Below are 60,948 nucleotides of genomic sequence, written 5' to 3' on the forward strand. Positions count from 1 at the left end.
CATGTGTAGCATGTACTCACTTACAAGTGAATGTTATCCATGAAGTGCAGCACAACCATGCTACAATCTACACACTGGGTGATAAGGAGATCCCAAGGGAGGATGTGCAAATCTCACTCAGAGGGAGAAACTAAATAGTCATTAAAGTGTATGGAGAGAAGGAACTTGGTAGGGGTGGAGGAGAGGGCTGGGAGTGAGAATAGAAGTTGGCAGCGGGGCATTTCTGGTGACTAGGCCTGAGACAGGAGAGGATACAGGGAGTCTATAGGGGTGACCCTAGCTGAGATTCCTACCAGAGGAGGATATAGAGACTGAAGCGGCCACCTCCTATAGCCAGGTAGGACACTATTAATGATATCCTGCTATGCTTGCAGACAGGAACCTAGCATAACTGTCTCCTGAGAGAGGCTTATCCAGCAGCAGATGGAGGCAGATGCAGAGACCCACAGCCAAACATCAGGCAGAGCCCAGGGAGTCTTGTGGAGGAGTGGGGGATAGAAGTGAGCAAGTCAGAGCTCAAGGACACTACAAGAAGACCCACAGAGACAACTAACATAGGACCATGGGGGAATTCCAGAGCCTGGGCCACCAACTAGGGAGCATGCAGGAGCTGGACCTAGACCCCCTACACATCCATAGCAAATGTGCAGCTTGGTCTTCCTGTGGGTCCCCTAACAAATGGAGTGGGGGCTATCTTGGCCTCTGTTCCTGGCCATTGGATATCCTTCCCCTGACCTGGACAGCCTGATAGGGCCTCAGTAGGAGATGAAGTACTTAGTCCTGTTGGGAGTAGATCATCCAAGATGGAGTGGTACCCAAGGGTGACTCCTCTTTTCTGAGGAGAAGGGGAGGAGGTAATGGGGGAGGGATTCATAAGGGTGGGACTGTGAAGAAAGGAGGGAGGCGGCTGTCATCGGGATGTAAAGTGAACTAAAAAAGAAAAGAAAAAGAAAAAAAAAAGAAATAGTATGGAAAAATACCAGAAAGTATAATCATCATAGTATTTGGAAAAAAAAAAAGTAGTGCACCTGAGGGGGAAAAAAGAAAGGAAGGAAGGAAGGAAGACAATCACCCCTATAGGCTCATATATCTGAATGCTTAATCACCAGAGAGTGGCACTACTTGAGAAGGATTAGAAGGTGTGACCTTTGTTAGAGGAAGTGTGTCACTTGGGTTTTGAGGTTTCAAAAGCTCAATCTGGCTCAGTATGTTTCTCTCTTCCTTGCTGCCTGTGGATCTGGATGTGGAAATTCAGCCACTTCTCCAGCACCATGTCTGCCTATGTGCCACGGCACTCCCTGTCATGATGACAATGGACTAAACCTCTGAAACTGTAAGTAAGGCCTGATTAAATGCTTTCTTTTATAAGAGTTTTGTGGCCATGGTGTCTCTTCACGGCAACAGAATGTGACTAAGACACTCAGTTACATCAGGAAAATAGTATAGAGTTTATATTTTATACTATAGCACTGTTAGTTTTAGGGCTGGTGGGCACTAGTGTTCTGCTAGGTAGGTACATTCCAAAAGTTTTATGTAATAGCCATAAAGATGATAGCTCAGATAGAAGAGGTTAGGAGTAAATAGCTATTGAGGGGACTAAAGACACCACAACATAATTTGGCTCTTGAGTGACAACAGTCTACCTCTACAAAGTCATTAAATTCTAATCAGCCAGACTGCAAAATCTTTAGTTCAGAGGTGGCTTCTTCAGTGTGAGTTAGTTCACAGGCCTATATGAGGTAGTTGGGTCATTTAAGGAATTAATGCCTTCCATGCAGGACCGAGTTAATTCTTGAGGTAGTGAACACTCTTGGTTTGAGGAGACTGGATGCTGTAAGCGTAGGCTGCTTAGAAAGTGAGGTCGACCTTGCATTTTCCCTCTTGCATGCATGCCCTCCTGCCTTTCTGTTTTCAACCATTAACTGTATGCGGCCTTCAACCCTATGCTGCTTCTAGAAAAGGGAGCTAAACTAGACTTCTTTCCCTTACAATTTGCCTGATCTCTGATATTCCATTATCTTATGACAAACTGACCAAGACAGACTTACAGCCTCAGTTCATATTCTCACCAGGACCAAGAGCTTGTACCTCCAAGTGCTAAGGGGCTGATTTGCTGATGCTCCAAGGTAACCCAAGCCTTAGACCACATGTTCAAATCATGGCTGGAGTTCCCATCCTGCTGTGAAACAAGACTGCTCTCAGATATATTTTACATTATTTACAGTTTTTATCTCACCGTGGGCTCTCCCAACCTCAGCAGGATCCAACTGGTTGGGAGGAGAAGCTAGATACTGGGTGTGGGGTTCCATGGCCCTCCCACCTCTCCTGAACTAATAAAGATGGCAGCAGTTTGACAAGGACCATACCCCACAACTGTGGCCCTAACAGATTTGTGAATGAAACCATTGGAAACTGAGTGGGAATGAGAGCAAGGACTTGATGAAGCCTGTCTAGGTACAACCCATAGTTCTCAGCCTTCCTGCAAAATGAGTCTAATCTCTTTGATTGATGACATGTTGGGGAGGTGATCACAGGTACTGGTGTCTGTTTGGCATATCCAGGCTTTAAGTAGACCAGGGGAACTTCAGAATCAACCCTCTCCTGGTGCTTGGAAGGAGGAGAAACAAGCCAAAGCTTGTGAGACCTTCAATCCAAGGCCTTCCAGTTTTCTTTCATTCAGAGTGCTCAGTGTCAGGTGTCATACATTGGGATATTCTTTTCTGCCTCCCCACAGAAGAACTGTCTTGATATTGTGTTTCTCTTTATTAGTTAATTATGGTGGTTTGAATAAGAATGGCTCCTGTGGGCTCCTAGAAATTGAATGCTTGGGCCTCAATTAGTAGCACTCTTTGAGAAGGATTAGGAGGTGTGGCCTTATTGGAGCAGGTGTGGCCTAATTAAAGGAGGTATGTTCCTGGGGGTGGACTTTTGAGGTTTCGAAAGCTAATGCTCTCTCACAGCCTCTGACTCTCTCACAGCCTTTTGCCTGCAAATCAGGATGTAAGTTCTCAGCCATGTGTTTGCCTGCCTGTTACCATGCTTTCCCCCCCAAATCCCCATGGTCATGGACTCTAGCCCTCTGAAACAATAAGCAAGCCCACAATTAAATGCTTTCTTTATAAGAGTTCCTGGTCATGGTGTCTCTTCACAGCAATTAAACAGTAACTAAGACATTAATTAAGTAATTTGAGACAAGGCCTAACAATGCAGTCAAGGACAGCCTCAAACTCACAAACCTCTTGTCTCCACGCTGTGAACAGTGACCTGTTATTTATAAGATGTTCATCAATGTCTCTGGCTCTAATCACTAAAAGCCAGTACCCAAAGTATGATCTCAATGTACTGTGCAGATAAAATGTCTCCCAACTATACATGTCTCTAAAAGAAAGTTACATGCACTATTGTACTAAAGAACCTTGCTCAGCAAAGTGTGGTCTTCAGACTAGCAGCCTCCATTAAACCCCAAAGCTAGTCAGAAATCCTGGACCTCTCACCATACCTCAGACATACACAACCAAGACTTTAAGTTTTAAAACTTTCCCTAGATGATTCATCTACACAATATGGTTTGGGAAGCAATAAAACAATAACTAAGTAAGCTGTAGTGTTTATTCAAATTACTCTTCCTTGAAAAAAAGTGGGCCCCCCTGTGGGGCTGTGGGTTTAGAGGGAGAGGGGGGAGGGAGAGAGCCTGCGTCCGGCCAGACTTCCTGGGCCGGTGGACATGGGAGAACTGCCTGACACTTTCCATGTAGCCCCGGATGGGCATCTGGCTGTGTGAAGCCACTGACCCCACACGGCAGGTGGTAGACAAGGGACAGCCCCCAGCACCAGGTTCTCAGTGTCTGGCATCCCACACTGGATATGGCAAAGGAGCTGAGAACAGAATAGGGGCCCCGGGGATACGGGAAGAGGGAGAGAGGTTCCCAGGAAGGCAAGAGTCTTTAGTCTGGTCTGTGGTTGGAACACAGGAAGGCCTTCTGATGGAAGGTTAGAAGGAGCTCGTTAGAAGAAAGCCTATCCCATCGGTCAAGCACAGTGGGCCTTGATGAACAGAGACAGTCTATGGTTTTAGAGCTTTATTGTAGAAAGGCGGGGGAAAGAGAAAAGGTAGAAAGAGAGAGAGAGAGAGAGAGAGAGAGAGAGACCGTCTATGGCCAAGAGGAGAGAAGGGGGAAGGGAAAGAGAGAGAGTTAGAGAGTAAGAAAGGTGAAGGCTTAGTGAGAGGTAAAAGCTAAGAGAGTAAGACAGAGAGAGAGTAAGAGGAGAGAGGGAGGTGGGGCCAAGTAGCCCCTCTTATAGTGGGCTTGTTATCTTGCTGTTGCTAGGTAACTGGGAGGAGTCTAGCCTGAAGGTCAGAAGCTTGGGACATTGTCTGCGAGCCTCTCCTGTGGGGGCTATGGGGCGGTAACTTCAATAGGAGCCAGGGGTCCAGAGACATGAGGGGATACCTTCCGTAGTCCTATGTAGGTGAAAATTACTACCACTGGGTTTCACCAGGGTTCACGACCTCAGCTTGACTGGAGACAAGGCCGTCTGTACATAGCCCATTGCCTTACATCCCCCATATAGTGTTTCTTAGTGTGTGGATGTGGCAGGGGGATGCTGACATTTTTTAATGGTTAGCTCTTTTTTTAAAATTATTTTATTCTTATAATTTTTATGTCCATTGGTGTTTTGCTTGCATGTATGTGTGTGATGGTGTCAGATGCCCTGGAATTGGAATTAGACAGTTGTAAGCCGCCATATGGGTGATGGGAATCAAACCCGAGTCCTCTGGAAGAGACCAGTGCTCTTAATCACTAAGCCTTCTTTTTGACCCTGATGTTGACATTTTGTATAGTACATTTTGGTATTGTATGGAATTATCTTCCACTTTGCAATACATTCTGTCAAAGCCCAGTGTGCTTTCTGTATTCCATAACAAGTAGAAATATCCTCTAACAAATACCCTCTAACACTCTGAGACACATAGCTAGGTTGGGGTTCTTTGGCATATGACATTGGAGAGAAGTGTTCTTTGCAGCCAGAAGAATCCTACCCCTGATAAGACCACGGGTACAAGCAATTTGCCTGACTCTCCAGCACTGCCTGTCTACGGATGGACCCAGGCAGTGAGCAGTAGTTCAAACATCATGGTGTTCTTTAATGCATCTTTTCCATTCCCCCTGGGCAGGGGCAGGAGATAGAGCAGGATGGCAGGCATGAGCCTGGCCTTCCTCAGCTGGTGTCCATTCTGTGGGCAGCAGAGCAGTGGAATAGGAGGGACCGAGGAGCCCTCCAACCAGTAAGACCAGCTGGGCCAGTTCTCCTTGGCCGTGGCACTCTCAGTAAAACAAACAAATGAGAACAACTAGACATCAGAGAGTTATGTCTGGAGGGAGGAAGGGAATACATCCCAGGGGAGGAGGGATACTGCGTGAGGAAGGGACTACGTCCCGGAGAGGAGGGACAGTGCCTGTACTCTGCTCTGCTTGCTTCTGACCTATGGCAAGACTAAGAGATTATCAAGCCCTTTTGTCAGGTGGGAGGATTATATAGCTCCGTAGTAGTAGAGCCACTGGAAAGCTCAGAGGAAGCACCCAGACAGAAGTTAGACACGTACCCCCCAACCCCCAGACCTGAGCTAAAGAGGCTGGGTTTACCCTCTAACCTAAAAAAGGCACCAGGTCTGCCAGGTTGGGTTTGGTCTCTGACCTTGCACTCACCAGCCTGTGGGCCAGAGTAGCTCCTGCCAGGACCCTACACCTTTCCTATGCTCCTACCATTATGACTGCCAACAGTTCTCAGATGTCCAGTGAGTGCTCGTTTTCTCTCCTTTAGGATCCACATTTGTTTGTCAAGACCCTCTTGGTCCCTCATCCTGAGTGTCCCTGACTCTAGCCATGTTACCACTTGTTTGTCTTGATCACAGGACTTCTGCTGTCTACATATTTATGTCTCCGGTGTCTGGCATAGCAGCTGACACAAAATGGTCAAGAAATGTTTGTTGAGTGAACATATGACATTTTCATGAGCTAATAAGGCCACATGCTGGTTATTTACTGAGCTCCTGCCTCAGGGCAGGTGCTGAGCATTTGCTGTACAGCCAAACCTGGCATGCCCTGTCCCATGGCTCCTACCTGGCATGCCCGGTCCCATGGCTCCTACACTCCAGCCAGGAGGCAACACTGATCCAGAGCAATCCAGTGTTAGGAGATCTTCTGATCCATTTCTTTGTTCATAGCTGCAGAGGCTTGTCATCCTAGAGGAGTTTTCCTCATGATAGCAGCCATAAGCAATTATGTTCAGCATGGGAGCTACAAAAATCTTACCATTGGCAGGAGCTCGCCTGTAGGTGCACAGCTCCCTGACTGAAAACTGTAGCATGAAATATTAAAAAGCAATCCACGCTACCATCGGCAGTGTACCAATGGCAGGACAGCCAGGCACCTGTGGGCAGGACAGCCAGGCACCAGCAGGCAGGCCGGCCTGTTCTCATATCAGCAGACTCTCTGACCTGGAGCTCCGAAAACACTCCACCTGGCTCGCTAAGGTCCCATGGCGGGTCGTTGCCACGTCAGCCCCACACTTCCAAATTCCCATGGCTTTTTGGGATGCACTTCTTGCAAACTCACTCTTTGCCACCGTACTCTTCTGGAATCCAGTTGAGTTGCTAGGTGAAGAGCTGCGTGAAGAAAAACACCACACAAACTTAGTTTAGAATCAGCAGATAACAGTCTCCAGGCATAGCAACTAGAATCCTAATTTGTAAGCCATTCTAAGTTAGATCCTCTGGTAGCATATCTAAACGGGTCTGCCACCTGAACTAGGGGCCTCCACTACCTCCATTTTGGCTTCCACAAGGTCTCCCATCCAAAAGTCAAGTCAGTTTCTCCTGCCTCCCCTCTTCCTCTTTCTGAAGGAAGTCCTGCTTACTCTTCGCCCAGTGACTGGTTCCTTGAAATCTTTATTCATTAGGGGAAGGTCACATGAAGTCACCTGAGTACCGGATTCACTCCTCAATCCAGGCTGCCACTCTTGAGGAAGCAGAATTAGCATCAAAATACAAACAGAACCAGGGCTACCGCAGAAACCTTGGACAAGAGTTACCAAACATTCCCACCTCTCTCTCTTAGAATGCCCACTGACTTCCTCAATTCCTTCCCAGCAGTGGAAAGGTGGGTACAATTTCCCAAGTAGATTAGGAAAACAAAGCACCTTTCTGCTGGTTTGCACCGATTCAGGCTGTAGTGGTTTGAATGAGAACATCTCCCATAGGCTCAGATACGTGAATATTAGTCTTCAGTGGCTGTGCCACTTGTAGAGGTTATGGAACCTTTAAGGAATGGAGCCTTGCTGGAGAAAGTATGTCCCTAGGGGAAAGCTTTGGGAGTCTATAGCTTCACTCCACTTCCAGTTTTCTCTTTCTCCTGCTCCATCTCTGCCCTCTCCCTCTCTTCTCCTATCCTCATCCTCTGCTCCATCCTGTGTGTAGATGGAGATAATGATGTCTCAGCTGCCTGCTCAAGCTGCCTCATACCAAGCCAGCCCACTGTTATTTCACTCTCTCTGGAATCATAAGCCAAAATAAACTCTTTCTTCCATAAGATGCCTGTGGTCATGACATGTAGTTAATTAGTTAAATGGCTGGATTAGTTAAATGGTGAATTAAACGGCTTTGGCTTCCGGCACGTGTGCTGCACCCACCCAAGAGCTCTGGATTCACAAATGAAAGACACACCAGTTAGTTTTGATATGCCTTGACTAGCTCAATGGTTGGGCACTTCAAAACCTCCCTGCAGCTGGCTAACACTCTCCTCCCGTATTCCTGGCTTAACACATTCTAAATCCCTATTTTACATTTGCTGCCCTGTTACCTTCTAGGCAGCCCCTCCCATAGGGCTACCTTCCCTTTCCATCTACATGGCTGGATGATTTCTCTCCTGCAGCTCTTAAATCTGACCCCTCTGCCTCCGGGTTATGGTGATTCTCCTGTTCCTCTCCCACTCTCCTTGGTCCCTTGTCCCACCTCCACCTCCCTGCCCAACCATTGGCTGTATGGCAGGGACCTTCAGCATCTGGAAGCATGGCTTTTGGGAGCTGAATTAAGACAAAGCATTAGAACCGATCCCCAACAATGGTATCTTATCAGAGGTGCAGGGGTCAACGCCAAATGCTGAACAGAAGCCAGAAGCAGGACATACTTGGTTCAGGGAGGCCTGGGCCCCTCCCTGTGTCTTTGGATTGCAGGGGAAGATAACTTTGTAATGTACCTGCCTCTGGATTCTTTTCTTTGTGCTTTGGCTTAGAGAATGTGCCAAAAGGGACATAGCAGAATGTCCCAGAAGCAACATATCCTGAAGGTCCCACAGAGAAGGGAAACTGTTGTGGTTCTGCACTGGTGCTGAGACTGGGTCATCATCTGTGGATGGTCAAAGGCACAGTAGGCCAGGGTCTCCTGAACAGCCCTTCCAGCGCTCTTGATACAGCATCTCCAATGGTCCTCAATCTCTTAAGGTTACATCAATAGAAGTTCAATGTTGGCCAATTCTAGCCTACCCTCCAATCTAAGTGAAAGAGAGAGAAGAAAAGGGAGAGGGATGAGACAAAGAGACTTTAGGGAAAATGGTGTAAGTGGGAACGAGGTCAAATTAGCGAATCTCCTCATTTAATCCTTCTCTGATTCAGTTTACTGCCTACATTCAGTCAAACTGCATTGTTTCTAATGGCATGGGGATCTCTGACTTCTGCCCTTTCCTCAGAAGAGCATTGAGGAGCTCAGACTGACAAGAGTGTCTTTCCCAACCCCTATGCCCATGGCCTCTCAGAATGTCAAAGTGAAGCTTCATATCGTGTGTACGAAGGAGGCAATGTCTTGAGAGAGCTGAGCCAAGGAAGCCTGCCCAGCCTAGAGGCAGTGAGAGCCAGCTGCAGCCACTCTACTAGACACTCCACCATCCTGTCAACCACCCATGTCTGCTGGTTCATCTTGGAACCATCCAGGCCAGGTAGTGTACTATCATCAGCTCCTGGAATACAGACCCAGTGGTACAGTGGGGTCCTTGAGCATGGGGTCATTGGACCAACACCATTGCTCTTCCTTGGGACCTCCAGAGGTCTGGCACACAGTGTTTCAGGTAAATTAGGACAGCAAGGCTTCTTTTTGTTGGTGGATTTGTAGTGTTGGGGATGGAATCCAGGACCTTTCATGTGCTGGGTAAGCATTCTACTCCTACACTACACCCACAGCCGCTGGTATTTTGTGATGGGATCTCTCTTGTTATGTAACCTTACAGTGGCCTGAAGCTAACAACTTCCCCCTGCCCTCATGCATCCCTCTTGCCTTGGTACTGGAACCCTGACTAGGGGTGTTAATGAGGAAAAGAATAGACCCAACAGAAATGACAGCCATTGTTCAGGGAAGCTGGGATATTGAGGAAAGACTAAGACTCTCCAAGATCAGCCAAGAGCACAGAAGTGGCTGGGCTGATGAGAGGGAGAAGCAACCTCAGCTGTATACTTCCTGCCAATCCCTGAACTTACCTAACCCTGCATCTTGTCTTGTTTTTTTCTCAATTTTGATGGAGAGGGGCTACTTTGTTCCACAAAGGGTCACCTGTAGCCCAGGCTAGCTTGGAACCCACTGTGTATTTGAGGATGACCTTGCATATCTGGTCCTCCTGCTTCCACTTCCCAAGTGTATTAGTTAGGATTTTACTGCTGTGAACAGACACCATGACCAAGGCAACTCTTATAAGGACAACATTTAATTAGGGCTGGCTTACAGATTTAGAGGTTCAGTCCATTATCATCAAGGTGAGAACATGGCAGCATCCAGGCAGGCATGCCGCAGGAGAAGCTGAGAGTTCTACTTCTGAAGGCTGCTAGCAGAATACTGGCTTCCAGGCAGCTAGGATGAGGGTCTTAAAGCCCACATCCACAGAGACACATCCACTCCAACAAGGCCACACCTACTCCAACAGGGCCACACCTACTAATAGTGCCACTCCCTGGGCCAACCATGTACAAACCATCACACCAAATGTTCAGATTAAAGGCTGCTATTTTCTCTTTACAACCCTCCCCTATGGCTTTGCGTGTTCTCAGCCTGTGGTCTCTTCTGACTTTTTGGTCCTCTTCTGCCACATGTTGGAGAGTTAATAACTGGTACCTCCCTGTTCTGCAGAGGCATTTACTGCATATATCAGTGGAAATTTGGAGTCAAGCTATTTCCAGTGTTGAGATCGTGAAAGTAGGATACTTCTGCAGAAAAGCAGAAGTATGGTCTAGAAAGGAGCTTCCACTGTACCGAAGAGAAAACCCCAGGTTTTTGTGGAGAGTTCCCTAGTACCCTGTCAGTAACAGCTATGATGGAGACACTACTGGGCAGCAGCCAGCAGCCCTCAGTCCTGGGCCAATGTGCTTTTCCATCCACCACTTCCTTTCTTCTTGGCAACAAGTAGGTTGAGTCATTATACCTCGGTTTCATTGGTTCCCCCACCTCAAGACACCTAATCATTGGAACCTTCAACAAGTCTCCGCTGTTCTGATTGGCTGAGCTGTTGTCAGGGTAAAGGCCCCAGAGTATCACTGCTTTCCCAGATGTAGGATTCACTGATTTTGAACACTGTTTCAGTATCCATAACTTTGTTCCCCTGACCTCACTTCTACCTCTAGAGAGACTCTGTAGCAATGGAGTAGTTAAATCACTTTGGCTACCAGTGGGTTGTGCATGCACACCTGCCCAAGAGCTCTCTGGATTTGCAAATGAAACACACACACACACACACACACACACACACACACACACACACACACACCAGCTAATTTTGATATGCCTTGACTAGTTCAATGGTTGGCCATTTCTAATCCTCTCCATGGCTAGCATACATTTATTTTGTATTTCTGGTCTAACTTCTTCAAAAATCTATATTTTATCTTTGTTGCTCTGTTACCTTCTGGGCAGTACACCCCCCCCCATCTCCCACCTGCTATAGGGGCTTGGTTCTGGATGCTTTGATCTGTGTTTACTTATGCTGAAGGTCCTCCCCCCAGTTGTTTTTTGATCTATCAATAAAGATGCCAGTGGCCAATGGCTGGATAGAAAGAGGAGGGACTTCCAAGGTTCCTGAAGGCTAGGGAGAGAAAGAGAATCAGAAGACTTGGGGAGAGTAGAAAGGGATGCAGTAGTGGAGGAGATAAAGCCAACCAGCCATGTAAGTTTTTGGGTAAGTGGCCTCTCGTCACTTCCCTGACTGGGCCTTGAGTAGCAGGGGAGGATTTACAAGTGCCCAGTCATTGAATCAGCCAAGACATTTCAAGATTAACTGGTGTGTGTGTGTGTGTGTGTGTGTGTGTGTGTGTGTGTGTGTGTGTGTGTGTGATGTGTGTTTCTATCTGCGGATCTGAAATAGCTCCTGGACAGGTGTGCTCCTGTGACTCACTAGGAGCTCAAAGCGGTGTAGCAAAAACTCCACACTACAGGCCACATTCTCTTTCCACCTCCATTGTAGGATGCTTTCTCTCCTGCAGCACCTAAATCTGATCCTCTGATCTCCTTCTGAGTCCTAGAGATTCGCTTCCTCTCCTCCCCCAGGTCCTTGCCCATGCAATCTAAAAGTTCTGCCTCTTTCACCTGGCCCAGCCATTCATTAGCCATTGGCAACTTTATTTTCCAATCAGAGCCAACTGGGACCAGACTTCCTTTAGCATCTGAACATGCAGAGTCCCATATGATTCTGGGAGCTGAATTAAGACAAAGGATTAGAACCAAACCCCAACCGCTCTCCTCTTGTGATTGTCCAATAAACAGTCAATCTAGGAATGCCCTGGATTGGACCCTGACCCTGGACCCTGAGTCCCCCCATCTTTGGACAATTTGTCATGCCAAAGAAAAATTTGTACAACCCATGAAAGCAAGGCAAAACCGGTCAATCTGCCACTGCAGAGTCACACTCTCACAACACGGAAGAGAACATATACAACCACTGAATCCATCCAAGAGCCACTCGTGCAGAAAGATATGGCTTTGACAAGAGTAAATAAATGTAAGAAATCAAGAGACCTGCTACGACAGTCCTAGGCTGTCAACATCGCTGACATTCTACCAGCTTGAAATTGAAATTCTACCAGCTTACAAAAAAAAAAAAAAAAAAAAAAAAAAAAAAAAAAAAAGATTGGGTTGCACTATGCAGCCTGGACTGTCTGTGTAGACCAGGCTGATCTCAAACTTACAAGGCTCTACCTGCCTCTGCTTCCCAGATCATTGGACTAAAGGCAAACACCATTATTTCTGGCCTGAATTTTCTTCTATCAAACCTCCCTGTTAAAGTAGAAAAGCTGTGGAGGGGGCAATATGTTAAATAACACATTCCCAAATCCATCCTGGAAGAAGAAGCATGGAGAAGTTTCTTTATGAATATTCTAGAGGTACTGTCTCAGTTAGGATTTTGTTGCTATGAGGAGATGCCATGACTAAGGTGTCTCCTATAAAGGCAGTCATTTAATGGGAGCTGGCTTACAGTCTCACAGGTTTAGTTCATTGTCATCATGGTGGAAAGCATGGCCGCACAAAGGCAGACTTGGTGCTGGAAGAGCCAAGTGTTCTAGATCTTACCCCAAAGGCAGCAAAAGGAGACTGTCCTGCAAGCAGCCAGGAGGAGACCATCTTCCACACTGCATGGAGCCTGAGCATGGGAGACCTCAAGACCCACCTACACAGTGACACACTTCCTCCAATAAGACCACACCTCCTAACAGTGCCACTCCCCATGGCCAAGCATTCAAACACAAGAATTTGAAGATGCCAAACGTATTCGAACCACCACAAATACCAATGTAATTTTCATCATGAGGTTGGTAGAATAATGACTCTTCAAATGACTCCTGTGACTATGTCAGCTTATATTGCCAAAGGGAGCTGGCAGATATGATTAGGGTTTAGAATTGGGGTGTTGCAGGATATTTGATCACACTGTGAACCCTGAGATTATGTTATTTACTGAAAAGCCTTTTTCTAGTTGTGGTGTGGGTTAGCCCCTAGCACCTACACTTAACCCCTCTGGCTGGAATAAAGACATGCCCTTAGTATACATCTTTAATCCCAAACAATGAAAGTAAAGCTAGTTTGTAGAAAGAAGCGTCCCTGGGCGAGCTGCGAGGCTGCCACACTGGAGAGGCAGCCAAGCGGCCATGTGAAGTGAGATGTCCAGCCAGATTTGGAATCGAAGCCTCTTAAAATAGCAGATGGTTTGGACTTCAAGACGGGACACGCGGGGGCCTCAGCCACCTTCCCAATGCAGTGCTCAGCATCTTTCAGGTGAGAATGTTTTTGGGTGCTCAAAGGCCATCCATGTAGGATTGTTGAGATGTCTACTTCGAAGACTGGGAAGCATAGCCATGCCAAGGTCCAGCTGGTTGGCATTGACATTTTTACTGGGAAGAAATATGAAGATATCTGCCTGTCGACTCTATTATGGATGTCCCCAACATAAAAAGGAATGACTTCCAGCTGATTGGCATCTGGGATGGGTACCTATCCCTGCTCCAGAACAGCGAGTAGGTACGAGAGGACCTTCTTCTGCCTGAGGGAGACCTTGGCAAGGAGATTGAGCAGAAGTATGACTGTGGAGAAGAGATCCGGATCACAGTGCTGTTTGCCATGACAGAGGAGGCAGCTGTTGCAGTCAAGGCCATGGCAAAATAACTGGCTTCCAGGGTGGCGGTGGTGGCAACAGTGATCCATGAGCCTCCAGAGGCCCCTCCCCCAGCCAGATTCTGCTCTGGCTGGGCCCTTGGCTGGACTCCTAATCAGTTTATTTGACATTTTATTTTGGTTTTCCTCACCCCTTCAAACTGTCAGGAAGACCCTGCCCTTCACCTAGCTCCCTTGGCCACAACTGAGGGAGCCACAGCCTTAGTGAAACTCCCTGCCTCTTCTCTCGCAGCCCTGATGGGGGAGAGGGATTTGGGTACTGCATGTGGTTTAGGTTTCCCTCTCCTTTTTTTTTTCTTTTTAATTCAATTTGGAATCAGAAAGCTGGATTCTGGCAAATGGTCTTGGGCCCTTTAGCCCACTCCTCCCCAGTCTGGTCCTCTGTTCTCCATAGTCCTTCATCCCCAGCACCACGGTACAGACTGGGGACCAGCCCTCTTCCCTGCCTGTGTCTCTTCCCAAACCCCTTTAGGGGCAGTGAGAAGCGGTGGGGACAGGATTCCTCCTCAGGCATCTGGGAAGGCCTTGCCCCATGGGCTTTACCCTTTCCTGTAGGCTCTCTCCTTGACACATTTGTTAAAAATCAAACCTGAATAAAACTACAAGTTTAATATGGAAAAGAAAGAAAGAAAGAAAGAAAGAAAGAAAGAAAGAAAGAAAGAAAGAAAGAAAGAAAGGAAGAAAGGAAGAAAGAAAGGAAGGAAGGAAGAGAGAGAGAAAGAAAGAAAGAAAGAAAGAAAGAAAGAAAGAAAGAAAGAAAGGAAGAGAGAAAGGAAGAGAGAAAGAAAGAAAGAAGCAAGAAGCATCTTTGATTGAAAGTGACATCTAATTGAGTGGCAGACAAAGTGACGAATCAGAGGAAGATTTGGCAGAATAGAATATGCCCAACTCTCATGAAGAGAGGAAAGGGAAGCCACTTAAGAGAGAGTAGCACCGAGAGGAAGGAGGAAAGAAGGAGGGAGTTTACCACGACAGTTATAGGGAGTCAGGTTGCAGAAAGAGAACAAGCCGGAGAATGGGAAGGAGCCAGAACATTAGTATACATTACTACAGGCAGTATGAAGCCAAGCAGAGCAATTCAGGAAGAGACCAAGAGAGAAGCAAAATTGAATCAGTCAGCTTGGAGAAGAGTTTTAAGCCAGAACAGTTGAGTTGACCAGCCAGCCAGAGTTTAGGAAGAGCTAGAAAAGATGAACTTATTCATCATTAATTGTCAGAGCTTGAAAACTTTCTAGGCCTAGATTAGAGTATATGGAGGTTAAAGCTTCCAGGATCGGGCCTAGTAGTAAGACTAGCAGACGGAAGCAGTAAGCCTCGGAGACAATTACTCCAGGCAAATAAAAGATACGATTACATTGAGGGGTAAAAGTTTATGCTGAATTCTCCAGGTGGGCCCCATCTGAGGTAATGAGCCTTTAATTTCCTGACTATGATCAGAGAAAGGCAAGTAATGCTGGAAGCCTGGATGAAGAGATGCTAGATCCCGAGCTCTGAGGATAAAAAGGGAAGCATGAGCCAGGGGTGACAGTGAAGCCTCTAGAAAACTGTCGAAGGAGAAACACACTCTCCCACAGCAGCTCTAGAAAACAAGGCAGAATTCCCCAAGCCTCAGTCAACCCAGAGAACCCGTGCCAAACTTCTCATCCATAGACCAGAACACAATGAGTTTGCATCATTTTAAGCTATTGAGTTGTGACATTTCCTACTTGTGCATCAGGAATACTGATGCACACCCTTAAAGATTCAAGGTGCAATCTGATAGATGAAGAAGTCCTGAGGGGAGCTGTTCCACATAACCCAGCATTTCAGAAACAACCAAACACTAAATCTCTAGTCTCCTATAACACGTATTGGTAACTTAAAACCCTGTCAGGAGCATCTCATCACTATTTAGCCCTGTTTTCTATATGATGGTTAGGAGAAAGTGGAGTATAATCTGGCACTTTTTGATGGGGCAGCATAGAGGTCCAAGAGTAGGGAGCTGGGTGAGGAAACTCACTGGATAATGGTGGAAATAGAGAGGTGGGAATCTACCACAGACACACACCTCAGTTGCTTCAGAACTTGATTTGTTCTGATGGGTAGATTGTGCCAACTCGTCCTTTCCCTCAGGTTCACTGTCTTCTGTAGAGAAATTCCCATGGCTCCCCTCTCTACTCCAGAGCCTAGTTGGAAGTTATATGCTCAAATGACTAATTTATCTGTTTCTGGTCTGGGTATCGACGCCCTGACATTCCTTGTTTGTTTGTATACCCCCGCCCCAACAAACGGAGAAAAATTTGACAGAATGGGCTATGTACACCTCTAAGGAGACGAGAGAGGGAGGGAAGATTGAGTCTTAAGGGAGAGGCAGTGCAGTAAGGAAGAGAGTGTAGTACAGGATACAGCAGTCCTGGAGAGCAGTGCAGTATTGTTGCGAGGGAGAGTAGAGCAGCACGGGAGGGAGAGGGAGGCAGGTTGAAAAGAGAACAAGCTGGACACAGGTAAAGACAGAATGAGCAAGAGATTGAGAAAGAGCCAGAAGATTAGGAAATAGAAAAGACTGCTAGAGTGAGTTTGAGGCCAAGCAGAGCAATTCAGGGGCTGGGAGAGAAGCCAGATTGAGTCAGTCAGCTGGGAGAGGAGTTTGAGCCAGAACAGCTGAGTTGAACCAGCCAGGTAGACTTCAGAAAGAACAAGAAAGGGTGAGCTTATTCAACAAAATTGAGAGGCTGACCTAGATTAGATCTTATGGAGGCTAGAATTTTCTAGGAGTGGATCTAGGTCAGCAGATGGAGGCAGTAAGCCCCTCAGACAACAATCACAACAGGAGAATAAAAGTTATTTTTATAGCCTGATCTACAGAGCGAGTTCCAGGATAGCCAAGGCTACACAGAGAACCCTTGTTTTGAAAAACAAAAACAAACAAAAAACAAAAGCAAACTTTTTATTGTGAAGTAAAGTTGCCCTGGATGGTCTTGAAGTCTTGGTCCTCACATCTCAGTCTCCAGAGTAGCTGAACTATAGGCCTGCATTACCAAGCCTTTAGCTCCAGTGAGACAGGCAAAGCGCTTACCCTGTTTGTATTCTGTGTTAGATCGTAGTTTACAGGACATCTGGTAGGCTGCATGAGAGAACAAATGGTACACTTCCAAGAGAATTTAAAGGAAGTTGGTCAAAGTTGAGAAGTTGTAGAGGTCAAAGGGCTTGCTGGGGAAAGGAAGTGCAGTGCTAAACCAGGTCTTGTGTAAAAGAGAAAAACGAGAACACAGTCTTTCCACAGGAAACAGCTGGGTGAGAGTGGCCTAAGGATCCCTGGACAGGTGTTAAGACCTGGGGCTCAGACAAGACCTAGGCGTAGCACAGTTAATTGTTCGGAGCAACCCAGAAGAGTAATGTACTCAAAGACACGTTATGAAACTGAAACCATCAAAGAACCTCTTGTTAATAAAGTGTCTCTCCCTGGGTTCGAAGGCTTGTCTTAGAAAGGAAACACAGAGCAAACTCGAAGTGCCTGAGCACGCTGCAGTGCTAGGACAACCATTGGTCCTTGCACCTCAAACCTGAAACTACAACTCCCATTGTGCATTGCGCAGCGCGTGCTTAAACCCGGGATACACTACAATCCCCAGAATGCTTTGGGAGGAGCGGGAGCGGGGAGCGGCGAGGCTACGTCTGCGTCAAGAGACGTTAAATTTGAAACTTGGCGGCCCGTGCGTGATGGGGGCGTGAGGAGGCTATTCTGAGAAGGAATCGGGTGCGTGGTTTTGTTTAGGAGCACGGGGTGACGATCTTCGCAGCTCCAGAGCCAGCTGAAGGTTGAGGGAGACTCAGTTAGCACTCGGAGGATAAAGGTCTGCGGAAGGGCGAGAGCAAGTATTGGGAATGCAGGATGGCGGAGGCGAGGTAAGGACCGGACGCAAATTGCTGCCGCTGGGTGCTCGGCTGGCGAGGGGAGGATCGAGGAGGTCGGCCAAGAGCAGGTCTCCCCAAACCCCCTTCCCAACGGCGTGGAGCCCTGCATCCAGCCAGGGGGCAAGACTGGGAGAGTTTGGAATTTGCCATATGATCTGGTTCTGAAACTCACCTCAGCCGTTTTTATTTGACCTTGAACATGTTTACGGAGGGGTGGGGGCACGCAGATATTAATGCTGCTTTATGGAGTTCTGGGAGGATTCAAGATGTTTGTAAAGTACCTGCTTTCAACTAATAAGTGTTCTCACTTTGCTAGCAGCTTAGGGATCTGAAGAGCAGAGCACTTGCAGCTTTTCCTCATCATAAAATATAGAGGGTTTTTCTAGGTTAGAATTTAAGATGCATTTCAATTATGGAACTTATAATAACTGGGTAATTGCTGTCATAAGCTGTCATTCATGGAAGAGAATTTATCGACTACCATTTTGAGCACTGAAGGCGAACAGTAAAAGACACAAAATCCCAACCTTTGTGAAGCTTAAGTTCTGGGGAGGAATGAATCGGGGTGTGTGTCGCGGATGGGCAATAAGACATGTTTAACATCAGATAGAATCAGTATTAACAAGTGTAAAGCAAGAGAAGACGGCATTGGAGGTAGAACTAGTGTGGTTTCAGAAGGGTTTGGACATGTAACTCAGGAAGGGCACTTGTTCAAGGTACATAAGGCCTTAGTTCATTACCCAGCAATGAGGCTTGGGGGTGGGGGAGTCGGGGCAGAGGGAGATTTGAACAGAGGCCTCCCTGATGAGATGGCACTTGGGTCTGAACTAGAAGGAACTAGTCACGGACAGGTGAGATGGCTCTGTGGATAGAGATAATTGCTAACCAAGACTGAGGACCTGTTTGGTCACCCCTCCCCCACCCCCGAAACCCCATGGTGGAAGGAGAGAAACAACTCTAAGGTTGTGGCCTGACTTACACACACACACACACACACACACACACACACACACGGCGGGGGGGGGGGGTGAGAATAAATACATTTTTGTTTTGTTTTGTTTTTTGTTTTTTTCGAGACAGGGTTTCCCCTTATAGCCCCGGCTGTCCTGGAACTCACTATGTAGACCAGGCTAACCTCGAACTCAGAAATCCGCCTGCCTCTGCCTCCTGAGTGCTGGGATTAAAGGCGTGTGCTACCATCACCCGGCTTGTTTTGTTTAGTTATGTTTTGTTTTATAAATACATTTTTTTTTTAAAAAAGAGCTAATCATGTACGTATTTAGAAACAGGAGTGGATGCTGCTACTGGTGTCTCATTGTCAGTGGGAACCCATGTCAGACATAAAGCTGCTAGTTTTCTGTTTTTTGTTTTTTTCTAAATTTAAGTTAACTTCGCTAAACTTAAGATGCTTTTAAAAATTATTTTTCCTAGCTTTAACTTTATTTGTACAATACTGTCACCAACACCCTTGCCATGTTCTCTCTTGTGTTGAGCATTTACTTGTAGAGCGTGGGATAGGCTCTGAAGCTGAAGAGAATGATGATGCTCCTGGCGAACCAGCTGCGTCCAACCCCAAAGAGCCAGAAATCCCCTCTCTGAAGATGTCATCACAGTACTGTGCTGTAACACTGTTGGCGTGGGCTTCATTTCTGTTTCCTTCTTCCCAGTGAAGCCATGTGCCTGGAGGGAGCAGAGTGGGAGCTGAGTAAAGAAAACATACAGCCCTTACGGCACGGGCGGGTCATGTCCACACTTCAGGGAGCTTTGGCAAAGCAAGAGTCAGCCGGCCACACTGCTCTGCAGCAGCAGAAACGGTATGTAGTGGAATGCTTTGTGTTCAGCTTGTAAGTCCCTGGTGTGATAGGCAGCATGGGGGTGAAGCTGCCGAAGGCCTACAGGCAGTGGCTCTCAACCTTCCTAACGCTGTGACCCTTTAATACAGTTCCTCATGTTGTGGTGACAACCCTTCCCCCCCAACCATAGCATACTTTGCTGCTTCATAACTGTAATTTTGCTACTGTTACGTATCTGTTGTATAAGAGATCTGATATGCAACCCTGTGTGAAGGTCCTTTGACTCCCAAAGCAGTTGCAGCCCACAGGCTGAGAACCACTGCCCTAAGGAATACTCTTCAGTGAGAGTATGGAAATCTGTTCTTCCGGTTTTCTGATTGCAAGCTTTCAATAGCATGAGATAGTATTTATTTCAGGCTAAAATGTAAAGTGTAACCATACTCATTGAATTAGATCTTTGAGAACCGTGCTTTTATGGTTTTGTTGTAGATGGTAGCATTCTGTTTTTGTTTTTGTGAGACTGGCTCTTTCTGGCTTAGAACTCACTGTGAAGTTCCAGGGTGGCCTTGAACTCAGAGAACCGCCTGCTTTTGCTTCCTGAGTGCTGGGATGACGCCATGTGCCACTGTGGCTTTATTTTATTCTTAGCGCTTGCTCTGGTGCCTGGAGCTTCGTCCTGCACTGGGCTCTCTACTTGTCTGACTCTCCTGCTGTCTGCTCCTGTCATGTCTCATCCCAGTCTCTGGCCTCACTTTTGCTTTTACAACGACCGTTGACGTCTCTTGCCTTCTCAGTGTCTCCTACTGTGATGTTGTAGACAGCCCGGAGCTTGAGAACATTCAGCTTATGATTGTAGGGCTCTGGGTGTGTGGAAATTATACTCATTTGATTGAAATCATACTCTGAAATGTGATCTTTTCAAGGATAATGGATGTGCAGGAGAGCTGCCTTGAGATGCTGGGCAGCTGCAGAGAGCCGTAGTACCCAGTGACCCTGAGTCTCTGGGGCTGAGCCATGTGCAGTGTGTTGTGTTGCTAAGTTGTGGCACCTGGCAGGATAGATGTAGCTAATGCTTTTTCACCTAGGCTGATTTCAGTGATGCTGGGTTCATCTGGATGTAATTCTGCTGTCAGAAAACAACGCTCTTCATTCCTAAATGGCCTTCCTTTTTCTATTTCCCTATTTTGGTTAATGTTACAAAACCTCATCTGCATGATTCTTATTCATTGCTCTCTCACCCCCATCCCCACTTTTAAAAAATTACTTATTTTCCATTATATGTATGTATGTGTGTGAGTATGTGTGACTACAAGTTCCCGAGGGGGTCAAAAGGGGCTTTGATCCCCCAGAGCTAGAGTTAAGGGCTGATGTGAGCTGCCCAGCGTGGTGTCCTCTGCAAGAACAGTGGGCTTGTAACCCTTGAGCCATCTCTCCAGCTCTTCAGGGACGGGGCCCCAGGGCCTACCACTGAGCTGTCCGCATAGTGCTGGGAATTTCTTTTGAGTATAATTTGGGTACCGTGATTGCTCAGATCTTTGAGTGTGCTGTAAGACAGTGAGTGCATCGCACCATAAGATCTTACTTTAGGAAGTTCCCTCATTCTCCTCAGTCCGTCTCCCCTCTTCGTGAAGTGCCTGCTGACTAGATAGAATTCTGTCAAGATAAGTTACTTTGGAGTTTTGTTGTTGGTTAGCGATAGGGTCTTGCTCTATAGCCTAGACTGGCTTCAACTTGTGAGTCACCTCCTGCAGTCTCGCAGATGATGGACTTGCGGGGCACGGGTGTGTCGTATGTGGCTCCTTCCTGCAGCGGAAGTGTTGAGTACTTCTCTGTCGCACGTGTCAGCGTCCCTTTCTCTCACAGCTGAGTGAGTACTCTACCACACACCAGATGCTGGACAGTAGGCTCGGTCTTTTGTTCTTTGAAAATCAAGTCAGTGGGTATTTGACGAGGCTTTTTGTGGACATACTTCCCACCACCACCACCCTTGGAATGCAATTGCTGGGTCATGGAGTACCTTAAATCCAGAGCCATAACGGCAGGTGATGATCTACCAGATAATTCCTCTTTTCTCTAGGCTATTATGATTGCCTCCCAGTTCCTACCTCCATTTTGGCTTCTTAAAACCTGTACTATCAGTTCTTGGCAGGAGCCATGCCCGGTTTATATTGTTGTTGTTGTTGTTGTTGTTGTTGTTGTTTTCTCATGTGTATACTTGGCCTTTTTTAAATTAGAGGTGTAATTCTTTCGTGTCAGGACGATTTTATTTGTTTATCTGTTGTTTTTGGAAAGAACTTCTCCAAGTATCCTAGGCTGGCCTTGAACTCACTGTGGTATCCAGACTGGCCTTAAACTTTCAGCCTCTCTTGTGCAGCAATTACAATTATAGACATATGACACCTTGGCTATTTTATTACTATTTTAAAGGGCTTTCCTTTTGTTTGTTGATTGGTTGGTTGGTTTTGGTTTTTTTGAGACATTTTTTTTTCTCTCTCTTTCTGTAGCCTTGGCTGTCCTGGAACTTGCTCTGTAGACCAAGATGGTCTCAAGCTCACAAAGAAAGATGGGATTAAAGGCTTGAACCCACCACTACACCCAGATTAAAGTTTTCTTTACAATACTTACTATATATATATATATTTTTTTACTTGACACTTTCATATGTTTATATAATTATCTTGGTAATTTTCACACCCTCCCTTTTCCCCTCTTATTCCCCTCTGATTCCCGCCCAACTCTTCTTTATTCCCAACAAGAACCATCCCTATTTTCATATCATTTTTGTTGTTTTGTTGGGTTGTAGGTTTGTGTGTGTGTGTGTGTGTGTGTGTGTGTGTGTGTGTCCCACTGAGTTGAACTAGGGTTGCTTCCATGAATCATGGGTTACTCTCCTACCATGTGGGTTCTGGGATCCCACTCATGTCCTCAGGCCTTGCCGTGAGCACCTTTGCCCACTGAGCCATCTTTCTGGCCATTTCTTGTTCAGGTCTGTGCAAGTAACCACAGCTGCTGTGAGTTGGTGGGGAGTAGCCATGCTGTTTCCAGGAAACAGGGTTTTATGATGCTTTTCTCCATTCATCTCTCTCCACCCTCTCCATGTGATGTTCCCTGAGCCTTGGAGGCCGTGATACAGATGTTCCATTTAGAGCTGTGCACCCAACAGTTGCTAATTCTCATGCTTTGATCAGTTATGAGTCTCTGCCTTCACTGTCCCCCACTACAAAAAAGCGTCTCTAACCAAAGCTGATAGAATTCTCTCTTCTGACCTCCATCGGGCCCCTATATACACACACCCTCACAGACAAGCACTATATTACCCAAGTGGTCGTGCACGCCTTTAGTCCTAGCACTGGGGAAGAGGCAGAGACAGGCGGATTTCTGTGATTTTTGAGTCCAGGCTGGTCTATGAAGAAAAACCCTGTCTCCAAAACAAAACAGAAACCTTTAAAAATATGCATATAAACAAACCTAATAAGTAATATTATGCTTCCCATTTTATAGGTGAAGAATCAGAAAGCAGAGAAGTAGTTCCCCAGTGTCTGAGCTGACTGTAGAACTAGGTTTTGTTTATTTTTAATAAGCTTTCATGGAGAGCCCTGGCCAGCCTGGAACTCACTGTGTAAATCAAGCTGTTCTCAAACTCAGAGAGAGATCGCCCTGCCTCTGCTCTGAGTTCTGGTGTTAGAGGACGCCTGCACCACTGCCCGGCTCAGAATCTCATCATCTCTTCATTTTATGTATTTATTTAACATTGCTGGACTTTTCTTGGACCCACCAGTAGATGAATAATGACACACTCATGAATTTTTATTGTAGCTTAGGCTACCTCCCTTTTTTATTAGCGTAGGCTACCTCATCTAACTTAGTTAACCTGACTATTCTAGTTTCTCCTCCACTGGCAAACCTTTCTCGTCTCTCCCAGTCCCTGTCTCTGCCTGCAAGTCCCGCCCTCCCTTCCTACTTAGCTATGGCTGCCAGCTTTTTATTAAGCAATTGAGAGAGAGTGAGGAAGGTGCTTGTTTACAAAATGCTGAGGCGTGTGGTGACCATAAGAACGACAGTGTCAAAATCCAGCCAGGATTCAGCTCTCTGCCAGGACAGAATTAACAATTGGATAGTATAAAGACAAGCTTCACACAGTGCATCGCAACAATTTAAGACTTATCTTTATAATTTAAAATTGGTATGTGTGTGTATTTGGGTGTGTGCATGTGAGTTCTAGGTGATTGAGCCACCTGATGTGAGTGCCGAACTGAACTTGGGTGCTGTGGGTTTGGTTTTGTTTTGAAAGATTTTATTTTTGGAAGGGTGGGGCTGGAGAGAGGGTCAGTGGCTAAGAGGACTTACTGCGTTTGCACTGGATTCAGATTTGGTTCCCAGCCACTCATGGTGGCTTACAGGCAACTGTACTTCTCTCATGTTCTTCCTGCCTCTTTGGGCACTGCATACATGTAGCACCCATACATACATGTAAGCAGACACTCATACATAAATAAAGCTGTAGGCAGCTGTGAGTGCTTGGATTCAGACTTAGGTAGTCTGCATGAGCAAGTAGAACAGACTCCGTGTCCAGTTGGTCGACTGGTTTGGGAAGGACTAGGAGCTGTGTCCTTGTTGAAGTGTTATTGGGGGTGGTCTTTGTGGTTTCAAAAGCTCACACCAGGCCCAATTGGCCCTGTCCTCCTGGTGCTTGTAGATCAATACCATAGGCTCTCAGTTAGGCTCTCTCTAGCTGTGCCTGCTGCCATGCTCCCTGCCATGGTGGTCATGGACTCTAACCGTCGGAAACTGTTAGCCCCCAGTAAACTCTCTGTCAGTGGCCTGGGTCATGGTGTCTTATCACAGCAATAGAAAGTAACTGAGACAGCACTCTCCAGAGATGAATCATCTCTCTAACCAAAACAGTAATTAATTTGGTGTGCTTTTTGTTCTTTTTTTAAAAAGCTGGCTTCAGAATCTACTAGGGTCTTGAGTACTGTGCCACTGAGTTAAACCCACTCTATTCCTTTTCTGTTTAACAAATTCTCAAATTCTAGTCTAGTTACTTAAGTCACTATGAACTCATTGAGAAGTGAATAGAAATAGAAAGGAGACCTGTTTCCTGGGGCTGTCAGAACTGCATGTGCTAACACACCCTGTTTCAATTCCAGGGCATTTGAATCTGAAATCCGCTTTTACTCTGGAGATGACCCTCTGGATGTGTGGGACAGGTGAGGATGTTTATATGGAGAGAACAACAGAGACATTCACAGAGGAGTGTTGTTGGCCTCATTTCTCAGGTAGAGGGATATGGCGTGGTGGATGGAGCAGACAGTACTGTTTGGCAGAACATTCTGGAACAGCCATGGTAGTTTTCCAGCCAAGGTTTGTTGTGCGGGGCTGTGCATAGAGCCCAGAGCTTTACATTTGCTAAGGAAGGGCTGTACAGTAGTTAAACTCCATCTTCCCTGAGGTGCTTAAGGCTGGAGCACGATACAACATGAAGGCGCGTGTGTTACTGACTCTTTCTTTAGAGTGTTTATTACAAGCGCTTCATGAAAGCTTGAGAGAGAGAGAGGATCGGTACATGTTATTGAGAACTTCTAAAGAAACATACTTTGAATATGTTAAATATTTCTGCTTAAAAATCCAGAGTAGAGGGGACTGGAGAGATGGCTCAGTGGTTAAGAGCACTGACTGCTCTTCCAAAGGTCCTGAGTTCAATTCCCAGCAACCACATGGTGGCTCACAACCATCTGTAATGGGATCCGATGCCCTCTTCTGGTGTGTCTGAAGACAGCTACAGCATACTTATATACATAAAATAAATGAAAAAATCTTTATAAAGAAATCCAGAATAGAAGAAGGCTTGAGCAATTGTCCATCTGTTAAAAGCGCTGGCTCTTCTTCCAGAGGATTGGGTTGGCTTCCCAGCTCTCATAGCAGTTTACAGCCCTGCAGAACTCCATCCTGAGGGATCTGATGCCCTCTTCTGGCCTCTAGTGGCACTGCACAATGCAGTATCTAGGCACACATACACACAAATAGTAAACTAAGTAAATCCAGAGTAGATTGGGTGTGGTGGAACATGCCGATAACCTAAGCATTTGGGAGGTAAAGGCAGGGGAATCCCTTTGAGTTGAGTCTGTCCTGGTCCACATGGTTGAGTACAGGCCAGCCAGGGCTATATAGTGAGACTCAAAAACAAAAGCAAAAAAATCCATTCAGAGTGAGCCTTAGAACCAAAGCAAAAGTATGCATCAGTGCAAAATAATGTTCTTTTCCTTCTCTTCTCATTCAGATATATTAATTGGACAGAACAGAACTACCCTCAAGGGGGGAAAGAGAGTAACATGTCAGCGTTAGTGGAGAGAGCGATAGAAGCACTCCAAGGAGAGACGCGCTATTATAATGACCCCCGCTTTCTCAGTCTCTGGATCAAATTGGTGAGTGTCACCAGAATATTAAATTGACAGTTTTCCTGTAGAGGTATCTAATTAATAGGCAAAAGTGGAGTCATTTAGCCAGTAATGATTAATAAGTCTTTGTATCTATTGAGTTGCTTTGACTTAAAGATGTAACTATAACATTGTTGCAGGATGTTTATTTGATCACACTGTAAACCCTGAGATTGTGTTATTTACTAGAAAAGCCTGTTTCTAGTTGTGTGGCTCAGCCCAGTTACACTCTAATCCAAGAATGTTGTAGGATATTTGGTTGTACTGAGAGATTGTGTACTGGAAAAACCTGTTTCTAGTTGTGGTGTGGCTTAACCCCAGCACACACCTTTAATCCAAGAACTTTCTCTTTATTGTAAACAGTATTAAATAAAGTCAACCGTAGGTCAAGAGGAGGAGCAAGCAGTTGACAGGGAGTGAACCTAGAAAAAACGATAGAGTGGGAGGGAGTCAGGAGAGAGGCTAGAGAGACGCACAGGAAGTAGAAGGGAGGGACATCCAGCTTGAAGGGGTTGCCACTGGAGTGGAGGAGGAGAGCGGCTTTTTCCTTTTGGGAAGTCGGCTGTGGAGGAAGGTCAGCTGGGTGCTTTCCCTGACTCTCTGAGCTAGCAGGCTTTCACCCTGGCATCTGGGCCCAGAGTCTTTATTGGTAAAATTGAACTTTTGAGATTTTGTTAAAAACGGGATAACATCCTGAGGCTTTGTGCTTTAAGATGATCATAAAGTCTGTAGATTTTTTTTAAAAAATGAATATGGGTTTTTTTGTCTCTTAGTTGTAAACATAGTTGAACCATGTAACGGTCTCCCGGTCTTCGAGGACAAACCTACAGGACGAGCTTTCTTGGTGAATCTAGAATTCCCCTCTCTCCTTTAGGAGAAACACTACTGTAAAAGGTGATATTTTAGTGTTAGTGGTATTTGGACATCTTTCTCCCAGGATATCACTATAGCCAACATTGTCTGCCTCTTGACATGCTCTGTCTTTATATCTAAAGCACGCCTGAGGAGTTTCTCCATGACCGTATCTATATCATAAAACAATCCCGAGGTCTCTCAGACATTAATTTTGTTGCATTTACCTTAAAAGAAATTTTAAAAGGAAGGGTGTTTAGAATTGTTGGCAGTCACATTATATAATGAAATACTGATATTTGAAACTGACAAGATTTAGAGCTGAAATATATTCTTGGGGACTTGTCAAACTTCAGCTAAACCAGGTGTGGTGGCTCATACCTGTTTGTCTTAGCAGGAGGATCTTGAGTTTAGGCTAGCTTGGGCTACAAAGTGAGTTCCTGGCCATCCTGGACTATCATAGCAAAGCTAAAATAATAATACTGCTAAAATCATGTCTAAGAAGTCATGTGATTCTTATTTCTGTGGGATGTTGGCATGTTTTGACATTCTAGTGACAAGTTAGAATTCACCTGAGAGATACTAGTTACATGACTGTATTTATAGCAAAGGATTGTTCTCAGAGAGCACAGAAGCTGTGCTCCCTGCTGGCTTAGCAAGACTTTTGTCCTTCATTCTGTCCTGTGTAATATTTGTGTGTATGTGCCTGTGTACACACACACACACACGAGAGAGAGAGAGAGAGAGAGAGAGAGAGAGAGAGAGAGAGAGAGAGAGAGAGAGAGAGATCTTGTGTCTCTTCCAGAGGACCCCAGAGTTTGGTTCCCACCAGTTACATCAGACGACTCACAAATGCCTGTAACTTTGGCTCAGGGGAGTCAGCACTTCTGGTCTCTGAGGGCACCTGTACTCAGGTGCACATACAACCCCCCCCCGAATTAATAATTTCTTAAGAATCAATGAGAATAATTTCTTTGTTCAGTTATGTTGTCCTGATGTTAGTAAAGGGGAGTAATGATATTATCTGGTGAAAAGCGTAGTGCAGGGCTAGCTGACTGAGCTCAGTTATAGAGCGCCTCGCTAGCATGCCTGAAAGCCTGTGTTCTGAATGGCTTTGCTCCATTCACACTCAGTGCTTCCTTCAAGCCTGTCTTCTCTATTAAGACAGTCTCCACAAAGGTAGAAAGCATTGTTACCTACAAATTATCCCTGTCTCTAACCACGGTTTTATATGACTAGCCTGGAACAAATGAAATAGTCCATTTGATAAATCTGGACTGAACCAGACATGCCATCTAAACATCTTTAATCTTATTTTATCGTGCCTTTTGGTGATAGGGTCTTGCCATATAGCTCTGGCTGGCTTGGAATTCCCTATTAGACCACGCTAGCCTCAAACTTTGGAGGATCTTATTGTTTCTAATTTCAAAGTAGTGTAACTACAGACTTGTGTTGCTATGTCCAGTTTCCATTTATATTTTTAACAAAAACCATTATTACTTCATAGTTTAGGTTTGTAGTTGTGGTGGTTTGTATATGCTTGGCCCAGGAAGTAGCACTATTAGAAGGTGTGGCCCTATTGGAGTAGGTGTGTCACCATGGCTGTGGGCTTAAGATTCTCAACCCTAGCTGCCTGGAAGTCAGTATTCCACTAGTAGCCTTCAGATAAAGATGTAGAACTCTCAGCTCTGCCTGTACCATGCCTGCCTGGATGCAACAAAAACAACAAAAATTCTACACCATACCTGATCTTACAAAGTTTCTTAAATACAGACAGACTTGACCAAATCTTGCCTTTGCTTTTAACTCTCTTAAGCCCAGAATGTATTTACTATCAGACAGAAGCAAAGTGAGTTAGTTTGCCATTCAAGGCCTGTGACAGCGTTTTCCTCTGGATTCCCCACCTTGCCTGCCTGGGTAGACTTTGTCTTCGTCTTCACTTAGGCAGCCCGAAGGAGAATTGCTCTTCCCTTCCCATTCTGTATCTGATGAGAGTCCAGTTCCTGTGCAGGCCAAGTCACACGTCACCTCCTGTTTGAAGCCTTCTGTTCCCTTGCCTACTTTCGAGTTGATCTCTTCTCTTTCTTGGGTCTTTATCCCAAGTGTATTTTATACATATTCTTCAACGCAGGGATTGCATGTAGCTTCCCCAGTGGCTGTTTGGCACATAACCGGCATTTGATAAGTGAAAGGAAATTGGGTAACTGTTATTCTTTTTAACATATTACAGGGACATTTGTGCAATGAACCTTTGGATATGTACAGCTATTTACAAAGCCAAGGAATTGGCGTTTCCCTTGCCCAGTTCTATATTTCATGGGCTGAAGAATACGAAGCTAGAGAAAATTTCAAGAAAGCGGACATAATATTCCAGGAAGGGATTGAACGCAAGGCTGAGCCCCTGGACAGACTGCAGTCCCAGCACAGGTAAGCTGCTTCTCCAGAGCCTGCCTTAACGCTTATTTAAGTATCCAAAGAGTTCTCCGTTGTAGTAAATTTACTTAATTGCTATTTGGCTTTTAAAGACTCTCTTGTCTTACTGTCAGATCCATTTAGGTGTGCGTACATGTTTTTACCATCTTGAGGATGGACTGACTCCATTCCCTGTCCACGAGTCCACCCAGTCGTGCTGTTCTTTATAGTTAATTTCTGTTCTTTCCCCAGCCCTCACAAACGCCTACCTGCCCGTCAATTCTGTAGTTTTGATTTCCCGGGATGTCACAGAATAGCCAGTATGTAACATTTTGAGTTTAGTTCCTTTAGCTAATTGTGCTTTTAAGAATTCCTCTTCTGGGCTGGTGAGATGGCTCAGCGGATAAGGGCATTGACTTCTCTTCCAAAGGTCCTGAGTTCAAATCCCAGCAACCACATGGTGGCTCACAACCAGCCAAAAAATGAGATCTGATGCCCTCTTCTGGTGTGTCTGAAGTCAGCTACAGTGATCTTATGTATAATAATAAATAAATCTTAGAAGAAAAAATTCCTCTTCTGACTAAGACATGGTGGCGCACACCTTTGATCCCAGCACTTGGGAGGAGGCAAGTCCATCTGTGAGTTTGTGCCCAGCCAGGGCTGTTACACAGAGAAACCCTGTCTCAAAACAAAAGAAATAAAAAGAATTTTTTTATATGTTCTGAATATAACATATATATGATTTGTAAGTCTATTTCTCCTGGATTAAGTAGTTTTTATTTAAAAAAAAATTAAAGTATTAGGAAATGGAACTATGGCCTCATTCATTATTCTTTTAACTATCTTATAGAATAAAAATTTTCACATTTGAAAAGTTCTATTGTATGAATTAAGCTTTTTGTGTTTCTGTCTAGTCTATCTTCTATAGTCTCTAGCACAACATGGCGGCTTTTTCTAGAGGATCAGAGGATCTGATACCCTCCTCTGGCTTCCACAGGCACCAGGCACACGTATGGTACACAGATGTAAATGCAGGCAAAATACCAGACACATAAAATTAAAAGAATTGGTTTTTATCTGATGAATCATAGTTATAATGGCTATTTTAAAATCTCATCAATGTCTGGATAATCTTGATATTGGTATTTGTTACTTGTTTTTTTTTCCTTTGAGAATTAGTCATCTTTTTTTTTTTTAATATGTGTCAAGGGATTACGAATTACTTCCAGGGCATTCATTCTGATAGTGTGCTTGATCCTCCTCTCTGGAGAGTGAGTGATGTTGTCTCGGTAACTGAGTTCCGGATGTCTCAAATTCTTTCTCACTTTCCAGCAATGGTTAATCTATTGTCGGCTGAGCTTTAAGACCTTTGGGATGCTGTTTTCGTTTGTCTCCTACATGTGCTGCTTGGCTTATGGAGACTTGGGCAGAGGATTATGTCATAGTTCAGTTCTCAAAGTCTTTCTATGTCTGTAGCTCAGTAGTGAGCCGAGAGGAGGGAGTTAAGAGTTCCTAGTCTTCAGCATATGTATGGCATGCCAATATTCTAGTAGTTCTGGCCCTCGGAATACCATTCCCACTCCGTAGGCCAGAAAGGTAGGGTTTCTCAAGGAGTTGAAAGTTTCCCAAATTCCCGTCTCTGGAGGTCAAAACTATAAGAGAAAACAGGACACAGGATGTGCACTCTGACCCTCTGCAGCTCACGGAGGATGTGTGCACCCCGATCCTGCAGCTTGCTTGCGTTGTTAACCTCCCAGAGTCATGGCTTTCTCTTTTTATGTGACTAGAGTTTTAAGTTTAAGTGGTTGGAAAAGAGAGAGGTGGAAGTGACTGTGATGTGCCCTACTTGGCACCTACAATCTATTCTTTGTTTTTTCGATACTTTAAAGTTGTAGCAGCAACAGCATAGAAGTTTAGTTTTCACGTTTCTGCCAGCTGTGCTAAAGTAAAATGTCATGTGTGTAAACTCATTTCATTTGGGTAAGAAAATCTGCGTGTTGGGGAGGGGTAGATGCGGCAGGATTCTAACAATTGGTTGGCCAGGCTGAAGGGTATTTGGGGACTCATTTACTCTTGACACAACTCTGCACATTTTGTTTTCAGATACATAATAAAAAGTTGTTGAGAAACTGTGGGTTTCACCAAGTTTCTAGTCTTAGCTGGTCCTCAGATCAACCTGGTGATGATTTTTAGAGTCTCTTCAATTGGTCACTTGTCAATTTTAAGGGACTCTAGTCAGGATGTCCTTATGTCATAAGCTTGCCTCCTGATTCCTAGAGAATTAAGTTTTCTTGAAATAGTTCTACATTTTTTTCTCATTTGTTCTTACTGTTAGCATTAACAAGTTAGAAATGTAAAACCTGGGCTGGTGAGATGGCTCAGTGGGTAAGAGCACCCGACTGCTCTTCCGAAGGTCCAGAGTTCAAATCCCAGCAACCACATGGTGGCTCACAACCATCCGTAACAAGATCTGACTCCCTCTTCTGGTGTGTCTGAAGACAGCTACAGTATATTTACATACAATAAATAAATAAATCTTTAAAAAAAAAAAAAAAAAAAAAAAGAAATGTAAAACCTGGTGAGAACTGGTTGTCCTTTGTCTTGCTGTAGACAGTTCCAGTCTCGAGTGTCGCGACAAGCTTTCTTGGCCCTTGGGAATGAAGAGGAGGAGGCTTTGGAGCCTTCTGAACCACAGAGAAGCTCGCTAGCTGAGCTGAAGAGCAGAGGGAAGAAGATGGCCAGAGCGCCCATCAGCCGTGTCGGAGGTGCTCTGAAAGGTGGGTGAGCTTGTCAGATGTCATTTTGGAGAGCCTGTGGTCTCTTGAGGTGGCAAATGATGTAAGAAGCAGCACATAAATGCACATAAATGCATGTGTGGATGCTGCCTGGTTTCCTGAATCCTAGGTAGCAAAAGGGAAAGCCAAAAGAGAGCTATTATCATAGGGTGTAGGAAGGCCAGAGGCATAGTCTTTACGTTGTGACTGAGAATGAGGCTGATACTGGAGATGTGACATTTTCAAATGTAGTTGAAAGATGTGAAAAATGATCAGTATTGTCAAAATAAAGCTTGAGTGTGCTAACTCCTTAGAGGAGTAGGTAATACCATTTCAGCTGTTTAGCACCAGAAATGTTTACTCTTGTACACCCAAGAGATGGTAAGCAATGTGTCTTTCTCTTTTATTGAGTCAGGGTTTCATGTAGTTTAAGTTGGCTTCAAACTTGCTGTATGTTGCAGTCTGGCCTTGAACTCCTGATCCTTCTGCTTCCCCATCCAAGTGCTAGGATTATTGGCAGTGCCCCACATCTGGCACAAACTTTCCCCCCTCTTTTTAATTAACAGTGACTTTTTAACATTGTCCAGAAAGTACAGAGGAAAATAAGCTTTTGTTACCTGAATTTATGACAGTCGGACATGTTAACCAAACTGGTTTCCCTTACCCCTTTACTGGTATCATTTTAACAGCAATCAAAATGTGGATTGGAAAGCCTAGAATTGGGGTGTAGGGAGTGTGTGCTGTCAGAGGCTATTCCATGATGTCGATCACAGTAAAGCTTGAAACCGCTCTCACAGTAGAAGGTCCCCTAGTAAGTGGGCTGGTTCTGGGGTTTTGGTTCTAGTACATCAAGTAAGATAAAATAGAAACCTGAAAAATACTTAGGGTAGCTCCTGATAAAACTAGACAGTGTGCTGGTTGTGGTGGTCCATGCTGTTGACCCAGCACTCGGGAGGCAGAGGCAGGCGCATCCCTTGAGTTCCAGGCCAGCCTGGTCTGTAGCGTAAGTGCCAGGGCAGCCAGGGCTACGCAGAGAAACCCTGCCTCAAAAACAAAACAAAAACCCAAAAAAACCAAAAACCAAAACAACCCAAAATACACCTGAAAATTAACCAGCCAAAGGACATGACAGTAGGCAGTGCTACAATGACGATTGAAAAAGGTTGTAAGGCTTTTTAAGTTATGAGAGGATGCCTGACGTGTGGTAGTGGACTGCTTTCATATAATGCTTGGAGACAGAGGCAGGCAGATCTGAGTTTGAAGCTAGCCATCACTATATAGCAAGACTCTGTCTCAAAAACAAAGACATAAAATCTGAAGTACAGGTCGGAGAGAAGGCTCAGGAACTGGAAAGTGCTCAGTGGTTAAGCGCACTTGTTATTCTTACAAAGAGCCCGAGTTGTGTTCTCAGCATTCATATCAGGCAGATGACAGCCGTACGTAACTCCAGCTACAGGTGACCCATACCTCTCACCTCCATGGGCACCTATGTTCATATGCATATACTCACATGCAGACACACCCTTACACAAAATTAGAAATAGTGAAGATAAGTCTTTTTTTTAAACATTTATTTGTTTATTCATTTATTATATGTAAGTACACTGTAGCACCAGATGAGGGCATCAGATCTCATTACTGATGGTTGTGAGCCACCATGTGGTTGCTGAGATTTGAACTCGGGACCTTGGGAAGAACAGTCGGTGCTCTTAACCACTGAGCCATCTCTCCAGTCTGTGAAGATAAATCTTAAAGAGAAGACTGAAGTGTTAGGACAAAGGGAAAAGTAAAGAAAACGTATAAAAATGTTACTAGTTGAATCACTGAGAACTTATTACTATTTCTTACTAAGATTTATTTATTTTTAGTGATTAGTATGTTTGTGGGTCTGTGTATAGATATGTGCATGTGAGTGCAGGTGCCCCTGGAGGCCAGAGGAGGGCTTCTGGGATTTCAAGAGTTGTGAGCCACTCCATGTGGGTGCTGGGAGCTCAGCTCAGGCCTTCTGCAAGAACAGTATGTGCTCTGAGCTACCTCTCTGCCTTAAGGTTTAAAAAAAAACAAAAAAACTTTTAAATCTCATTGCGAGGAGGTATCCCTCTTAATTCAGAGCAGAGAGTGTGTATCTTATATGGCATCTATGTTAATAATTAAAGCTTTTACATGACATTGTCATCACCTTTCTCTCCTAGCTCCAGGTCAGAGCAGAGGGTTCCTAAATGCAGTTCCCCAGCCAGTACACGGTAATCGCAGGATCACCGTTTTTGATGAAAATGCCGATACCGCGTCTAGAACGGAGTTATCTAAGCCTGTAGCCCAGCCATGGATGGCACCCCCTGTGCCCAGGGCCAAAGAGAACGAACTTCAGCCAGGCCCATGGAGCACAGACAGGCCGGCGGGACGCAGGGTGAGGACTCAGGGGATCTGCCAGTCTGATTTGGAGTTGGTTGGTCTCTTGGTTTGTTCTTGTTTGAGTTGCTTGCTTTGTGTGTTTGATATGGGCTCTCACTATTTAGCTTAGTCTAGCCTTGAACTTGCTGGGCAGCCCAGGCTGGCCTTCAACTCTCCATGCTCCTGCTTCAGCTTTCCTTGTGCTAGCATTATACTTGTGCACCACCCCGCCTGGCTGTGTTCTAACACTGCTTAACTCCTAGACTATTTAGAGGTTGTCTGCATACATTTTAACTTTTTTTCTCCATTCTTAGCCTCATGACAATCCAGCCTCTGTGACGTCGATTCCCAGCGTGCTTCCCAGCTTTACGCCGTACGTGGAAGAGAGCGCCCAGCAGACAGTCATGTGAGTGCTTCCAGATCATGTGCAGAGGAGAGGGCGCTAAGGATGCCTGAGAGTCCCAGCGCATCTCGGAGGGAGTGACGCCAGATATACCTGTGTCTCCTTTGTACTTGTTGTCTATGCTAGTGAACTTAGGGTTCTGGTGCTCTTGCTGTAGCAGAAATAGCCGCTGAGATAGATCCACGCGAGAAATGCCGCTTTGTTACTGACAGTATCTATCACACAGTGGAGTTTTAGTCTTACCCCGTTTTTCTCTTCTGGGTGTCTCTTTTCTCCATAATCCTTGACACTTTTTTTTTTCTTTTGGTTTTTCAAGACAGGGTTTCTCTGTGTAACCCTGGCTGTCCTGGAACTCACTTTGTAAACCAGGCTGGCCTCGAACTCAGAAATCCGCCTGCCTCTGCCTCCCAAGTGCTGGGATTAAAGGCGTGCGCCACCACTGCCCAGCAATCCTTGACACTTTAAAAGAATTTTTTTTCTAGATTTAATAATATGTATGAGCGTCTTGCCTGCATGTGTGCATGTGTGTGCTACACATGCATGTCTGGTGTCAGAAAGCAGTCAGAAGAGAGCATTGAATTCTCTGGGACGCGATTTACAAACATTTGTGAGCTACAGTGTGGGTGCTGGGAATTCAGTCCTCTGGAGGAACAAGAGCTTTCAACTGCTGAGCCAGCTCTTCAGCCCCTAATATTCTTGTTATAAGAAGAGTTAGGCAAAATGGTAGATAAATAATCACTCCATGCTTTAATCTTTAAAGATTGTGAGTTCTAATGCTAGGTTCAATTCTGTTTCAATATAAGAATTTCCTCATAGCTAGTATGTGTATTTTAATTTTTTTTTTATGATAAAGTTCCTGTGTAGACCATGCTAGCCTTGAACTCAGATTCCTATGTCTCTGCCTCCCAAGTGCTGGGATTAAAGTCACATAATACAATATACTTTTAGCTTCATAGCTAATTTGTAACTCACACTATGTGATAGGCATCATAGGAATGCAAATTGAGTACAATTTTGATCAAAAATATTGTCTAAGCATAAAACACAGGAAGCCATTAGAAAGAACCTTTATAGAATTGATATTAAGCTTTATGTCAATTTCATTTTTAAATTTAAATTTATTTGGTTTTTTTTGTTTGTTTGTTTGTTTGAGACAGGTTTCACTATATACAATGGCTGTCCTGGAACTTACTTTGTAGACCAGGCTGGCCTTGAACTCACCGAGATCCACCTGCCTTTGCCTCCCTAAACCACTCTGGCTCCTTTTTGAAAAATTTGTTTGTGTGTGTGTGTGTGTGTGTGTGTGTGTGTGTGTGTGTGTGTGTGTGTGGTGTATATGGTGTGTATGGTGTGGGTGTGTATGGGGTGTATGTATGTGTGTATGTATGGGATGTGTGTGGATGTGTATGTATGGGATGTGTGTGTGTAGGGGGTGTGTGTGTGTAGGGGGTGTGTGTGTATGGGTGTGTGTAGGGGTGTGTGTGTGTAGGGGGTGTGTGTGTGTAGGGGGTGTGTGTGTGTAGGGTGTGTGTGTGTGTAGGGGGTGTGTGTATGGGGTGTGTGTGTATGGGGTGTGTGTGTATGGGGTGTGTGGATGAGCATGCTCTAGTGCACATGTGGAGGGCAGAGACCTCTGACGCTGGGATTATGCTCAAGCCCCCATGCCCAGTCAGGTGGTTTTTCTTAGTGACTTGTAGTTGCTCTTCATGTTAAGAGAATCATTCTTTGCTGGAGTTCTCCAGCCTAACTGTGTTAAGCAGTTCCCAGTCACTGTCACAAATGCCTGAAGCAACCAGCTCCTAAACAGAAAGGGTTACTGTGGCTCAGGTTTAAGAGGTTTTAGTATGTGGTCATGTGGGCTGGATGACCTAACTTGCTACTGATTCTCTTCAAAGCACGGTGGCCCTCAGAACTCACACCTCCCACCCTAGTGTTGGGGACCAAACTCTGCCTTGATGTAGGCCAGGGCCTCACCACTGAGCTCTAGAGCATGATCTCTGTGCTGCTTGTGAGTTAATCGTAGCCCCGTTTGAACTCTCTCTTTGCTTGTTTTTGTTTGGGGAACAAATCACATGTCTTCCTGCTGCTGGTGTTGTCCATCTGTTTGGGCAAAATAACTAAGAAGTAACGCACGTTGGCTTTTGATTGAGTGGTAATTATTTCCTTTCCTTAGGACACCATGCAAGATTGAGCCTAGTATCAACCATGTTCTCAGCACCAGGAAGCCAGGGAGAGAAGAAGGAGACCCCTTGCAGAGAGTTCAGAGTCATCAGCAAGGCTGTGAGGAGAAGAAGGAGAAGATGATGTACTGTAAGGAGAAGATCTATGCCGGAGTTGGGGAGTTCTCCTTTGAGGAGATCCGAGCTGAAGTGTTCCGAAAGAAGCTGAAAGAACGAAGGGAAGGTATGGGACTTGTTAGAAGAAATAACTGCAAGTCTGAGAGGTTGCCTCCCTTATTGTACCTTCGTGTGCTGGTGTTTCTATTGCTTGTGTAGCTTCCACCACCACACCCCCACACCTCCACCCCGTGTGTGTGTGTGTGTGTGTGTGTGTGTGTGTGTGTGTGTGTGTGTGTGTGTGTGTGTGTGCTGAATTGTTATTGCTGCCTCCTATAAAACGTTTTTCTTGAGAAAACAGCCTGCGCTCAAGAGTAAGAGAAGAGGTGCTCTGACTATAGGAGCACCCATTGCACAACAGAGGCAGTGTGTGCGTCAGCTGCACTCCTCCTTAAGTACCTTCCTGGATGCTGCCTGACACACTTGGTCTCAGTTGCTCTCGAAGCTTATTTATATTAACATATTCAGTCATCTCTAAGTGACTTAGAATATTTATTTCTATTATTTTTCAAGTCATTATCTTATTCTGAAATTAAGGGAAGATTTGGAAAGAAAGGAGACCAGAAAGCAGTTCTTGTCCTGGAGCCATGTGTTCTGGTGTTAGAGGCAGCTGATGGAGCAGGAGATACACAGGAGAGGGAATGCTGGAGACTTTAGGGCGTTAGAACAAGAGGGTAAAATACATTTCAAATACTGTATTAGAAAATGGGCCCTCTGTGCCTGTGTGGGAAGAGGACATGGTTGCAAAGCAAGGGGCCAGCTGAGTGAGGCTTTGTTTGTTTGTTTGTTCTGAGACAGTCTTATCTCACTATGTAGACCTGACTGGTCTCAGCCTCCCGAGTGCTGGGATTAAAGGTGTGTACCACTACACAGACTGAGTACTGCCTTTTGAAGTCAGGAACTGGAGGCCTGGAGAGATGTCAGCAGTCAGGAGCATTAGCTGCTCTTACAGAGGACCCAGGGTCACTACCCAGCACACATGTTCACACCCAACATCCTTCTCTGGCCTCTGGGGCATCAAGTACACAGTAGTACACAGTTGTATGCAGGCAAAACACCTGTGCACATAAAGGGTAGAGATAATCTCTTGTGCACTATGTAAAAGCATTACCTGCCAATCAAACACTGATGTTTTTGCCCCTAGCAAAGGCAGAAAGTAGAAGGTGGGACTTCCCGGAAGAAATAGACACTAAGCTGAGGGGTGAAGCTCAGTGACTGTGTGTGTAGACCTGTGTTCAGTTAGTCTCTGGCACAGGAAATACCCCCAAACTCCCAAAGAGCCAAGTTAACAAAGTACCTCGATAAAAATATTTTTCTAAGGAAAATTTCTAGGTCATACCTACTATATAGAAGGTGAAACATTTTATTCACAGAAATCTCTGTGCTGAGGTTCAGTGGGATTTGGGTAGATAAATTCAATTTTGTCTCAAGTTTTCAAGTCTTGCATCTGCAGCTCTGGTTTTCTCCCACAGTTCATTGAAAGACCTGAAGCATCTCATTTGGTAGTTTAGAGTCTGTCTTTCTCGCGGCAGCTATTTGTCTGGAACGGTTCTCCTTCCCTCCAGCTTTTCTCCCCCACTGTTGTAGTAACCTAGGTTCCCATTGTTTTGAAGGGCATTATTATCCCAAAGGTCTTCTCGAGCCATTAGCTCATCATTCTGCTTCCCCAAAGAGCAAACTTCCTATTCTTTTTTTTTTTTTTTTTTTCTAGACAGGGTTTCTCTGTGTAGCCCTGGCTGTCCTGGAACTCACTCTGTAGATCAGGCTGGCCTCGAACTCAGAAATCTGCCTGCCTCTGCCTCCCAAGCGCTGGGACTAAAGGTGTGCGCCACCTCTGCCCGCAAACTTCCTATTCTTTAAAAAAGCAAACAGCAACAACAAACACCTTACTCCTGTTATTCAGGGCAGGGGAGGGCGTGGCATGCACTGTGGGTGGGGGGCAGAAGTCATTACTGTGGAGTTTTCTCTACGGTAACATGGGCTCTGGAGACAACTTAGGTTGTTAGGACTGCATCTTGGAGTGGCAAGGGCTTTTATCCACTGAGCCATCTTTCTGTCCATCTCTTATTCTTCTCCTGTGTATGTGTGTGTTGTAGGGAGGGGGCAGGGTTTGCATTCTTTCTTAGTTACTGTTCTATTTCTGTGAAGAGACACCATGACCAAGGCATTAGTAATTCTTAAAAAGAACATAATGAATTGGAGCTTGCTTACAGTTTCAGAGGTTTAGTCCATTGTCAGGGTGGAGAGCATGGTGGCACTGAGGCAGACATGGTGCTGGAGAAGGAGCTACCTGTCTACATCTGGATCTGCAGGCAACAGGAAGAGAGAGACACAGGGCCTGGCTTGGTCTTTTGAAACCCCAAAGTTCACCCCCTGACTAACATTCAAATATAGGAGCTTTTCAGAGCCATTCTTATTCAAACAAGCACATACACCCCATGCTGTTGGTTGCTCTGGTGCTGTTTGTATTCCGATGTTAATTCTGCCTCCTCAGGTGGGACTTCCCTCCCACCTGCCAGCAGTGGATGGATCCTGTACTCTGGGGATCCCGTGTGAACCTTTTCCTCATTTTATTTGGTCAAATAAAGGCTAGAGCCTGTGATTGGACAGTGGAGGACAAAGGTGGAAGGAGAGAAGGAAGGAGAGGGGAGGACAGAAGAAGGGAAGGAGAAAGAAGATGGAGCAGAACCACATGGCCAGAAGAAACTGCAAGTAGCAAAGGCTCATAGCTGAGGAATGAGCTTGTATAGTGCTAGATCTGCCCAATCTAGGCATATAGTGTATAAATATAATAACTGGATTGTGTGTTTTTTATACGGGCTTATTGGGGTTGGAAATTACTGTTATATACGTGTATGCATATGCATGCACATTTGTGTGACGCTGGGATTTTCCCTCCATCACTTGAGAGCTTGTCTATGACTAGTGTGGCTAGCCAGTTTGCTCTGGGGAATCCCCATCTAAAGTGCAGCTGTCGTGCTTGCATGGCAGGCGCACTCACACCGAGCCATCTTCCCAACCCGACTTCCCAGTCTTCTCATTGCCAGTGTTCTCATAGGTAATCTCTCTGTTCATGGTCGTCAGAGGCCCTTTTGCCAAATCCAGTGCCTGTTTCTTCACAATACCACATGTCTACCTCTCCAACCCCACCTTTTACTGCTTTCCTTCTGAGAAGCTATAAGCAAGCTGGCTTTCCTGGATTGTTCAATACAGTAGTCTTCCTGTATTGACAGACTTCTCCTAAATCTTTATATGACTGATCCCTCATCATTCAGTTTTAGCCTTATCATTGCATTTTATCAAAAAAATCACTGGTTTTTAGTAGATATGACCTACATGGCCTTTTATTTTTTTTTTTTTAAGATTTACTTACTATGTATAGGAGTGCTCTATCTGCATGTACACCTGCATGCCAGAAGAGAGCATCGGATCCCATTACAGATGGTTGTGAGCCACCATGTGGTTGCTGGGGATTGAATCAGGACCTCTGGAAGAGCAGGCGGTGCTCACTGAACCATCACTCCCGCCTCGCTCCGCCCCACCTGCGTATCTTCATCTCCTAAGCATCTCCATAAGTACCCTCCGTTTGGTACTGTTGCTGTTTGACATTTTTGCTATACTAAGTATTGCGCTTCAGGCTTGCACTGTAAATCAAGTGATCTATCACTGGGCTATGTTTGGGGGGTGTTTTGCTTGTTTATTTGTTTAAGAAATCTACTCCTGTAACTAACTTAGTCTGGCCTTGAACTGCTGTGTATCTAGGGATGATATTGACTTTGAATCTTCCTGTCTCTACCTCCCAAGGACCGAGCTTACAGGCATGCATCACTGAGCCTTGTTCTTACAGACCCAGGGTTTCATGCTAGGCAAGCACGCTACCAACTAAGCTGCATTCCATGCCCTGTTGTATAGATACTTTTGGCGTTTCTGAGAAAGTCTTGCTTATAGCCCAAGTTAGCTGAGAACACTAAATGATTCTCTTATTACTTTTTGTGATCCTGACATACTTGGATATTAGCTTCGTATGGCCAAGGACTTGGTATCATTGGGACCTATTTTCCGTTGTACCTGTGCATTGCAGCTGTTCCTCTTTTTCTAGACTAGATACATAAAAGAATAGAGAAGCAGACCTCAAATCGAGGGCGTTCTCCTCCACTGCTCCTTTTCGTTAATATTGATTTGTACGCTGAGGGTATGAGCCTCAGAGGCAGTTTTTACAGGATGAATCGTGAAAAGAAATGGCTCAGCTAATTTCACTGTTTGCAGCCGAGCTGTTGACCAGTGCAAAGAAGAGGGAGGAGATGCAGAAGCAGATCGAAGAGATGGAGAGGAGGCTGAAGGCAATGCAGGCTGTTCAGCAAGAAGGAGCTGGGGGCCAGGTACACGTTCCTTTCATTTATTTATTTATTTTACTGTTTTTTAATACAGAAAACTCAAGCATGCCAGGCTTTGATGTACATACCCAACCTAAAAAAAAAATGGCAGTTTCTTAGTTACTAGTAGCAGGAAAGTAATTTCACAAGTGGCTTTGAATGGGATTTATGGCCTGTGAACTAAGCGATGTAATTCATTGACTTTCCGATTACATTTTTGTTGTTAATGCTGATATTAACTTTCTATTTTAGTCATGGTCCATTAAAATGGGGTTAATTTTTAAAATTCAATATATATTTACCACTGCTCAGTTGAGTACAACAGTACCGAGGTGACGAGGAACCTAAACTATCGCACTGTAACCACAGGCTTTCTACCCAAGTCCAAGTTCCCGAACTAGTGACTCTGAGACTGAGTTATTTATGAATGGATGCCTAGGCCACAAGCTTTGGCTCATTCCTACTAGCTTATAACCCAGTTATCCAGTTTAAACTAGTCTAAGTCCTGCCGTGTGGTTACTTAGCTCTCCTTGGTTCATGTGTCTGTCTCCTCAAGAGTTTGGGGCAAATCTCTTCTTGTGCCTGACTCTATTCTCCTATTGGAACTCCTACCTTCTATTTCCTGCCTTAGCTCATTGGCCAGTCAGCTTTTTATTGATAGGTGATGCTTCCGTACACTACACAAGAGATTCTCTCAATAAGAGACCTTTTGTCTGATGTGGTTGGCAGATGTCTAGGAAGTGGTAAAGTAAATTTTAGCACTGTAACTTAAAAATAGCATTTTCTGTACGGGAGGGACATTTGTCTTATTTATGTTAATATAAGCAGCAAGAAGAGAAGATGCCTACAGAGGACCCAGCCAGATTGCAGATTGCTTCGGGGCCTCAGGAAATGTCGGGAGTTCCTCTGTCCTGTTCCATCTGTCCACTAAGCTCGAATCCTAGGTAAGACCGTTGTGATGGAAGGCAAGGTGCTCACAGATCATAGAACAAACTTGATTCTGGCCACTTGCCATCTCCTTGACCTTTCACAGTCCTGAGTGATGAGTTGTACAAACGTTAACATGAGGTTCCATGCTAAGAGGGAATGTATGCTGCTGCCTTTTCCTTGGTGAAAATAAAAATAAATGTTTGTTGAGCCAACAGTGGTACATGCCTGTAACCCTAGCACTTGGGGGTGGAGGCAGGAGGATCAAGAATTCAAGGCGGAAGCCCAGCCTGGGGTACATGAGTCCCTGTCCCCACCCTCACTCAGAAGTAGACCAGTGGTAGTGCATGTCCCCTACCTGACTCTAGTACTCAGGTGGCCAAGGCAGAGTGATCGGTCAGTCTAATGGTTACAGTCTGGTAAGAGTGTCTCAGAAAAGCAAACTGGGGGTGAGAACACACACCTGAAGCGCACCACATACTTACATGAAGTGTCCTTACCAGCCCCAGTCCAACACTGTGCACATTGGATATATACTAATAAAATCAAAAACTCAAAGTTGGGCATGGTGTGACACACACCTTTAATCCCAGTACTCAGGAGGCAGAGGCAGGCAGATCTCTGAGTTTGATGCCAGCCTGGTCTATAGAGTGAGTTCCAGGACAGCCAGGATTACGTAGAGAAATGCTGTCTTAAAAAAACAAAAATCAAAGCTCAAATAATTACCACACAAAATATCTCCTGCTCACACTGACATGTGCCTTCTGTGGTGCTGTTATTTTTGTCTTGTAAAGCTGGTGGCTTAACTTACTGTAATCTGCTTTAACTGTTCCTGTGTTATCGCATATATTCATAGCATTTTCAGTGTGTAGTGGTTTCCTCTTCAATTGGATGAACAAGAGTGTGTTTAATAGGAAGTCCTCAGACTTTAAAAGCAGTATGGCTGATTGTGAGGCAGCTGCTTTGGGGAGGTAGCAGTTCCAGACCCCTGTCCACCGGCCATGTTAGCTGGAGCCTGCCCTGGACAATGTGAACTTCACTCTAAAACAGAAGGTGGTTCTTGTGGGTATTGAACACTTTTTTTTTTTTCTTTTTAACAAATTTCTTCACAGGGAAATTTCACCTGCTGAGAACATTTTGCAAGAACAGCCTGATTCTAAAGGTAAGTTGTATTTGACAGCATTTTGAGAAATACAACAAATATATTACATAGTAGCAGGAAATGCTTTTCTTAACTATAGTAAAGTAATTATAAGAAGACAGAGCGGACACATACTATTTATTACATGTGATTTGAGAGAATATTTTCATAAGATTTTTCACTTCTTTGAAATACTTAGTTTAGGGCCAGCAGAGTATCCTGACAGGTTAAGGCACTTGTAGAGCCCAAATCACCTGTGTTTTTATCCCCAGAACCCACTGACCTCACACAGTCACTGTGACTACACAAATATGCTGATACTTATGGAAGATAAACAGTTATTTTACTCTGCACTTAGACGAGCATAACAGGAGTACCCAGCAGTCAGCTCTGTGAGGAGAGCAGCTCTTGGGAGGGGAGTGTCGCAAACTAGTTTATATTCAGGTTGGTTTTCTTTTCTGCTAACAATATGCTAAAAGTATTAGGCTTCCCATCTGTTAATCTCAGTTGAAAAAGACTCCACATTTTCCTCTCAGTTTTTTTTTTTTTTTGCATCAGTGATTATTGTTGTCTACAAGTTACTAAAAAAAAAAAAAAAAAAAAAAAAAACCAAAACTATAAGCTATGAAAAATATAAGTAAAAGGAGACCTAAGGGTGGTAAGACGGCTCAGCAGTGATATTAAACAGAAAGTTTTGATGTGCACTAAGATGTTTTAAGTGGTAAAAACATGAATAGCCACTTAAAAGTAGTTTTTGTAAAACATCAACCTAGTGTCCTCTAATTCTAGCCTATAATATCAGAGGGCACAAGCAGGGAGATGCGTGTTCAACAACACGGGGAAGATAGTGGCAAGACCCAGCATGAAGAAATCAAAAATAAATATAACAGTAGAAGATTTATTCTCATATTTATCTATATATTTGTTTATCTGTGTATGTGTGCACTTGCATAGCATGCCACAAGTGACGCTCAGGACAACTTTCCGAAGTCGGTTCCAGGATCAAGCTCAGGTTGTCAGGTTTAGTGACAAAAGCCTCAAAAAAAATCATCAGCCTCAGAAAGCATTTGACTCATCAACAATATACAGATCAAATTATGCATTTCCAATTCAGACACATTTTAAAAATACATTGGAAATGGTTTCTAAAATGTACAACTGGCAGGTATTCAGCGATTGTTAGTTATATAGATATTATGTCTTAAATAATAAAAAGAGCCTTTAAAAAAGCTTAGAAAACATACTGAAACATTTGCAGATAAAATGAAGTGTTCTGGATCAGTGTTGGGTTGGATTTGGGGGTTGGTAGCAAGGCTGGGGAACATAGAAGAATTAAGATCATTCATGGTTGGATAATTATTATGAAATGAACTTTACATTTATATGTCTTTTTCTTATACAAACAAATCTAGGGCTGGAGAGATGGCCTAGTGGTTAGGAGTACATGCTGCTCCAGAGGACCCATGTCTGGTTCCCAGTCATACATTTTGTGACATCTGAACTCACTGATCTGTATATAATATACCCATACACAAGACACATACATACATACATACATACATACATACATACATACATACATACATACATACATACATAATTAAAAATAAAATCATTTTTCAATTGTGGCTTTTCTTTCAAACAGCACAATTAATTACTTTCTCTAGTTTTCTTGAAGAATTAAATACCTCTAAAACTTTTCTCTTTCTATAGGTTCCAGTATGCCTTTCTCCATTTTTGATGAGTCTCTTTCAGACAAAAAGGACAAAAGGTTTGGTTTTATTGTTTTTGTTGGTTTGTTTGTTATAAAGAAATAATATCTTTCTATATACATACACTTTTTAACTTAAAATTTTAGATTTAAAAAAAATTTTAATTACAAAAAAAAGTAATGTGTATGGGTACTTTGCTTGTGTGTATAGCTGTACACAGTTTGTGTGACCAAGGTGGCCAGAAACGGTCGTTGGATCCCCTGGAACTGGAGTCACCAAGCAGCTGTGAGCCTCCGTGTGGGTGCTGGCAGTCGAACTTAGGTCCTCTGCAAGAGCAACCAGTACTTAACACTAAGCCATCTCTCCAGCCCCTTATCCTAGAGCCTTTAAAAGTTTTATTACATATTTTGCATATATATTTATAGTATATATGTATTATATACATATGTGCAAAAAATATACGGTACATGCCAGTCTATACATATGGAAACCAGAGGACAACTTTGTGACTTGCATATCTCTTTCAACCATTGGGTCTCTCAGATACAACTCAAGTTAGCAGGCTTCTACTACAAAGCATTCCTACCCACTAAACCGTGTTGTTCCCCAGTATCTTAGACTTGTGAGTGAGGGTAGCTAGGTGCTTTGGTGTACACATTCAGAGCTGGGAAGAAGGAATTGAGATAGAAGGATCATGAGTTCAAGGCTGACCTGGGATAAATAATACAATTTTATCTCAACAAACAACCAAAAAGAAGCATAAATCAGAAGTTACTGTTATTTCTGTATGCAATAACAGGGAGTGCTAACTGGAATATGTATTTTTCGCAGTCCTGCTACAGGTGGTCCACAGGTTCTCAATGCCCAGAGAAGACCCCTTTCAGTTCTCAAAACTACAGAAGTGGGCACCACAAATGAGGATGTGTCTCCCGATATTTGTGTAAGTTAACATAAATGGACTTAGTGGATTATCTCACTCAGATATCTTAGTAGTTTAGCATTTGGCTGGTTAGATGGCTCAGCAGGTGAAAGTACTGCCTGCCACACCTGATGGCCTGAGATTGGTCCCTGGGCCCCACATGGTGAAATGAGAAAACTGACTCTGACCATTGCATGACTTTCCCTGACACAGACGGACAAGTAAGTGTAATAAAATTAAAACAAACATTAAACGTTCAATAAATGTTGAAATTTGCCTGTTGTAATGGACAGTGGACTTGAGGAGAATCTCAGATTTAAAGTCAGCCTAGGCCGTGCAGTAAGTTTTAGGCTACCTTGAGTACATAGCTAGGTCTTGTTCAAAAGACTTTGATAAACATTAAAATCACTAATGTGAACTAGGCACATAAAAAGATATTCATAATTATATCACCAGGAAAATGCAAATTAGAGCCACAGTGAGATACTACAGGGTACCCGCTGTCAGGCCTGTAATCAGGAGACAGATAATAACAAATGTTTGCAGGCAAAGGTTATAGAAAAATTAGAACCTTCATACATTGCACAAACAGTCTCTTCTGTAAAACACACTGGTCATTCTTTAAAATGTTAAAGCTAGGGGCCCTTAAGAGCACTTGCTCTCCCAGAGGACCAACCTGGGTTTGATTCCCAGCCCTAGTTGGCAGCCTACAAACTGCCCACAGCCCTGTTGTGGCTCTCATGGGTACTGCACTCATGCTAACATACATGTAGGCGAAACATCCATGCACAGAAAATAAAAGCATAAAATAATTACTAGACTGGCGGTGGTGGTGCACACCTTTAATCCCAGTGCTGAGGCAGAAGCAGGTGGATCTCTGAGTTCAAGGCCAGTCTGGCCTACAAAGCAAGTTCCTGGACAGCTAGGGCAATGCAGAGAATCCCTGTCTTGGAAAAAAATTTTTACTAGTTAAATGTAGTTACTAAAAGCCACAGCATATCTCATCCATGACATACCCATGGTAGCTAAACTAATACACAGTTAATATGGAAATATTACTCATGGTAGAGAGAGGAACCTAGATGTGATCAACTAATGCATAAATCAAATACGTATTAGCACAGTGGCCTATCACTTGACGATTCCAAGGAACGAATGATAGACTGACCTGCATTACAGCATGGTCGACCCTCACGGTCAGTAAGTGAAGTCATGTGTCTGCAGAGTACTGCTTTGGAAGTGACTCCCGTGCTCTCCTTGCCTGCTACAGGTAATATCATTTTCTCCTCTCAGAAAGATAAAGTGAAATGTGTGGGTCTGGTGTGATAGAAAGAAACTTACAGGAAATATTTTTCCATTTGCACGAAGTGTCCATAATAAAGCAGTGCAGTTGGGAATTACGGAGAGGACGACCGCAAGGCGCTGGAGTGCATTGTGCTTGCTTGCTTTCTACCAAAAGAGCACACTGGCGTGAACACACTAGAACCCTGAGGTGCACACCACACTGTGAAGTGATGAATTATATCTCAGTCTTTTTTTTTAAGAATTGTTTATTTATTTTATGCATATGAGTACTCTGTAGCTGTCTTCAGACACACCAGAAGAGGGCCTCTGATCCCATTACAGATGGTTGTGAGCCACCATGTGGTTGCTGGGAATTGAACTCAGGACCTCTAGAAGAGCAGCCAGTATCCTTAACCACTGAGCCATCTCTCCAGCCTCCCATATCTAAAAGTCTTAAAGGGCGGGGGAGGGGGGGTGTCACTAATTTGACAGTCTTTTCATACTTGCAATTATTTTTTTCCCGACATACATGTAAAATGCCTGGGTAGCAATGGATATAGACCATTTTTTCTTTCTGTTCTTTTTTTTTTTTTTTTAATTTTTCATGTTTTGTGTTTATGTGTGGGGTGTGCTTGCGTGTGTATGAGGGCAGCTGTGAGTGGCTTTACTCACTGAGCTGGCTCACGCCCCTCATGTTCTTTACCAGTAGAGATTTAGTAACACCCAGGGTAGAAAGACAGGATATAGGCATTCAAATACGGTAAAAAGACCCAAGGCACTGTGTGGCATGGTGGTGCTTTACTGATACTTTGGGAAGGAAAAGTCTGTGCAGACGAGCCCCAGGCATTGCTGGAGGGTGAAGGGGGGTGGCTGGTGGGGGTATGAGAAGCTACAACAACTGCATTTCTTCCTCCACAACCAAGGAAAAGAGCTAAGTCGCTGAAGACAGTGACTTGTTAATAGAGTTCTCTTTTTATTTACCTTCTTGATAAATATTTTCTGATAAAGTACACAGGATTTTATAGCTAGACAGATGTGAATGGCAATGCTATTTTATATCCAAAAATGTAGAATTTCTAATGACTCAGAAGAGCCTAGGAGACTTTTATGACTGAAGGAAGACACACAGGCTCTACTCCAGTTTTATGAGATTTGAATTTCCAGAGAAGGAATCCACACATTATGTTCCCCTTTGTTTTAAATAATTTGGGAAAGTTATTCTGATTCCGCCAGTTCCCCGGTTGCTATGGAGAGCACAGCGATTGAAGAGAGCAAGCAGTACATGTTGTGTTCTGGAGAATACCGCCCAGTGTGCGGTGGACGGCCTAGCCAGGGAGGATGGGCCTTCAGGGAGGTTCTGGGTTCAGCTCCTCAGTGAAGGCTTGAAATTGTCTGGAAGAGGACAGTAAGCTGCCTTTCTATGTGTTGAGCCACACACCCCCTCCAGTATATTTTTTGATGAAGTATAGTTTTCTTTGTTAACAAAATCATTTTCCTCAATTCTGTCCTGTGCTTTTTAAATTGTCTTCAACTTGAGGTCCTGGTTTGTTATTTCTAAATCTCATGTCAATGATCTGATGTCTTAAGTTTAAAAAAAAAATGTGTGCGTGCGTGCATATGTGTGTGTTGTACCGCGTTTGTTGAACTGTTGCAGCTAAAGTGTGTTTGGCTACTTTAGGATGAACTCACAGAACTTGAGCCTCTGAGTGAAGACGCCATCATCACTGGTTTCAGGAACGTCACTCTCTGTCCCAACCCTGAGGACACTTGTGACTTTGCTAGAGCAGCTCGTTTGGCATCTACTCCTTTCCATGAGATACTGTCCTCGAAGGGCATCGCTGCTGATCCCGAGGGACTGTTGCAGGAAGAGGATCTGGATGGGAAGGCCGCCGAGGCTCATCACACTGTTCATCACCAGGCCCTCATCATAAAGAAACTGAGGTGACTGGAGTGTTTCTCTCTTGGTCTGTGTGCTTGTCAATTGCAGTGGCCAGGTATCGGCTCTTACTGTCCATCAGATGCTCAATCAGGGAGTAAGTCTGACCCGGGGACACAGTCGGTGAAGGTTACTGATTGGTTTGGATTTGAGGATTAGAAGAAGTAAATTGTGCTGGTTATGAGACTCAGGTAACGAAGGAAATGGCTCAGCAGGTAAGGGCACTTTCTTGTAGAGGACCTGGGTTTGATTTCCAACACCCACGTGATAACTCTCAACTCTGTGTTCTAGGGTATCCATTGGCCTTTCTGACCTCCACATGTACAGACACATGCATGGTGCACAAAGTTGTGAGCAGAATGCTTACATACATAGAGTAACTAAATCTAAAACAGGTTTAATCTGTTTCTTATTTGGGAAAAAATGAGACCAATAAAAATAAATTCTATTACAAGATGAGTTCAGTATAAAATTTATAATTTAAAAATGTATAAAGTTGGACTCTAAACAGATAGCTAGTGGCTAAAAGCATTGGCTGCTCTGGTGGAGGTCCCGGGCTCAGTTCTTAGCACCTACAGTGGTACCTCCCAACCCTCTGAACTCTATTTCCAGGGATTTGACATCATCTTCTGGCTCTGGGTGCTATCCCTACACTGGGGTACTAACATGCATGCAGGCAAAACACATGTAAAAGCAAATAGATCTTTATTAAGAGGATATATAAAGTTCTGACAGAAGTTGGAGTATACTGTCCTGAGGATGGCTTCACTCTTGTTTCTTGCAGCCCAATTATTGAAGAGAGCCGTGAGGCCACCCACTCATCTGGCTTCTCCAGGTCTTCTTCCTCAGCTCCCAGTACATCCTCCATCAAAGGCTTTCAGCTTCTGGAAAAGCTGGAGCTGACTAATGACGGGGCAGGTAGAGTGTTCCAGCCAACAGCAAGCTTCCGAGTCTGCTCAGTGGCCGTTTAGTCCCTCCGCAGGCTGACCCTGCCCCAGTTGTACTATTTCCCAAATAAACCAGCACTAATTCAACGTATTTCATATGCCCAAAGCAAATGAATGTGGTCAGGTTAGCAGTGTTGATTTTGTAATGTTGGAGTTCCCTCCCCCCTCACCTGTTTTTTTTTGTTTTGTTTTGTATTGTTTTTCTGAGACAGGGTTTCTCTGTGTAGCCCTGGCTGTCCTGGAACTCACTTATAGACCAGGCTGGCCTCGAACTCAGAAATCCGCCTGCCTCTGCCTCCCAAGTGCTGGGGTTAAAGATATGTGCCACTACTGCCTGGCCCTCGCCCCCTTTCTCTCCGTGTGTGTGTGTGTGTGTGTGTGTGTGTGTGTGTGTGTGTGTGTGTGTGTGTGTGTGTGTGTGTGTATGTGTGTGTTGTGAGAGAGGCAGAGACAGACAGACAGATCATACAAAGGCTATAAAGGGCATCAGATCTCCTAGAGCTGGGGTTATAGGCAGTTGTGAGCTCTGAGACATAAGCCAAACTCAGCTCCTCTGGAAGATGAAGAAGTGCTCTTAACTATCTGTCCAGCCCTTTACTACTGTGTTTTAAACATTAATTTATATATATTTTCAACTTCTTTTCTCCACAGAAGATGCTATTCAGTCACCCTGGTGTTCACAGTATCGCCTACAACTGTTAAAATCCCTACTAGAATTAAGTGCTTTTGCGGAGTTTTCTGTGGAAGACCGACCGATGCCTGTGCTGGAAATAGGGAAGGAGATTGAGTTAGGTAAGTAGTGTGTGTGAGTCCTTGTCCTTTTGCACATACACATAAGTGATTTGAATGCCACAGGCCCTTGAACACTAAGTGCTCCTAGGTTGTAGTAGATAGCATTAGAGAGGTTAACACATTGATAATTCATGCCACAGGAACAATACTACTTCTTCTTTTTTTTTTTTGCCTCTTTTAGTATTTTTCTTAGATTTATGTATTTTACTTACTGTTTTGCCTGCATGTATGTAATGCCTGTTGCATCCCTTTACTGCGTTTACAGATGGTTGTGAGGCGGCATGTGGGTGCTGGGAATTAACCCTGAGTCCTCTACAAGACTGCTAAGTCCTCTTAACTGCCATCTGCCTGGGGCTCCTTTGGATTTTTATATAAATAACTTTGAAGAGTATTTTAGATGCCACTTAATGGCAAAAACACTAGCACTTCTCACACTTAAGCCAGGAGGTAAAGTGTAAGGACCTACATATATTCACAGTGACTTTAAAATGGAACCAAACCTTCTCAACAGGTCCTGAGGATTACGTCATCAAGCAAGAGCACCTAACATGTGACGATTACAGGTTATTCTGGGTGGCACCAAGAAGCTCTGCAGAGCTAACCATGATAAAGGTGAGGTGGGCCCTTTGTGATCTCATCACCTTGTAAGTCAGCAAAGAAGAGATAGTGTGTCCTTGTAGTACTGTAAAACCTAGGACGCCAAAAAGTCAGTCACCGTTCTAGGGCAAGATCAAAGCTAAAAACTGAGGGGTGGCTGTGCACATGCGCTCTCATGTCTAAGCTTACGAGGTATCCTTCCGGCTTTCTCTTTCTGAGGAAACAGGCCCTGGAGTGTGTGGACTGCTCCTCTCGGGACAGGTTGTATTCTAGCCTTCACACATATACCTTGAAATCTCAGTTCTCCATCACTGTGGGGAAACCTCAGTTTGTTTTTCTTATATTGGAACCTGGACACCCTTTCCCTCCCGTTTCTTCCTTGGTTTAATTCCTCTTATTTTGGAAAAGTACACCCTTTAGTGCCTTTCTGAGGAACTGAAAGCAAAGGGTCTTTAAACCCTCTGGGTCTGAAAATTCCTTATTCTCTGTCTTTTCATTATCGGTAGCATGACTGGATACAGAATTCTTTATTTTTTTTTTAGAATTCTAAAGCCTTATTTTATAACTGTGCTTGGTTTTGTTTGTTTTCTTACTGTTATCTGGTTGACTGGTTTCTTGGTGTATTTTCCCGCACAGTTTTAGAACCTGAATATAGACATTACTTAGGCAAACGCAGCACCACCGAGGCGTGTCCTCAGCTCCTCACCTTGCCTTTGAAGTCTTTGCCATCCTGATGTTTGTTTGGTTTTTGTTTTTGTTTTTAAGCTCAGCAGAGCAATTTTGTTTGCAAGAGGATGTGCTGCTCGACCCCAAAGCACGCACACCCCGTCACAGATGCTCTCTGGGCGTTAGTGGCGATGTGGTGACTGTGTCTTTTCTCGGCTGGTTGGGGTCCAGCCTCATAGTCTTTAGCTTTTGGCTAGTGTACGAAGGGACGAAGGAAAGGGGGTCAGGAGTCAGCCACTGTGCAGTCAGGCTCTACAAGTGCAGTGGGGCTTTTGTGCGAACAGAAGTTTACTCTGGTGAGCGTCCGTCATCTTGGTGGTGTAAGATAAAGGTCATTATGTAGGCCTGGTTGGCTTCAAACCAGTAATCCTCCTGTCTCTGCCTCCTGCATAATTGGATTACAGGCATGTGTCACCAGGGCCAGCTGTCATTATAATTCTAGTGGCTTTGTGTGAAATCTCCCCTTATCTTTAGATCCTGGAAGTCTTGTTGTGGTGTAAGAGTCCCACACTGTGATGTAAGTCTGTTATCATCCAAGTGCTAGGCACACGTCAGTACACATCTCAGTCTGGGGTCCTTTCAGGCGTGACATTTTCTATGAGGAAAAGATGTTTCTTTCAATTTTCTGCTTTCTCAATTTGTAATTTCTCATATTAGTGCATTCATTTTCCTGTACAATTATTTCTTTGTTTAGGATTTATTTGTGTTTGTGTGTATAGATCAGAGGACAGTTTGTGGTTCTTAGTTCTCTCCCATCATATGGGCTGGTGAAAAACACCTTTGCCCACTGAGTCATCACACCAATAGTGGGTGGCTCACAACCACCTGTGACTGCAGCTCCCGGCGATCTGAGGCCTGAATTCTGAGGGAACCTGAATTGGATGTCCTTACCCACCCACAGACAAGCAAAAGAAAACGCAAAATCTTTTTATTCCTCCTCCAGCCACCGCTGCTGCTGCTCTTTTCCTTTAGTGCAGTTGTCTCTTGGTAGCTGCAGGTGACTGCACTTGAAGCTCCCCTCCCTGTGCGGGACACCCACACCGAAGGCCCTCTAGTCTTTTCTGTAACTGACAGTCATTGCAGATGACGCACAGACCGTTCCCATGCTTTAAATCACTGTCATGTTACTTACAGCACTGACATAATGCACGTGCTGTGTGACTTACCGGATGTTGCCCTGCACCCTGTCTCCGTTATGCCCATCGACCAAGTCCTGCACTGTACGACCTGCAGGCTCACACTCTTATCACCACAGCCTATCCTTTTTATAGGTTTTTACATTTCGTGCGAAGAGGAAATATTTTTTATTTTGCTGAGATATTAATGAAGTTTTAAATTGTTTTCTTGGGTTAGCAAGGTGGCCAAGTGGATGAAGGTGCTTTTCCACCAGCCTGTCAGCCTGAGTTCAGTCCCGGAAACGGGCAGGGAAAAACGTCGTCAGTCCTGTCACCTTCATACCCCTGCCACGACACACGCACACAGTAAATGTCCTGTCACCTTCATACCCCTGCCACGACACACACACACAGTAAATGTCCTGTCACCTTCATACCCCTGCCACAACATATGCACACACACACACACACACACACACACGCACACACACACACACAAAGTAAATGTCTTTATTTTTCCTTTCTGCCTTTTCCTCCTGGGACCCAGAGGTCTCACCTGTACCACCCACCCAGCAACAATTAGCTCCCAGCCTTCTCTACTGACAAATCAAGAACCAATTAGAGAACTAGACCATAGTATCAGCACCTCCCCTTACAGTACTGTAGAGAGAGTTCTAGGCCATCCAGGGCTACATTGTGAGATCTTGTCTCCAACAGTGCTTCCAATCTGCCAGCCTAATCAATCCGCATGTTCTAATTGCCCTTCCATTTTAAATATTCTGTCTTACAGGCATCATCTCAGCCTATCCCGTGGGATTTTTATATCAACCTCAAGTTGAAGGAGCGTCTGAATGAGGACTATGACCAGCTTTGCAGCTGCTGTCAGTACCAAGATGGCCATGTTGTTTGGTACCAGTATATAAACTGCTCCACCCTTCAGGTTTGTGATACTACTGCACACACTCCATCTATGCTAGGCATTTCATCCAGCGCTGCAGAGATGGCTTGACACTGGCTGCCAGGTCCAATGGCCTGAGCGGGATCCCCAGAACCCCAATGGGAATATTGTGACAAGAATTAAACCTGATAAATTGTTCTCTTCTTTCCACTTCCACATCATGGCATGTACACACACACACATAAAAATAAATGTAGTTAAAATTTTAAGATACTTAATACAAAATTCCTTTCAAGCATCTAGAAATAGACCAGCCAGGTGGTGGTGGCGCACACCTTTAATGCCAACACTGGGGAGGCAGAGGCAGGAGGATCTCTGAGTTCAAAGCCAGTCTCCAGAGCAAGTTCCAGGACAGTCAGAGCTACACAAAGAGAAACCTTGTCTCAGGAAAAAAAAACAAGTAGTCTAGTTTTAATGTTTATTTATTTAACACTGTGTGTGTGTGTGTGTGCGCGCGTGTGTGTGTGTGTGTGTGTGTGTGTGTGTGTGTGCGCGCATGTGCGGCATGCATGTGAAGATCTGAGGATAAAGCCAGTCCTTCTGACGCATAGGTTCTAGGGATCCGACTTTAGGCTTGGTAATAAGTGCATAGACCTGGCTGGCTTTGACTTTATGGAAGTTTTTCTACCTCAGGCTTCAGAATGCTGGGATTACAGGTGTGCCTCAACATACCATCTGTAGAGAAAGACAAATTCAAGTAAAATGTAAAAGCATTGATGACTCTTTCCGTAGGTAATGGTTGCTTGCTTGCTTGCTTGGTTTTTAGTGTTGAGGATTGACAAAAGCCCAGTACAGTCTAGGCAGCCATGAGCTGTATCCCTTCTTACACAAGTTGCTTTGATCAGTTACCTATTTGATATATTTTAGCATTTTATCTTTAGAGATGGGGAGGAGGGGGCAGGGAGGAGAAATGAATGGGTCACCTAACTAGACTAATTATCAATTCATTTAAAGCAAAATAAAATCTTGTCTTTCCTGTACTGCATCCCTTGAAACCTTTGAAAATAGACATATTATATCATTTTATTCTTTGCTGTGTTCAAGTTTTGCTACCAACATAATTTTTAATGTTCTACTTTATGTATACGTGTGTGTGCGCACATGTAGGTGAACATGCACGTGGCTATTAGAGCAGCTTGCAGGAGTCCTTTCTCTCTGTCCACCATACAAATGTCATGGATCAGAAGATTTCCAGCTTGGCAGCAGCATCTTTGCCTTTCCTTCATGCTCTTCCTCCACAGTCTCATAAGTCCTTGTAGCCTTCAGGAGACCTCGGTGTTCAGCTGGAGCGGGGGGCCAGCTGCATTCCAGCGGGAAACAAAAGGAATGCACACAGCAGCGTCACCAGGCACGTACTGTGGATGTGACAGCTGGAGAAATAGTTTTCTCTCTTTCTGTTTCCAGAATCTTCTCCAACACAGCGAATTTGTTACTCATGAAATAATAGTGTTGATTATTTACAACCTCTTGACAATCGTGGAGAAGCTACACAGAGCTGAAATAGTACACGGAGACTTGAGTCCACGGAGTCTGATCCTACGAAACAGGTTGGTTGGTCTTTTTTATTTCCTTCATTTATTTCCTTCAACCAATGGGCTGGCTGCCAAATAATTCTTGTATTTATGCCTTAAAAAGAAAGCATAAGAGAGTGTTTTCTCTGCTTGTATGTCTCTGCACCACGTGCATGCCCAGTACCCACCAAGGACAGAACGAGTCAGCACCTCTGGAACTGGAATGACAGATGGTTGTGAAGCTGCCATGTGCTATAGGTGCTGGGAACATACAGGTGCTATGTGTGTGAACATATAGGTGATGGGGGGCTTGCCTTGCATGTGTAAAGCCCTGGGCTCCAATTGAACACCAGAAAAAATGTAAAAGGGCATTATCTTTTATTTAACAAAATTGGCAGGAAATAGTATATAGAGTTATAAGTACTAAATTCCAGAGAGCCTTTTACTTTTAATTATTTATATATATTTAATATGTGTTTGTCTGCATGTATGCACCGCATGCACGTTTGATGCCATTAGAGGTTAGGAGAAGGCATGGGATGCCCTGGCCCTGGAGTTACAGATGGTTGTAAACCACCATGTGGATTATAGAAATTGAACTCTGGTCCTCTGCAAGAACAGTGAGGGCTCTTAGCCACTGGGCCATCTCCAGCCTCCAGGAAAGCGACCTTTGAAGCCAGTTAGTTTATTGTGTACATAACTTGTGAGGAAAATGAGATTGTGAGGTAGGAGCACCGCTCAGTGGGAAAGTGATTGCTAGCCTGGGCTTGATCCCTGGAGAGGGAGAGGAGGAGAAGAGGTGTTGCCCATGGCAACACTAGCAGCTAAGCCGAGAGCTAGGGAAGGCCATGCTTCCTTATTAATTTGTGAAACACTCTCAAGCTTTAAAAAAAAATGTTTTAAGTGGCCATAGCTTATAAAAGCAAAATTAGGTTGGATCTATGCAAAGGAAAAATGGGAGCGTCTGTAAATTGTAAAATCCTTGTGCTAAAGTCGTTTGTGACAGGAAGAGTGTTTCCTCCTAAGGCACATTGATTCTAGAGATTCATGCAAATAACTAATATATGAAATATACTTACTTGATAGTAAGTTTGTGTTTTGAAGTATTTTATGAAGTGAAAGATAAGGTTACAAAAAAGTAAGGTAAAAATATGGTGTTGGCTGAGTTGAAACAGGACATGTAATAGCAGTTCCCTGGAAGTAGCAGAGCTAGATTGTTGCCTGCACTGCAGAGGTAGGCAGGTCCTGTGCTCCTTGGAAAGCCCACCTGTTACAGTAAAGGGGAAGGACTGTGGCACCTGAGTGGGGAGAACTCACTTGTAATGCCCGACCTTACTGCGGAGTGTAAGAGCTTCAGAGTGTTCTGAGGCGGCCATGCACTGTGTTTTAGGTTAGATAGAGTTTATTCAAACCTGTGACCAAAGAAATCTTAACCCTTGCCATTTCTCTCTGTGTGCACTTTCATAGCTCACCACTGGAGGGCACTGTTGGCAAGGCTAAGATACACCTGCAGCCCTTTCAAAAAGGAAAAAAAAGCTGGGCTCTGCTGCTGCTCTCACAGCCTGTCTCTGTTATCTCTCTTGAATCTCCTCAGAATCCACGACCCCTATGACTATGTAAATAAGGACGATCACGCTGTGAGGATCATGGACTTCTCCTACAGTGTTGACCTGAGGGTGCAGCTGGATGCGTTTGCCTATAGTGGCTTTCGGACTGCACAGATCCTGGAAGGACAAAAGATCCTGGCTAACTGTTCTTCTCCCTACCATGTAAGTGGAAGACAAGCCTGGACAAATACGGAGAGCATTCTTTTTTCTTTTTTTGGTCTTTCGAGACAGGGTTTCTCTGTGTAGCCCTGGCTGTCCTGGAACTCATTCTGTAGACCAGGCTGGCCTCAAACTCAGAAATCTGCCTGCCTTTGCCTCCCAAGTGCTGGGATTAAAGGCGTGCGCCACCACGCCCGGCTCATGGAAAGCATTCTTAACCTCTTGGTTGTCTAGATAAGTCATGAGAGCTGGTATTTACTGCCACCCGCTCACCTAGATGTCCCTGCTGTCAAATACTGTATCACCATGTGACTTACAGTTAACCGTCCTTCCTGTCACAGTGCCCAAGGATATAAATATAGACATGTAAATACAGAACTGAGTGGCTTTAGTGCTCCAGCCATTTCTGTACCCTGCCATCCGTGTCACCCGTCAGTCATTCTCTTTGCCCCTCACTGTACAGTAAGGACAGCAGCCTGTGTTCCTTGGACATGAGACTTGGGAGGATTAAAGGCTATGCTGTCTGTGAGGACACCAGGATGGGTGTGCAGTGTCTCACATGACTGTGTCGTGTGCAAACATATCTGCTGACTGGATACATGGTGTATACCTGAAGCGGTTATGTGGGCCACAGTAGATCACAGCTGGAGTCTGCAAATGCACTAGGTGTCCTGATGCCTGGTAATCCAGGTAATCCACAAAGACAGTCTGTTGTTGTTGGCTCTTAAAAATAACCCATTAAATTGGACAGTGGTGGTGCACGCCTTTAATCCCAGCACTCGGGAGGCAGAGGCAGGCGGATTTCTGGGTTCATTGCCAGCCTGGTCTACAGAGTGAGTTCCAGGACACCCAGGGCTACACAGAGAAATCTTGTCTCAAAAAGGCCAAGTCATAATAGTAATCCTTAAATGATCTGGTCACTTCTTCTCCCTGTCCTGTACAGATAAGGACATCTACTAAGGTCTAGAGCTGTCAGTGCTTTCAGCCCTGTGTAAATCAGTTGCTAATGGAAGCAGAGGCCACTTTACACTTTAGCTCATGAAGCGTTTTGTGATTTCAGGTAGATCTGTTGGGTATAGCAGACCTAGCGCACTTACTCCTGTTCAAGGAGCACCTCCATGTCTTCTGGGATGGACTCCTCTGGAAACTTAGCCAGAGCACCTCTGAGTGAGTACTGGGTCCTCCAGGGTTCCTCCATATCCCAATAGTTTGCCCTCTCTCTTCAGCGGACTCTGCTGTGGTAGGCAACCTGAGTTTTTTAAACCAAGTGCTGTCTCTGCGTTCACTTCAGTGTCTGCAGAGCACCTAGGACAGGGAAAGGAATGGCCAGCTGAAAATAAGACATAGACCTGCTCAGACTTTAGGGCATTTCTTAGCTTAGAAATAGAAACACTTTAGAGGAATAAGTTTTCTAACCAATTGGTGTTAGTCTTTTTAACAGCTGTGTTTATCAAAAGTCGGTTGTCTTTTGAAGAGTTAAGTTTCCACATGGTATACTGAGTTTAGATTATTATCTATTAAATGATAAGGTAGAACCAAACCACCGAGCAGTCTCCTGGTGCAGAAATAAGTGATCTCTCAGGTCTGCTTGGGAATTTGTCAGACACCTTACATAGCGCCAATGGCTTCCCAGCATAGGCTCACCAAGTAGTGACGCACTGCATGCCAGTTCTAAAGTTGGTTTTCATTTTAGATCAGTGTTGAAGACTGAATGTCCCTTCCCTGCTTTCATCTCCAGAACACTAAGTTGTATTTTCCTCATTTGATTCGGAAATTTGTCTCCTGCATGTATTTTTAAGATAGGTTTGATCCTGACTTGCCAGCTCAGGCCTTTAACCCCAGCCCATGGAAGGCAGAGGCTCGAGGCCAGCCAGAGCTACACAGTGAGACATTGTCTCAGACAGCAACAGAAATAGATAAGTTAATGAGATTGCTGAAGGGTACTTTGAGATGTGCAGGGCTAAGAGGCATCTTGGTCTAGCTGTGGACCTGCTGGTGTGGTTAATGGACACAAGCAAAAATAGATGGCTGGGCCCGCCTTTGTCAACCCCCTGCTCTACAGCAGTGCGAGTTTTCAGATAAGAGAAGGAGAGTAAGAGCAAGGCACCTTAACCAAGGTTGGACGTCAGAGAACTGAGGATGGCGGAGCCTGAGGTGAGGGGATGTTGTCATGACCTGCAGTGAGAAAACTGGCAGGGAACGAAGTTTCTTTTTCTTTGACTGTGTGTGGATAAGTGCTAGCGGGTGTCACTGCACCGGAGTGGCCAGGATCCATGGGCTCAGGCGAGAGTGGATTTCCTTCTTCCATGTGTGTTCAGGGCCACCACAGCAGACTGATTTTTGTAGTTCTTCCCTGTGCCTTCAAGAGTGTTTGAATGATCTCCAATCTTAGAGTTCTTGGTATTACCATATATCACTTTGGCATGTTAGTGTCCTGCTGAGTTAAACCCAGAAAGAATTCTAATTTTCACATGCCCAATCTTGATAGAAATGATTTTTTTTTAAATTTTCTTAGGCTAAAAGACAGTGAATTGTGGAATAAATTCTTTGTGCGGATTCTGAATGCCAGTGACAAGTCCACAGTGTCTGTTCTGGGGGAGCTGGCAGCAGAAATGGGTGGGGCTTTTGATGCCACATTCCATAGCCACCTGAACAGAGCCCTGTGGAAGCTGGGGAAGACAATCAGCCCGGAAGCTTTGCTCACTCAGCAAGACAAGCAGCCAGGCGGCTCCCAGAGCCCTGCCTAAGCCATGGGTATGGTGAAGAACTGGTCTGGGGCTGCTGTGATTTGTTTAGAGCACACTTAGACACATCAGCAGTCCTTCACTAGGGGTCACTCTCAGTAGCACAGCTTTCAGCCAGGTGGCTGTGCCCTGGCAGCCTCATCTGGTTTATTCAAAAGGTTTCTGTGCAGACAGCTGCTTTTTAGCCCTCTGGCTTCTGCCTTCTCTCTTTTGTAATTTTATAACATGTACTCTCCTTTCACTGTGTATTTTATAATAAAATAGTTTTTGTTACATTTCTGTTGCTGGCAATTCATCTACACTTGCAAACTAAGGTGATAAATGGCTTCATTTTGGAGAGGACTTACTCTACGGTGGTAGAAACTTATGTATCCCAGACTTAGAGCAGCTGCCTTTGGGTTATAAGAAGGCAGCTGGCCGGCCATTTCTTCCGTCTCTCTCTGTCCTTCTAGAGGGTGTCCAGAAAGAAGCAGGTAAAATGACACACACACACACACACACACACACACCAG

At 44.6% G+C, this 60,948-nt stretch overlaps 1 protein-coding gene and 1 pseudogene across 2 annotated transcripts; both read left to right on the plus strand.

Annotated features, from left to right (window-relative positions):
• Positions 13,130-14,311, plus strand: Gm14016 (predicted gene 14016; annotated as a pseudogene).
• Bub1b (BUB1B, mitotic checkpoint serine/threonine kinase) lies at positions 17,322-60,712 on the plus strand. 2 transcript variants are annotated; one of them, XM_006498622.3, is made up of 23 exons: positions 17,322-17,581; positions 19,258-19,404; positions 24,534-24,593; positions 25,664-25,808; positions 28,903-29,099; positions 31,695-31,861; positions 34,051-34,265; positions 34,564-34,655; positions 36,826-37,055; positions 41,255-41,367; positions 42,187-42,305; positions 43,401-43,450; positions 45,143-45,200; positions 45,973-46,081; positions 49,023-49,285; positions 50,065-50,198; positions 50,879-51,019; positions 51,531-51,631; positions 54,248-54,397; positions 55,820-55,962; positions 57,521-57,695; positions 58,753-58,859; positions 60,208-60,711. In XM_006498622.3, exons 1-23 carry the CDS (start codon positions 17,568-17,570, stop codon positions 60,437-60,439), a joined length of 3,162 nt encoding a protein of 1,053 aa, XP_006498685.1. In that variant the 5' UTR covers positions 17,322-17,567; the 3' UTR covers positions 60,440-60,711. The 2 variants fall into 2 exon arrangements, with proteins under 2 accessions (XP_006498685.1, NP_033903.2); NM_009773.3 differs by having other exon boundaries at positions 17,331-17,581; positions 42,190-42,305; positions 60,208-60,712.
• The last annotated feature ends 236 nt before the right edge of the window (positions 60,713-60,948 follow it).

The sequence above is a fragment of the Mus musculus genome, chromosome 2 (genome assembly GCF_000001635.26).
Source record: "Mus musculus strain C57BL/6J chromosome 2, GRCm38.p6 C57BL/6J".
Lineage (NCBI taxonomy): Eukaryota > Metazoa > Chordata > Mammalia > Rodentia > Muridae > Mus > Mus musculus.

Coding starts and splice junctions, on each gene's coding strand:
- Bub1b (XM_006498622.3), top strand. Junction 31,862..34,050: donor TGTCGGAGGTGCTCTGAAAG/GTGGGTGAGCTT, acceptor TTTCTCTCCTAG/CTCCAGGTCAGAGCAGAGGG. Junction 41,368..42,186: donor AAGAAGGAGCTGGGGGCCAG/GTACACGTTCCT, acceptor TGTTAATATAAG/CAGCAAGAAGAGAAGATGCC.